Here is a 72,089-nt window from a genome sequence, read left to right as displayed (position 1 = left end):
CTAACAGCATGGACAGCCCATGGTCGCACCACCATTAAAGGAGCTGCTTTAGTGAACAATCCATCAATGTGATCCCACCAGTTGCCTATTAGCCCCAGAATAGACGGCAGCCCTTTCAGGTCTCGGGGAATAGGGATTTTCAGAAAGAATCTACTCTTCGCTTATCATTTTTCTTTTCCCTAGTGAAGAACATTCCCAAATAACTGACTTCTTGTTTCGTCATCTCTGCTTTTTTAGGGTTTACCTTTAGAGTCAATTCAAGTATTAATTGCAGCAGTTCTGTCAATAGCTGATCATGTTCCTGTTTAGTTTCTGTCTGCAGGAGTAGATTATCTGCATATTGTGCCAAACACTCGGGTTTTGACAACCGTTTTAACCCTTTCTCTAAGCATTGGTGAAATATAGATGGAGATTATGGATCCGCTTCGGGGGCAGTCCATGTATAATGCAGTCTCTGAAAGGTAAATACAAACTTTTAATGACACTCTCGTTCCAGTGGAATCGACTCAATTCCATGATTTATGTCTAAAGATGTGAATCATTCTGTCGCCGGGTTAGTTGCTACAGTAGAGACTGTTAACGGAGTTACTTTATTCAGCTGTCGATGGTCTTTGTCAACCTCGAACTACCATCTCGTTTCCTCCTGGCCATATGGTTGAGTTATTAGTGGGGGCCCCTGGCCTCAATACCCCATCTACCAAACTCTGCATTACTATTTTTTGCTATTTTATTTGGAAAACCCATATTGCTTTTGCGGTTATGGGTCTCGACCTTCTAAGAACACATGATTGTGCCTTGCAAAAGCAAATTATTCTGTAGAATCCTTTGCTGCAGCTTCTGCGTATTGTTCATCTAGAACATAGAAACATGGACACATAGATAGCCTACAGCAAAATATAGGCCCTTCGGCCCACAAAGCTGTGCCGAACATGTCCTTAGCATAGAACTACCTAAGCTTTCCCTTAGCACTCTATTTTATTAAGCTCCATGTAGCCATTCAGGAGTTTCAGAAAATAATGTATCGTTTCCACCTTGACAACCGCCTTTGGCAGCCCATTCCACACACTCACCATTCTCTGCTAAAATGCTTACCCCTGACATCTCCTCTGTACCTACGTCTAAGCACCTTAAAACTATGCCTTCTCGTGCTAGCCATTTCAGGTCTTGGAAAAAGACTCTGACTATCCATACGATCAATGCTTCTCATTATCTTGTACACCTCCATCCGGTCACGTCTCATCCTCCGTCGCTCCAACGAGAAAAGGTCGAGTTCACTCAAACTATTCTCATAAATCATGCTCGCCAATCCAGTCAACATCCTTCCAAATCTCTGCAACAGATTAACTAAACCCCAGAGTTCTGAAAGAAATAGCGATAGACATTTTGGAGACATTAGTAATGCTCTTTGAAGAATCTTTGACCACTGGCAAGGTTCGGAAGACCATGCCATTGCAGGAAAGTAATAGTTAAGACGATAAAACCCGAGGACATAGGAGCAGAAGCAGGTCATTCAGCCCATCAAGCCTGCTCTGCCATTCAATTATGTGTTAATCCAATTCCCCCAGATATACCCTTTGATGCCCTGGCTAAACAAGAACCTATCTATCTCTGCCTTAGATGCACCCAATGACTTCGGTTCCTCAGCCGCACATGGTAACAGATTCCACAGATTTACCACCCTCTGACTAAAGTAGTTTCTCCGCATCTCTGTTATAAATGGACGTACTTCAATCCCGAAGTCAATGATTCTATGAGATACCCCTCATACTCCTGAATACCAGGGAAAACAGCGCAAGAGCTGCCAGACGTTCCTCTCATGGTCAAGCTTTCCTTCCTGGAATCTTCCCCTAACTCTCTCCAATGTCAATGCTCTTATATACTACACCTCTAGAGATGAACGCCAACTTTTCCTAGCCTTCTTCACCACCGACTCAAACTGGAGGTTAACCTTTAGGGGGTCCTCAACAAGGACCCCCAAGTCCCTTTATATCTCTGTATTTTGAATTTTCTCACCATTTAAATAATAGTATTGTAGCGGTGTGCTACACCTAGAATAACCACATGGAGTCGGTGAGTTGGAGTTGCGATGAAAGAGATTTATTCAAACTTCGCGGCCTGCTTTAAAGCCTTCCCATTCCCGCCCTCCCTGGGCGGGACTACCGTGGGGAATGCATATTCCCAGACGCTTTCCGCGCGCGGGACTTTCCCCCTGCTGGTGAAGATGACCTGGCGCCCTTTTTGGGGCCGGCCCTCTGCCTGCGCGCGCTATTGTGAGCCGGTTCGTATGTGCTAGAAAGTGGGTCACCACATAACCCCCTTCCCCCCCCCCCAGAACCGGCGATACCTCCCTCAATGCCCACCGTCTGGATCGGCCTCTGTTTGGGAGGTCTGCCCCTGCGCCCCGGTGCCTGAGCCTGGACCGGCTGTGCTAAGTCCACATGGGCCGGCCGTGAAAACCTCCTCTCTCCCCCCAATACCCAGCACGAACGTGGACCCGTTGTTCCTGATCACCTTAAACGGCCCCTCGTAGGGCCGCTGTAGCGGTGCTCGGTGTCCGCCCCGTCGTACAAAAAGTAACTTACAGTTCTGCAGGTCTTTCGGTACGCAGGTCGGGCTCTGTCCGTGCTGTGAAGTGGGCATGGGGGCTAGGTTACCAAGCCTCTCACGTAGTCTGTCCAGGACTGCTGCGGGTTCTTCCTCTTGCCCCCTTGGGGCTGGTATGAACTCTCCTGGGACAACCAGGGGTGTGCCGTACACCAACTCGTCCGACGAGGTGTGTAGATCTTCTTTTGGCGCCGTGCGGATTCCGAGCAGGACCCAGGCATGTTCGTCCACCCAGTTAGGCCCCTCCAGGCGGGCCATGAGAGCCGACTTCAGGTGACAGTGGAAACGCTCCACTAGTTCGTTCGACTGTGGGTGGTAGGCAGTTGTGTGGGGCAGCTGCGATCCTAAAAGGTTGGCCATAGCCGACCACAGGCTGTAGGTGAACTGGACACCCCTGTCGGAGGTAATGTGGGCCTGTACCCCGAAGCGGGCTACCCAGGTTGCGATGAGTGCTTGGGCGTAGGATTCGGAGGCGGTGTCGGTGATCGGGACTGCCTCTGGCCATCTGGTGAAACAGTCTATCATAGTTAGGAGATACCGCGCTCCTCGCGACACTGGCAGGGGCCCCACGATATCCACATGGATGTGGTCGAACCTCCGGCGGGTGGGTTCGAACTACTGCGGCGGAACCTTGGTGTGCCGCTGCACCTTGGCCGTTTGGCACTGAATGCACGTTTTGGCACATTCACTGACCTGTTTACGAAGTCCATGCCACACGAACCTGTTGGCGACCAGCCGGACGGTTGTCCTGATGGAGGGGTGCGCTAAGTTGTGAATGGATTCGAAAACCCGTCGGCGACAGGCTGCTGGGACGACGGGGCGGGGTGGGCCAGAAGCTATGTCACACAGTATGTTCCTCTCACCTGGACCTACGGGAAGGTCTTGGAGCTGTAAACCGGAGACTGCAGTCCTGTAACTGGGGATCTCAGCGTCTGCCTGCTGTGCCGCTGCCAGCGCTGCATAGTCCACCCCCTGGGACAGGGTCTGTATGGTAGGTCTGGATAGTGCGTCTCCCACAACTTTGTCCTTTCCAGGGACATGCCGGATGTCCGTCGTGTACTCGGAGATGTAGGACAGATGTCGCTGCTGGCAGGACGACCAGGGGTCGGACACCTTCGTGAACGCAAAGGTAAGCGGTTTGTGGTCTGTGAACGCGGTGCAGGGCCTACCTTCTAAGAAGTACCTGAAATGCCGGATTGCCAGGTATAGTGCCAATAGCTCCCGGTCGAAAGCACTGTATTTGAGTTCAGGTGGTCGTAGGTGTTTGCTGAAGAACGCCAGGCGTTGCCAGCGACCCTCGATGAGTTGTTCCAGCATTCCACCGACTGCTGTGTTGGATGCGTCCACCGTGAGGGCAGTGGGAACGTCCGTTCTGGGGTGCACTAGCATCGCAGCGTTTGCCAAGGCTTCTTTGGTTTTAACGAAAGCGGTTGCGGCCTCTTCGTTCCAGGTAATGTCCTTGCCCTTACCCGACATTAGAGTGAACAGGGGGGCGCATGGGTCGGGCTGCTGAGGGGAGGAAACGGTGGTAGAAATTCACCACACCCACGAATTCCTGCAGGCCTTTGATTGTGTTGGGTTGGGGGAAGGTGCGGACCGCGTCTACCTTGGCGGGCAGCGAGGTTGCCCCGCCTTTAGTAAACCTGTGGTGCAGGAAGTCGATGGTGTCTAGTCCGAACTAGCATTTGGTTGGGTTGATTGTAAGGCCGAATTCGCTCAGGCGGGAGTCGAGCTGGCGGAGGTGGGACAAATGCTCCTGCCGACTATGAGGATGAAGCAGCTTCAATTACTCCAAAAGACTGAGGTTTGGTAAAATACTGAAAGGCTTTTATTCGCTGTACAATACGACCTCCACAGTGAGTGTCTGCCCCCGGACTGAGGAGGAGGGGCAAGGCGAACACCTTTATACAGGACTCTGTGGGAGGAGCCACAGGGGCAGTCAGCAGGGGTGTGTGTCCAGAAACGTAACCGAGTTACAACATATATACATAGTTTACCACAGAGGATATCGTTCAAATAGATGAATGCAAAGTCCAGGTCGCGTCCCACCGCGTCCATTAACCGCTGGAAAGTCTGTGCGGCATTCTTTAGACCAAACGGCATTCGGAGGAATTCGAAAAGTCCAAACGGGGTGATAAGTGTTGTTTTGGGAATGTCGTCCGGATGTACCGGGATTTGATGGTATCCCCGGACGAGGTCTACCTTGGAAAAGATCCTTGCGCCGTGTAGGTTTGCTGAAAAGTCTTGAATGTGCGGCACAGGGCAGCGGTCTGGCGTTGTAGCCTCGTTCAGTCTGCGGTAGTCACCGCATGGTCTCCAGCCCCCCCGTTGCCTTGGTACCATATGAAGGGGGGAGGCCCATGGGCTGTCGGACCGTCGTATGATCCCCAATTCCTCCATATTCTTGAACTCCTCCTTCGCCAGTCGGAGCTCGTCCGGTGGAAGACTTCGAGCATGCGCGTAGAAGGGTGGTCCCTGGGTCGGGATGTGGTGCTATACTCCGTGTCTGGGCGTGGCTGCCGTGAACTGCGGTGTCAGTACTGCTGGGAAATCCGCCAGGACCCTGGTGAATTCATCGTTGGGCAGTGTGATGGAGTCCAGGTGTGGGGCTGGCAACTTTGCTTCACCCAGGGAGAACGTTTGAAGAGCCTTGGCGTGGAATAGTCGCTTCCCTTGCAGGTCGACCAGCAGGCTGTGGGCTCGCAGAAAATCCGCGCCCAGGAGTGGTTGGGCCACGGCGGCCATTGTGAAGTCCCACGTGAACCGGCTGGAGCTGAACTGTAGCCGCACCGTGCGGGTGCCGCAGGTTCGTATTCTGTTGCCATTTGCGGCCCTCCGGGTGGGTCCCGGTTCTCTGTTGCGAGGTCGTAACTCGTTGGAGGTAAAACGCTGATCTCCGCTTCGGTGTCGACCAAAAATCGGCGTCCCGACTGCTTGTCCCAGACGTACAGGAGGCTGTCCTGATGGCCAGCCGCCGTAGCAATCGGCGGCGGCTGGGCCTTGGCGTTTCTCGGGAATTTGCAGGGTGGTCTACACCGGGTGCCTCTTTGCCCCACCGCTGGTGGTAGCTGCCGGTCCTGGTCTGGACTGTCGTTGGGCACGCGGCTTCGTGATCTGTGCGACGGATGCCCCTCTCTCCTTCTTGGCATTCCACAACATATCTGCCCGGGTCGCCACTTCCCGGGGTCGCTGAAATCTGTGTCGGACAGCAGCAGGCGTATGTCCTCGGGCAGTTGCTCTAGGAACGCCTGCTCAAACATGAGGCAGGGTTTGTGTCCTTCAGCTAGGGCCAGCATTTCGTTCATTAATGCCGATGGCGGCCTGTCTCCCAAACCTTTCAGGTGCATGGGTGGAGCATTGGCGTGCTCGTTCGCGCCGTGAGAGTCCAAAAGTCCTTATGAGCAGGACTTTGAATGCTGTGTATTTGCCGTTCTTCGGGGGCGACTGTATAAACTCCTCAACTTGTGCAGCAGTCTCCTGGTCGAGGGAGCTCAGCACGTAGTAGTAACGAGTAGACTCCGAGATTATCTACCGAATGCGGAATTGTGCTTCTGCCTGTTCCAACCACAGACAGGGTTTCAGCAGCCAAAAGCTTGGCAGCTGTAACGAAACTGCGTGAACATATGCGGCGTCGGTCGCCTCTGGCCCAAATATCGTTTGGGCCGTCTGCGTCACCAAATGTAGCGGTGTGCTACACACAGCGCTGGAATAACCACACGGAGTCGGTGCGTTGGAGTTGCGATGAAAGGGATTTATTCAAACTTCGCGGCCTGCTTTAAAGTCTTCCCGTTCCGGCCCTCCCTGTGCCCTAACACTTTCCAAAATTGTATTTCATTTGCCACTTCTTTGCCTATTCCCATAAACTATCAGCCAATGCTCCACCCATGCTAGTAGCTTCCCTATAATTCCATGGGCTCTTGTCTGTCTGAGCAGCCTCATGTGCGGCATCTTGTCAAATGCCTTCTGATAATCCAAGTACATCACATCTACTGCATCTCCTTTGTCTACCCAGCTTGTAATGTCCTCAAAATATTACGGTAATTCAGTGAGGCAGGATTTTCCGTTCAGGAAACCATGCTGCCTTTGGCCTATCTTGTCAATTCCCTCCAAGTACTCAGTTACCTCATGCTTAACATTCGATTCCAAAAAATTCCCAATCACTGATGTCAAGATAACAGGCCTAGACTTTCCTTTCTGTGCCTCCCACACTTCTTAAATAGCGGCGTATTTAAGTCATCCAGTCATCCGGTACAATGCCAGACCCTGTCGATTCTTCAAAGATCATTGCTAATGCCTCCGCAATCTCTCCAGCTACTTCGCTCAGAACCAAAGGGTACATTCCATCAGGTCCGGAGTTATCTACCCTCAGATCATTAAGCTTCCTGAGTACCTTCCCAGTCGTAATTTTCATTGAACATACTTAATTTCCCTGACACTCTTCAATGTCCTGTATACTGCTGATGTCTTCCATTGTGAAGACTGTTGTAAAATACGTTAAGCACTGGCTGTCTGGGAGTAAGCAGCGAGTGGGAATCAAAGAATCCTTTTCTCGTTGGCTGGTATGAGTAGTGATGTTCGGACCGCTTTTGTTTATGATTATTTAGATGATTTAATAGAATGGCTTTCTTGGCAAGTTTGCAGATGGTACGAAGCTTGGTGGAGGGGCAAGTAGTGTTGAGAAAGCAAGTAGGATGAAGAAGTACTTAGGCAGATTAGGAGGATGGGTAAAAGTGTCAAATGACACACAATGTTAGAAAATGCATGATTGTGCTCTTTGGTAGAAGAAGTAGATGTGCAGGCTCTTTTCTAAGCGGGGAGAACAACCAAAACTCTGAGAGGCAAAGGGAATGTGGGGCCTGGGGAAAAACACCCGAAAGCTGTAAAGGTTTAACTTACAGGTTGAGTTGGTGGTGAGTCAAGCAAATGAAATTTTACCACTCATTTCAAGAGGTCGAAAATATAAGAGCAGGGATGTGCTTCCGAGGCTTTATAAGACACTGGATAAGACTTCCCTTGAGTTTGGTGGCAAAAATAGGAAAACAGATTATTATCTGAATGGTGGCCGATTAGGAAAAGGGGAGGTGCAACGTGACCTGGGTGTCATTATACACCAGTCATTGAAAGTGGGCATGCAGGTACAGCAGGCGGTGAAAAAGGCGAATGGTATGCTGGCATTTATAGCGAGAGGATTCGAGTACAGGAGCAGGGAGGTACTACTGCAGTTGTACAAGGCCTTGGAGAGACCGCACCTGGAGTATTGTGTGCAGTTTTGGTCCCCTAATCTGAGGAAAGACATCCTTGCCATAGAGAGAGTACAGAGAAGGTTCACCAGATTGATTCCTGGGATGGCAGGACTTTCATATGAAGAAAGAATGGATGAACTGGGCTTGTACTCGTTGGAATTTAGAAGATTGAGGGGGGATCTGATTGAAACGTATAAGATCCTAAAGGGATTGGACAGGCTAGATGCAGGAAGATTGTTCCTGATGTTGGGGAAGTCCAGAACGAGGGGTCACAGTTTGAAGATAGAGGGGAAGCCTTTTAGGACTGAGATTAGGAAAAACTTCTTCACACAGAGAGTGGTGAATCTGTGGAATTCTCTGCCACAGGAAACAGTTGAGGCCAGTTCATTGGCTATATTTAAGAGGTAGTTAGATATGGCCCTTGTGGCTACGGGGGTCAGGGGGTATGGAGGGAAGGCTGGGGCGGTGTTCTGAGTTGGATGATCAGCCATGATCATAATAAATGGCGGTGCAGGCTCGAAGGGCCGAATGGCCTACTCCTGCACCTATTTTCTATGTTTCTATGTTTTAAGAACTCGTGTGCTGGCAGTGGAGAGTTTCAGAGGAGGTTTACAAGCACCATTCCGGGAATAAAAGGGTTACTACATGTGGAACACCTCATGGCTCTGGGCCTGTACTCGCTGGAATTTAGAAGAAAGAGGGGAGATCTCTTTGAAATCTTTGGAAAGTTGTATGTCCTATACAGATCTGACGCGGAAAGGACGATTCAACTGGTCGGGGATTTAAGATAGGACAACCTCTGGATATAGGAGTGCCTATTTACAACGTTGCGAAGAACTTTCTTCAGCCACAGGTTGGTGAATTTGTGGAAGGTGCTACCACAGGCAACAGTGGAGGGTAGGACGCTGGGTGCTATTAATGCGGAAATTGATGTTCTTGGCTGGCCACGGCATGAAAGGTTTCGGTGCTAAGTCCTGCGAGTGGGGCTGAAGAGGCGAAAATAAAGGATCAGGCATGATTGAATAGCACAGCAGTCTCAATAGCCAAGTGACCTAATTCTGCTCCTATGTATTATGGTCTGATGGTCTTATGTCGGCAGATAATGTTAAGATATTGTTTTAGTTCACCCGGATTTAGTTGTCCATTATGACGTCTGCATTTCTGATGCGTATTTTTTACTCATCTACACTGCGACGTCCTGTGTCATATTTATACGTCAACCCTCATATTCTGTGCCTGAATGCAAATATTTCATAGTGGGAATTTAGAGATTCGGGATTCTCAATGGTTTTAATCGACTTGTTTCTTTCAGCTTGTTCTATTTCACATTGGAGCTTTAAGCAGCCGCGCTGGCGCCAAGGCCGAACGTAGCTACTGGGCGTCGATCATTATCGCGGCAGAGAGGAAGGCCAAACTGACAGGATAAATTTATTCACCGTTTTCTCTGTCCGAAACGGACGCACCTGTCCCCTAGGTTGTGTTGGATTAGACATGAAAGTTTCCATTCAAAAAGGCAATTCCGCATTCCCGAAAACGATCAACGGATTTCCTTGTGCTTCTCCCAGGTTCAAAAACTTGGACAACTACGAGACGACGTTATACAGTCGGGGACGCCGGTGGGTGTAAGACCAAAGGTCGAAAAAAGTACAGGATATCCGGAAAGATTAATTCCTTTAACAAATTTTGTTTGAAGATACCTGGGATGATTGAGTAGCAAATACATCTGTATTCGAATTGCGTTATTCTTGCATCCATATCAGAAATCAGACAGCAACCTGAATCCAAAGCACAGGCCAGCGTCATAATTTCTTCAAAAAGTTTCGACTGAAGAAAATCGCATCAATACCAACCAATGATTTGCAGATAAAACTACAAGCGCATGTGTTGCCAATGTTCTTCTGTAGATAATGCCGGAAAAGCTGAAAGATTCACAGATAACCACCATCTACTCTGACAACGGCTGCTCTGCAAGTTCAGATGATTTAGCAAATAAAAAACACCCATTAACAGTACGTACATACATGAGCCAGGAAGAGTGTTGCAGGATACCAAAGCTTAAAACGTTTCTTCAGATACACAAAGTGTAAAAAGGAGGTGGGAGTGGATATAGGCCCTCTGGAAAACGATGCTGGAGGCGTGGTAACGGGGAACAGCGAAATAGTGAAAGAACTGAATAAGTATTTTCCAACCGTCCAATGTGGAAGGCACCAGCAGTATGGGGGTTGTTCCTGGGTTCTGGGGTCATGCAGTGTTGGAAGTTACCACAACTAGACAGAAGGATCTTGGGAAGCTGGAAGGGCTGACGGTTTATAAGCCACCTCAACCAGATGGTCTACACCCCAGAATTCTGAAAGAGATTGTGGAGGCATTAGTAATGATCTTTCATGAATCACGAGATTCTGGAATGGCGCCGGAAGACTGAAAACTAGCGCATGTCTCCCCGCACTTGAAGAAGGTAAAGAAGCAGAACAAAGGGAACTATCGGCCAGTTAGTCTAACCTCTGTGACTGGCAAGATGTTGGAGTCTATTACTCAGGATGATGTCTCAGGTTACTTGGAGGCTCATGAAAAAAAAAAAATAGACCATAGTCAGTATAGTTTCCTCAGGGGAAATGTTTGCCTGAGAGAAAAAAAAATCTGTTGGAATTCTTTGAGGAAATAAGAAGCAAAGTAGAAAAAGGAGAACGTCTTTGTGCTGTGTGTTTGGATTTTCAGAAGGCCTTTTGACAAGGTGCCACACATGAGGCTGCTTAACAAGCTACGAGCCCTTTGCATTACTAGAAAGATTCTAGCATGGATGAAACACTTACTGATTGGCAGCAGGCACAGAGTGTGAATTGGAAATTAATGGAACCTTTCTGACTGGGTGCCAGTGACAACTAATGTTTTACAGGGGTTCTGAATAGAGTTCCGATTCTTCTTACGTAATATGTAAATGATTTCGATAATGGAATTGGTGCCATTGTTACAAATATTGCAGCCGGTACGACAATAGGTGGTGGGTTATGTAGTTTTGGGGAAGTAGAAATGCTACAGAAGGACTTAGACAAATTAGGAGAATAGGCAATGAAATGTCAGAATGAATGCAGTATTGTGAAGTATAGAGTACGGAAATGCACCTTGGTAGAGGAAATTAAAGGGTTGACTGATTTCTAAGTAGAGAGAAAATACAAAACAAACTGAGCTGCAAAGAGACTTTAGAGTCCTGGCCCAGGATTCACTAAAGGTTAATTGGTAGGTTCAGTCTGTGGTGAGGAAGACATATTTAATGTTAGCATTTATTTCAAGAGGACTAGAATATAGAAGCAAGGACGTAATTTTGAAATTTCATGAAGAATTGGAGAGTCCTGAATTGGAGTATCCTGAGCAGGTTTGTGCTCCTCAGAAAAGATTTGCAGAAACTTTAAAAGGCTCAAAGGATGTTCACAAAAATGCTTCTGGGATTATATGGTTTGTCAGATAAGATGGCTTTGGGACTGTGTTTGCTAGAATTCAGATAAATGAACGGTGACCTTATTAAAACTATTGAATGGTGAAAGGCCATGATGAGTGGATGTGGAGAGGATGTTTCTTGTGGTAGGGGACTATAAAACTAGGTTTGTCTTGTGTTTCTGTGATATCATTCTGGAGGAACGTTGCTTCATTTTTTAATGCATGCATTTCTAAATGACTATAAACGAGGTCTGAGTGTCGACATAATCTAATCTAATAATCAAATTCTGTACCCTCAACACTTCACCTTTAAATGACCTCAATTTCTCTATTTCATCATTCGCATAAAGGAAATTGTCCGAATCCACTCCTTCTAAATCCTTTCGCATCCCCTCACATTTAGCCTTTCTCTAATCAAAAATCTCAACCCTGGGTCCAGACCTATCCTTCTCCATAATTATATTGAAACTAATGGCATTGTGATCACTGGAACCGAGGTGCTCCCCAACACATACTTCCATCACCTGACCTATCTTATTCCCTAACAGGAGATCCAACACTGCCCCTTCTCTAGTTGGTTCCTCTAAGCATTGCTGCAAAAAAACTATCGTGCACACATTTTATAAACTCCAAACCATTCAGCCCTTTTACAATATGGGCTTCCCAGTCTATGTGTGGAAAATTAAATCTCCCACAATAACAACCTTGTGCTTTGTACAGATATCTGTTATCTCCTTACAATATTTCTCCTCCAACTCTCGCTCCCCATTTGGTGGTCTATAATACACACCCATAAGAGTTATTACACCATTCTCATTCCTCAGTTCCACCCAAATAGCCACCCTAGACAATCCCTCTAATCTATCCTGACAGATTAAACTTTGATAATAAATTTACTTGCAACTTTGTACCTTTAACTTTGAGTGTATTTGGAATTTGAAACGCAGATACTGAATCGTACTGAAGGCGGGTACTCACTGTATTACTTAGAAGAGCGGTCGAATTCTCACTGAGTTAAGGTCCACGTAGCAAGTCCTTCAATTATGGATTTTGTGAATACTTAATTGATAATCATACTGATTATAACTTTCTGAAGGGTCTGTTTTTGTGCTGCGTAACTTTAGATCCAAAGGTCTAAAGTATTGGTTTTAAAATAACTCGAAGCATTGGGTGATTTCTGTACCTGTGGATGCTTACAGCTGGGCTTCAAATTCCAGAAAAGAAAGGCAGGTACGAGGTTTTCTGCAGATGCTGGAAATTCAGGAAACACACATCGAAGTTGCTGGTGAACTCGGCAGACCAGGTAGCATCTGGTCACAACAAGAAAGAAAGGCAGGTGCAGTTATTGATCAAATTTGCAAAATTCTGGCTTCAAGTGTAAGAGTGTCGGAATAGAACATAGAACATTGAACATAGAATAGTACAGCACAGTACAAACCCTTCGGCCCAAAATGTTGTGCCGACCCTCAAACCCTGCCTCCCATATAAGCCCCCAACTTAAATTCCTCCATATACCTGTCTAGTAGTCTCTTAAGCTTCACTAGTGTATCTGCCTCCACCGCTGACTCAGGCAGTGCATTCCACGCACCAACCACGCTCTGAGTAAAAAACCTTCCTCTAATATCCCCCTTGAACTCCCTCCCCTTACTTTAAAGCCATGTCCTCTTGTATTGAGCAGTGGTGTCCTGGGGAAGAGGCGCTGGCTATCGACTCTATCTATTCCTCTTATTATCTTGTACGCCTCTATCATGTCTCTTCTCATCCTCCTTCTCTCCTGTTAGTAAAGCCCTAGATCCCTTAATCTCTGATCATAATGCTTACGCTCTGATCCAGGCAGCATCCTGGTAAATCTCCTCTGTACCCTTTCCAATGCTTCCACATCATGGTGTCGATTGCTTCTCAAAACATGGAGCAGATGGCTCAGCAAGGAGAATACTGGAAAAATGTTCCACGTTTTGCTATGCAGTTATAACCAAATGGAAATAGGAATGCAAACCCACGTGAACAATTTTTCAAATACAATGACCACAATTCCATGAGCTATAGATCGTGTTTTGGAACGGAAAAGGTGTGGGCATCTCTCTCCGGGAAACTTAATTAGGTGAAGGAAGCTTCCTGTTAAACGTGAAGAATCGGAACATTTTGAGGCCTGTGGTAATAAGAGCAAACACCAGAGCCACACCTTCAAGGATCCCTGTTGCAACTTTTCTGCCTAAAATGGCAATAATGTTTGCTATTGGTGAGTCGATTCTGATACTGTGCAGTAACGCTTCCTGCTCTCATTGTCGCCTATTTAAGAGTACTTTTTCTGGTTATTTAATAGAGACGCTCTATGTTGAATCGAGCCGTAAACTGAACAGCTATTCTTCCAGAAAACTATCAGTGAAATTCTTTTTGATCTATGTGCAAGAAAGTGAAATGCAGATTCTGTGGATTCTTGTGTTGCTCCTGCACATTCCAAGCTGTAAGTAACATTATTTTCCACTTTCCTTGAACTATTCACAAATCAAGATATTAAAATCTCTGAACGGCTTTGAGCCGTTTCGTAAGTTAGACCACTGCTGATTTGTTTCTGGGAGCCTGGATAGGAAAGATGTCATTCTAATGCGGAGGAGGTGAAGCGGGTGCACTGGGATGTAGCATAAAAGAAAGTAGCATACACACTGTTTAATTTTATTTTGCAGCAGGTATTTAAACCAAAGATACGATAGACCGCTCTGTTGCCATATAACTATCACTGCAGGAATCAGGCATATAAAGTCCATCCGCAATTTAAACTCATATTTCGCTCCGTCACTCGAGTGTTAACGTGAATAATTCAGCCACGGCTCGTTGTTACGAGAAATAAGAGTAGATATCCATAAAGGTTCTTTCCTTATTCTGTGCGTTGATCTGAGATATTACTCCATGTATCTGCCAGCTCAGGAGGCTTAAGGCTGATCCATTCGAAAGACCATGCCGTTTTCAAGCATTGATCACATTCAGTAGACTGTGCTGTCTTTCATTCGGCATATTTATTCATATTAATGTTGATGTTCTTTCATGGAAGTTAGTTCTATCAATGAAATAAAGATAGAGTAGCGAATGTTGGAACTACAAATCAGCGGATTTATTTCTCTGCTACACGATCATCGAGATATCTTTTCAGATTCTCAGAGGAAATCCAAACGTATTTTCTGAATCTGATATGTTTTACAGATTCTGTTGTGAGCTAGATAAAAGAAAAACGAAGCTGAAATGTCTTGTAAATTAACATACACATCAAATCGAACACCAAGGCGTCGACGACAGAAAATCAGTTATTCATTGTCTTGTTTTGTTTTTCTTTTTTGCATCGGTTGTAACTGAAGGCTCAGAATTGAAAGATTGTATTACCACAACGATTAGAAAAGACTCTGCCTTCGAGAATAATTATTGTTTCAATGCTGGTCCGAGTTCTTCCAAATTTTCCACCATGACGAACGGCGATAAAGTTATGGAACGGGTAGATTTAATCGGTATTGGGAAGTTGAATGTATTACTATATTTTTACATTGTTCTCTGCAATTTGCATATCATTTCCCAGGAATTTGTTTTCAATTTGCATAGAGTCTAATTTAGGATAATAACGGCATCAAAGACGATGGGGAGAATGCAGACGAATGGGGTTGAGAGTGAAAATAAATTAGACGTGATTGAATAGTGGAGCAATCGCATATCGTCTGAATGCTGCATCTCTCGACTAACAACCCAGCTGGGTTCTGTCCAGAGCACGGATTTTGAACCTGAGTTACAGCGTCCTCTTGCTTAATGCTATTGACTCATTCTATAAAATACGTTGGTAAACCCTGCTCCAAAGAAATTCCATGACCTATTTCAAAGGAATATTGTTCAGTTGTCCAAACCTTCTCTTTACTTTCATAATGAGGCTTAACGTCACTGGCCTATGTCATGAAATTTGGTGTTTTCCGTTAAGTATAACCTTAATGTATTGCAAAACAAAACAATGAAAAGATGATAAAATACCACACACACACACACACACACACACACACACACAATACACACACACACACACACAATACACACAAAGGGAGATTAATAAGTTCACGGCCTAAGGTAAAAGAGACAATTTCCGAAAACCTAGCGCATTTGTTTTTCAACATAACCCCTTCCTACATTTACACACTTACACCATAACTCATCTTCTTCTACCTTCGGCCACAAACTTATCAATCACAGCTGCTGTGGACCACCGTCTCGAGGTCCATGACACCGACTTCTACAAAGAACGGATCCGTATGCTCCACGACCGCTGGTCTAAGTGTGTAATGTAGGAGGGTACTATGTTGAAAAATAAATGTGTTAGGTTTTCAAAAATTGTCTCCTTCCACTTTAGGCCACGAACATATCAATCACCCCTAGTAAAAATGAAAAGAAGGCATATCCTGTTTGATGAGGGTTATCAACGATGTCTGTCACTTCTGAGGCATCGCCGTTAGAAGGTGTATTTGATGCTGAGCAGGCCAGTGTCTATGCTGGAGCTTGCAGAGTTCAGAATCACAATTAAAATCAGTATCAGATTTATTATCACAGGCATAGGTCATCAGACTTGTTAACGCTGCAGCAGTACAATACACTGCATGTTACTAAGGAATAAATAAATAAGTAAATCAATTACAATAAAGATATGCATGCATATTGAATAGTTAGATTAAAAACAGTTTTTTTGCAGCTTTCTTTCCGATTCTGTGCAGTGCTCCTTCACCCTCCTGTGGAACGACTCCGAAAGATTCACAACAGTGAAATAATTGGCTGCTCCGGTAGTGACTGGGAAGTTCGCAACGAAACAAATGAATCTTAAATACAATGGAACCTGTTTTAATGCTCTACTCTAGCTTCCATCTGCTTGGGATTTAATCATCCTTTCGACCTCATTCCCCTTGGAGAAATTTCTGCATTTGAGTGTGGTGCAGAACACTTACTGTGAAAGATTTAATTTTATATTTCTTTGTGTCCTGCTGCAGATAAAATAAATAACAAATTGCTGGGGGGTGCGGGGGGTGGGGGCGGTGGGAGTCGGGCAGCTTTTTTAAGCAAATGAGTTCCTGTAGCATATTCTTCTTTCTTCGGAGTTTAGTGTTTGTATTCTCTGGTGTCACCACATTGTTTCCCCGACAATAAAGCGTCTTTTTCGCGTTTGATAGAACACGGAACATAACGCAGAGAACATCGCACGGGTCCCTTATGACAACGATGTTGCGCCTAACTTTTAACCAACTATAGGATCAATCCAATGCTTCCGTCCTTCTTGGTAATATTTCGTGAAGTTGCCATCGCCACCTTTACCCTATACAGAACTAACTGCAGTATTTTCTCAAACAGACAGACGGAGTCTTCAACGTCTTTAGCATGGGTGGCAGCCGGAAAACGCACTTTAGCGACTCTAAACTGCCTTAATGAGCAAAACACCGCTCCATTTTACGGGATCCAACATCAAATTCGAAATACAAATTTCCTCAATATTATTGGAAGAAGCAGTTCCATTCCGCTGGGAAACTGCGTGGTTCATTGTCAAATAAAGAGATGTAGTTGATGAAATATTGAAATATTAACACTATGTACTGATATTCCCTGCTACATCTGTGTAGAGATATGCTCTACGTGAATATGCTCTTCAGATTCTATTGTTTGCAACGTATTTCATTTCGAGAGAGGAAATATTATTTTGCCACTTATATTTCCACAGTATATTATGCAATCTGTTCCGTATTAACCCAGAATAGTACCGGTGGAAACAAGTTTGATTTAGGCTGCCCAATCAGCGGCAAGAGCCGGCCACAACGACGAGGTTTCTCGGAGGTCGGCAACGCTTGTTCAAAGGCAGACCTTCGCTGGTTCACGCACGCATTCAGGCGGCCCATTAAGCAGTAGACGCAGCCCACAGAGACGGGTTTTTTTGCAGGTCGGCGACGCTTGTTTTAAAGTACAGAAAAGAGAAACGAGACGGTTATTGCTCGGGCGGCTATTGCTTGGAATCGGAGGGTCAGATTTTGGTTCAGAGGAAGCTTAGGCTCAACAGAGACGTTGGCCTGTGTAACTTTATGTCAGGTTCCTTTTTATCTCTGAGTGTAGCACATGGCCGTTGCGTGTTCCTCATGCCGGATGTTGGAGTTCAGGGAGATCCACAGTCTCCTAGGGAACTACATCTGCATGGTGCATCCAGCAGTAGCTCTTTGAAACCGTGTTAGGGATCTGGAGCAGCATTCGACGTCCTTCGGCTTGTACGGGTGAGTGAGGAGATAACCGATCAGAGTTACAGGGAATAGTCACGCCTAAGTTGCAGGAGGTGAGTAGTTGGGTGACTGTCAGGAGGTATGGAAATGTCCAGTGACCTTACTGAGGAATGCCAGAGAGACCAAGTTTCTGCAACTGGACGTAGGTCCGTTGTGGAAAAGGGAAACAGGGAGAAGAGGGGAGCGGTAGTGATAGGGAACTCAATAGTCACAGTAACAAGGAGGAGATGCCGCCGACGTCAACGGAGCACACGAATGTTATGCTGCCTCCCAGCTGTCAAGGTCAGGGACGGTATGGTTCCCCTGCACAAAACTTCCACGGGGGAGGGGAAGCAGCCAGATGCCTTGGCACGTGTCGGTAACACTGTCATAGGAAGGGGAAGCAAAGAGGTGATGGACAGAAGGCTTAGACAGCGAGGGAGAAAGCTGTGAAGCAGGAACTCCAGGGTAGGAATTTCTGGATTGCTGCTGGTCGAAACTGGATGATTTGGCAGATTAATAAGTTACAGCGATACTGGTGCAGGGGGCAGGGATTTAGGATTTTGGATCATCGGAATCTCTTCTGACGGAAGTAGGACCTGTACACGAGTGAAGGGTTGTGACTGAAACCGAGGGGTACAAATATTCCCGCGGGTAGGTTTGTTGGAGTTGTTGGAGAGAGTTTAAAGTAATGTTGCAGGGGGCTGGGAACCGGAGTCTAGGGATTCAGGATAGCACGAATGGTAACAAAAAAGGAAAAAAAAAACTCAAGGTAGATGTTGAAAGTATGTTTCCCATGATGAGGTAGCCTACGACAAGAGGACACACCCTGTAATAGAAGTGTGTCCATTTAAAACAGAGATGCGGAAAATCTATTTAACCTTATGGTGGTGACTTTGTTGAATTTGATACCACAGGCCGCTATGGAGCCAGGGCTGTGGGTGCACTTAAAGCAGATCTTAATTGGCTTTTGATTGAACACAGCGTCAAAGGTTACGGGGAGAAGCTGGGGAGTGGAGCTGAGTTGAGTGAAAAAAAAATCAGCCAGACTTGAATTGCGGAACAGGCGACGGTCCAAACGGCCTAATTCTGCTCCTATGTCCGATTGTCTTATGGTCTTATGGCTCGATGCCGAGGGGTCGGCTGTACCTTGTTTCTCAGGATTTCCAGAAAGATGTTACTTTGTCTGAATACTGGAGTCAGTACTGTATAACTGCCTTATGAAGTAATCATAAACAGAAGAGATTCTACAGATGCTGAAAATCCAGAGTAACACACGCAAAATACTAGAAGAATTTTGGAGACACGACAGGATCCATGAAAGTAAATTTGGATTGGATAGTTTAGGCGGTGCCAATTCTTTTGGAGCCCTGATGAACCGTACAGAAACTATTTATTTCCCTCTGTGGATCTGCCTGACATGCTCTAGTATTTTGTGCGTGTTACAGTGATTGGATAAATAAATATTTTAATATCCATACAGGGGATATGATTTTCACACCGTGAGTAAATATTTAACCTCCCATATCTTGTTGTTCCTGAAACGTTGTTTGCGAGTTGCCCTCTTCAACCGCTGCGGAATTCGAGGTATTTGTATAGCCACAGTTCTTTTTGGTGGAAGCCAGCATTTTAAAATTGCAATGCGAAGAGAACGAAACATGTTATCAGTATATTAACAAGTATGTTGGTGAGTCAGAACAGTGGGTGGCTCGTTAACATGCTTCTCTTTCGCCTTGGAGAATGGAGACCGTAATGATAAAAAATTCTATATCGAAAAATTCAGAACTAATAAAAGATTCAGCAAACACTATGGTAAATGTTTAAAGGAAGAAACTACAGAATCAGCTTCCTCAGGCAATACTGGGGATCTCTGCTGGATAGGCAGCATCCTTGCAAAGTCTACTTTTAGAGCTGATAAAAGATGTCGACACTGAACATCGACACTTAGTTCCTTTCTATCCCTGTCCCCTAGGTTGATGAATTCCTCCGTCAATGTCCGTATATTACTCTGAATTTCCAGCATCTACCAAATCTCTTGTGTTCATGATTTCCTGCGGAGAATATAGGAGTAGAATAGGAAAATAAGCATTAAAGGATGATGTTTGGAAATCATTTGATTTTTTTCTGATGGCGACACGGCGATTAATAACGATATTGCAACCTGTTATTCGGATTGTTCTGTTACATTTGGCCGATTATTTTCTGGAGATATTAAGCAAGGACGATACACAAGTACCCGTTTTCTTCCGATTGCTCCTTGAAAGAATATCCAGCAGTTCCGTATAGGGTACGCTCCATTGCAAACGATTGAACGATTGACATGTTAGCCTTTAGAACGTAGAATAACTTTCATTTTTGCTTTTTCTGACTCTTAATATCTCTGGACATCGAAGGAATACGAGAAATTCTGCATATACTGTAATTCCAGAGTAATACAGACAAAGTGCTGGAGGATCTCAGCAGGTCAGGTAGCATCTGCGGAGGGGAATAAGTAAATGGCTTTGTTGAATTAAACAGACTCGATATGGACTTCATTTCCCTTTTTGTAAGGCTGCGGATAAATCCGCTTTTAACTATTTTTCACAGCTGGAACCATGATTTTTAATCTGATGTACACAGAATGCGTGAGATATTACTGAAAAACGCAATATAAGAGGTTAACTTCTAAACAGATTTTGCAATTACAAATGATATATAGTGAAAATCGGGACCTTTCCATGTAACTTGTGTTAATATTGTTTTGATAGATCATAATTGAATCGGTGGTAACTATAGTTGTTAGGATTTGAACATCTAAAGATATAATATCATCATCATCAATGTGTCACAGGTAGTATAACGGGACCGATCATGGTCCACGATTGCTCTTGACATATTGCTCAAGGAATGGGGTTGCCGTTGTCTCCTTCTCGGCAGTGTCATTACAAGGTGGGTGACACCAACCATCACAAATACTCTTCAGAGATTGTGTGCTTGACGTTAGTGGTCGCAGAACCATGGCTTGTGCTATACACCAGCCGCACGTTTAAGAAAACTTGGACAGATACATCCAGGTGCAGGTCAGTGGGACTAGGCAGAAAAACGGTTCGGCACAGCCAAGCAGGGCCAAAAGGCCTGTTTCTGTGATGTAATGTTCTACGGTTCTATGGTTCTATGGTTCTATGGCATAAATAGGGTCAGCGGGATGAGTTGAAGTGTTTCTGGGGTCAAAAGCTAAAATGTTGACTAACACAGGAATGAAGTAGTTTCGCTTGACTACACACAGTAAACGGAATATAGGTAGATGATCTTATAACGCATTGAGATGTTGGTAGGTAGGACGTTTTGGACTTCACTGAGTCGTAGCTAAAATGTCGTAAATGGGAGCTTAACCAACCAAATATAAACATTACATCACAAGGGCAGGCGGGTAGGCAGAGGTGGGTAGATAGCTCGACAGTTAAAAGAAATGAAAAGAGAAGGAAGATATAGAATCCTTGCGGGTAGAGTTAATAAACTGCAAGGGTGAAAAGACTCTGTTGGCAGATATATGCAGGTTTCCTAACAGTATCCATGATGTGGGGTACAAATTACACGGAAGATTGAAAAGCAGTCTCAAAAGGGCAATGTTACGACAGTCATGGGGAATTTCAACATGCAGGTAGTTTCGAAAATTAGGTTAGTACTTATCCCAAGACGGAGAACTTGTAGAATTCCTACGAGTTCCGCTTTAAACAGCAGTGAGCAGTGACTGGTTGAGCACACTAGGGGAATTCTGCATTGGGCATAATAACCCTGATTTGAATAGGGCGCTTCGAGCACGGACCCTATGCTGAGGATATGATAGATTTCACCCTGCAAGTTGACAAGATAAAGCTAAAGTGCGAAGAATCAGTAATGAGTTGGTAAAAAGAAATGTTGAGGCACGTGAGAGGAGATCACCAAATCTGAATGAAGGGGACACGAGCAGGGATGACGGCAGAACAGCAAAGACTACAGTTCTGGAAGAAATTCAGAATGGATAGATGCGGGATAGACATACCCCAAAGAAGATGCATTCCAAAAGTAGAATGGCGAAGCAGTGGCTGACAATGGAAGTCAAAACCAATATAAAAAATAAAAGTGGGCATACAGCAATGTGGAAAATATTGGGAGGATAAAAGATTAAGAAGTTTTCTAAAATTAACAGAAGGACTTAACATTCATAAGTAGGTGAATATTAAAGATGTTAGTTACCCCATAATATCAAAGGGGACATACTTTTTTTCAGATCTATAAAGACAAGAACAAATTCAGGAGTGGGTATTGAAACGCTGGGAAATTACGCTATTAATGGGGGACAACGAAATATCAGACGAACAACATAAACAATTTTGCATCTGCCTGTAACTTTTTTTTCCTGAGGTTGGATGGGATTGCAAACAGAGGTTATGGGTTAAGTGTGAGAGTCGAAAGGTTTAAGGTGAATATGAGAGGAAACATCTTCGCACAGAGTTTCTGTGAGTATGGAACGAGTTACCCGCCCAAGTGCTTTATGAAGCTTGATTTCAACGCTTAATCGAAGTTTCACAGGTACAAGGATGATAGGGGTATCGAGGCCAATGGTCGGTCGTGGTCAGGTCGATGGGGGTACAGTAGAGTACTTAAAATCTTTCGGCATAGAATAGATGGGTCGAAGGTCCTGTTTATCTCTGTACTTTTCTATGACTCCATAACTCTAAATGCAGCCAGACCTGCTGATTTCCTCCAGCATTTCTGAGAGCAAGAAATAACACGGAACTGTGGAACATATTCATACTATTTAATTTAATTCTACTTTCTGACTGCTTTGGGTTGTTTTAGTATCTAACAGCATAATTTGGGCTCAGGTTACACAACTAACCATTATCTCTTTTTTTAAGATTTCGGAGAAGTCAGAATGGTGGGAGATGTCACACATTGCTTTGGATATTTGCAAATTAAATTCCGAGATCAGTGGCTGCCCGTCTGTAGCAGTCAATGGAATACGGTCTATGGGGAAATCCTCTGTCGGCAGGTTGGATGCGGTTCTTATGACAAATTAGAAGTCAGACCTATTTCTCCCGAAGACGGACCTGTCCTGCTGAATAACCTTCAGTGTAAGGGAAATGAGACTTCTTTATCGGAGTGTTCGTTCACTGTTTCAAACCTGGATGAATGCCAATCTGGGGTGATCGTATACACCTTCTGTAAAGGTATTTGCATTCTGCAATTTTGTTCAATATTCTCGTTCACGTACTGATCCTTCGATTTAAAATTTCCCGAACTATTCGTAACTGTGTAACAAGCTGTCTTTCTTCCACTGGCTCTGTCGTCATGGTAACCAACCAACCAAAGCTCTGGTCATGGCAGATGCAGACTGTGAGATAAATTTTAGTCTTTATCTCATAACAGCAAAATGTATCCTGCTCTAAGCGGCTTTTGGGTGTAAAAAATATATTTCCGTCAGTTTTCATTTACTTTTCCCGCTGATAGTCTCTGACTGGGGTTACGCTTCGGCCAAATTATCAAAGAATTTTCAGAAATCGCTGTCCACATTCTTCTAGTCAGCCCTCATTAATTTAATCCATGTTCGGTTTTGCAACTTGTGTGCCGTAAATATGAGGGCTCCGATTCAAAGTGTGTCTGGAACTGATCGTCCTGCCACCTCCCAGCCTGTACATTAAGGTTCCTCCTAGTTTCCACCCAACCAATGGGATTCCGCTGCCTCTCGTTCCAGACTGATCACCAGTTTAGGAAAATGCCAGTTTGGGGCTGCCGTCAACATCTTCTGCCTCATTTATTAATCAACTCAATTATATTCTACCGCCTTCTTCCTTAAACTTTGACTCATCAAGTCAGCAACACCCTCTGCTTTAAATATGCTCACTTACTCGGTCTAAACAGCTGCCGGTGGCAATAAGTTTCACCGATACATCACCCTCTGGCTAAATAAATTTCTCCACACCACTTTTCTAATTGGGCGTCCTTCATTTCTGAGGGTATGCTCGCAGATTTTGGACCCCCTGCTATAGGGAACCTCCTGTTCTCCTCCATTCTACGTGCCGGCATACAAAAATAGCCATACTAGAGATAGTAACAATTCACTTGCGAATCTGCTGAAGTAGTCTCTCTGTGTCCGCAACTCTTGAAGCGGCCTTCTCTGCATTTGTGAGTCCTATCGTAAATTGCGGGACTGCATCGTCAAACACGTCCGTTCGATCTCCAAATGTGGGAATTCCCGGTGTTAAAATACTTTATTCCAGTCAATTCCGACGTGTCGGCTCATGGCTTTCTCACTCCAAGCAATGAGGAAATCCAAGCAAGGCACATAAAATGCTGAAGGATCTCAGCAGAGCAGGCAACATCTATGGAAACGAGTAAACACGAAGAAGCGTCTCGTCCCGAAGCTGTCCTTAATAGATGCTGGCTGGCCTGCTGAGTTCATCTGACATTTTGTGTGCTTTGTCTCATGTATTCCCCTGCCTGGCCTCTTACCTCTTCTCAACTGACTGTACCTCCTGCTAGGTCCCCTCCTCCTTCCCTTTCTCCTATGATCCACTCTCCTGTCCTATCAGATGTTTACCTCTGGAGCACGTTACATTTCCTACACATTTAACTTCCCCTATCACCTTCCAGCTATCCTCTTCCCTGTAGCCCCAACACTGTGGCCTATCGTCTCCCCACTTCCTGTCCAATCCTGATGACGTGTCTCGGCCAGAAATGTCGACTATCTATTTATTTCCATAGATAATACCTAACCTGCTGTATGTCATAAATATTTGTGATTTTATTTTGTGGAAATGTTGTTACTCTAAGATTTTGTTTACCGTCTGTTAGTCCTTAGTTGATATTGCTGTTTAGGCCAAACTCTCCACCACATTTGAAAGCCGCGATGTGGAAAAAAAAAGCAAAATTTAACGTGGAGCCATCCAGATTCGAAATGCTCGATTATCCTGTCCGCTGGTGGCTCCATCTTCTCCCTTCCCCCAGTAATATGATAATATGCTCCACATGCAGCTCTGGAGCACCGAGCGCGTTCAAATACTTCCAGCATTCGCGTTCTGGTGCTGGAGAGTGCAGGGAACCCAACAACGTAGAGCGATTGGTTAGAAGAGGTCAAATACACCAATCTCTGACTCCTGCATTATCTTTTATATCACTGAATCAATCCATAGACACATAAATCAGTGCAATTGTACTTAAATTGAGAGAAGAAATTGGGTTCTTTGTTGATCCACTAGCAAATAGTTACGACAATCATATCCAATTCATTCAGTATATAATATGAAAAAGCATTAAGTTTGCCAAACGTATATTCTCAATATTCAATCCATTTGAATTCATTTTTGGCAAATAGATTTGAGAAGCATTTGAGGGACTCTAGAATTAGACGGCAAACTCTCAGCAAAATAAGGCGTTCGCTTGGAATTAAAATTTCTTGAACCAGTGGGTAGTGTGTTGGTGGATTTCATTACCACGAAATGCTGTAGAGTCATTCGGTTTATTTAAACACGGGGTTAGTAGGTTGTTCGTCAGTCAGGGTGTGAAAGGTAGTGTGGAGAACGCAGGGGAATAGTGTTGAGAGTGATGATAAGTTAGCCATAATGCAATGGTGGATAAGTCGCGCTGGGCCACATGAACTAAATCTGCTCCAATATCTCATGAGCTTTTGGTCGAAATACAACTGATAAAATGTTGATTTGCACATTTTCTTTTTTTAATTTCCCACCTCCCCTTTTGGAAATTTGAACATATAACAACACCAAAATCATGACTCATACTTGATGAACTTCAGAGAGGAAACAGAAATGTTACATTCGGCTTACATTTGCTGGTAAGTCAGCACGATGAAATAACATGCACTACCGACGAGAGGTAGCTAGCGATGTGGCACTTCCCCTGCAATGGCTGAGGAGGATGGTCGTCCACGTACGTCTACGAAACAGAATCATATCGAGAAAGAGAAATAATGAGTGCAAAGTGATCACGGCGACATTATCTCTGAAAACATACAAACTGATAGCTGTGTTGATATCCTGATGGAGTATAGTTTCCGCGTACTCATTCGGTCACCTGGATCTCCTCAAGGGATATGCAATTTCAGCATTCATCCGGAGAGGAATAAAGCATGGAGGCAAAGATGTAATGCTCAAGACGTGTGAGGCATTAGTCAAATCTCACTTGGAGCATTTCTGTGACGCTTGTTTAATAACGAATGGGCATTGTGGAGCGCCAATAGCAGGTTCACGAGAATGATCCCGGAAATAAAAGGGTAGGGAGCACTTGATCGCTCTGTCCTCGCTGGAATTCAGAAGCATGCGTGATGAAGGGAGATCTTATTGAAACCTCCCTAACGATGAAAATCCTAGATAAGTGCATTTGGTGATAATGCTTCCAACAGTAGGCAGTCCACGATCAGAGGTCACAGCCCCAGAATAGAGGACCGTCCATTTAGAACAGAGATCAGGAAAAATTTCTTTCGCCAGAGTCTAGTAAATCTGTGGAATATGTTGCCACAGATTACTGTGGAGGCCGTGTTATTGGATATACAGTACACAATGTGAATGGTAATAGGTTCTTAATTAGGTATGTCGTCAAAGGTTACGTGGAGAAAACAGGAGAATGGGGTTTGATAGGGATAATAAATCAACCATGATTTGTTGGAGCAGATTCGCTGTACCGTATAGGCCAATTTTGTTCTTATGTTGTGGAGTTTCGTTTACATATCATTTTATTCTCTATTTATAAAGGCCAGATATTTCCGTCAGCGAATTATGCGTCTTGTATGAATCCGTTAAATCCTGTTTTATTTTAAAAGTATCTGAGAAGGACTAACTCGATGCATTTTATATATATACAATAGATAAAGAACAAGTGATTCTGTCCGATGGAGGCAGCCCTTGTGCTGGGAGAGTAGAAGCAACCAACTACCCACCATTCTTCCTCATTATCTGCGGTCGTAATTGGGATATGAATGAAGCTAATGCCGTGTGCAAATTCGCCGGCTGCGGTGATGCTGTATCGTCATCGGGGAATTCACAATTTGGATATTCACAGTGGCCCGTACTGCAAACTGAAGTTAGTTGCAGTGGTACCGAGAATAACCCCTGGACGTGTGAAAGGAGACAACTGGCTCACCCTAACTGCTCTAAGGAAAGTGAAGCAGCCGGCGTTGTTTGTGCGGGTAAATTCTTGTTTATGATATTCTCGGAAAATTTAAAATAAAGCGGCACCCCTCCAAAACAACCGAAGGACATAACTGAATAAGGACTGACACTTCTAAATTAACACATACTCCTCCAAGCAGTATGATGGCTCACAGCTGCATGTGAACCTTTTACTGTAACTAAGCAATTTTAAAAAAGTCAGTCTCTAGACAAGTCACTAACTTTGAATGGAATGCAAAAATATAGGAAAACGAAGCAGAGGAAAGTATATGTTTGATCTCAACGCAGAAGACAGAGGTCTACAGAGCAGCGAGATTAACCATGCAGTAATACAATTAAGGAAAGCGTTTATCTGTGCGTTTTTTTTCATTTGTTTGCTTGCTTGTTTGTTTATTTGCTTATTAACAGCTAATTTACTTACTTATTCGTTCATTTGTTCATTCATTCATTGACAGGTACAGTATGGAATAGACCCTTCTGGTTCAGTGAGGCACATCACACGGCAACTCACCTAATTAACCCTTGCCAAGCACAGGATTTTTTATGATGATAAATTAGCCTCCCAGTCAATACGTCTTTGGACTGTGGGAGGAAATCGGAACACATAAAGAGAACCACACTGTCAAAGGGAAACATTATGTAATATAAGTAACACATTTAGGTTTAAACACATAGCTTAATATAGTGTATTCTCTCTGAGAGATGATGACCAAAAAAAAAAAGTAGTCCGAAGTACAGGTTTGGAAGCAGAAGTATTTGTGAAGCCATATGCAACAAGTAAGAAGAGGCATGCTGTATATGCTCGGTATCTCTGAGAGATCATATGTGTTAGCGACAGATCAGATGTCATACCACTGTGATGCATTCAGAGAGAAAAAACAGAAAAAGTATTTTCGGTGGGTTGCTTAAAGACGATTGCTATTGGGAGGGAGTAAAATGTTTGGAAATAGGCTACACGGTTTATCTGCATGGGATATAGATACAAAGCCAGAGAGGTCAACTGAGTAGTATGTTTTCCGTGTCGTCAGTCGCCAGAAAAGAGATCTCACATCTGCAACGGTGACTGAGCATTCAGCTTCATTACAGGCGGTCGAGTGGGTGGTGAGATAACAACCCTTTCCGTTTCAAGAATGTATAAAATGTAGTAAGCTCATTGGTAAGGAAAGTTGTTTTGAATATGCTGTCTGACTTTGTTTTGTCATCTGCTGACGCATGCAAGCTCTGTGACGGTTGATGGCTGGTCTGGCAGTCGATGTTTGAGTAGTGTTGTCTCTTGACATACCCCGACTTTCCGGGGTTCGTTTATCGATTTCTGGTAAAGGTCTGTGAATGCTGCAGGACTAAATGCTAGTGAGGAGTGGGACTCCTGCTTCATTCATGACTTCCGGTTTGGGAATACTAAGATTAACCTCTTTGGTGCACAGTCCTCAACAATGCGTCTAAAGCTTGTCATGGTGGTGACCGAGCAGGAGCGCAACCTGGCAGGCGGATGTACCGAAGTATAGACGGGATTAGACCGGCCAGCTACCTCTAGGCGGGCCTGATTTTGACTTCCCTGGTACACTCCGTAGTATCAGTAGATTACCACAGGGTCAGATTTAATATATTTGACATTTGTCACGTCATGATTTGCGGATCTGTTGCTTTGGGACATCGGTGCGGTGCAATCCACAGGAATAAAATAAAACAAATTATGAGAATAAGATACATAAATTAATAAAATAAATGGATCCAAATGAGTAAAACAATAATACAGTGAGGTAGTTTACAGGGGTTCATTGTCCATTCAGAAAGCGGATGGCAGAAGGGAAGAAGCTGTTCCCAAAGCTGTCAGTGTGTGTGTTTATGCTGCTGTACCTCCTCCTCGATGGTGGCTCTGAGAAGAAGGTACGTCTTGTGTGTTAGTTTCCTTCGTGACAGATGCAGGCTTTTTGACGCATCGCTCTTTGAAGATGCGCTCGATGATGGAGAAGATAGAGTCCATGCTAAGCTTACAAATTCTCTATCTCTTTCCGATACTCTGCAGTGGCCCCTATATACCAGGTCTGCATACAAAAGGTCAAAACACTCTTCACAGTACATGGAAAGAAAAGTGCAAGAGAATTTGGTGAAATGCTAAGTCTTCTCAAACTCCAGATGAATTCAGCTACTGTCGTGCATTAATCTTAGGATTGTCACTTGAATCTGGAGTTAACTTTCTGCTAATTTATTGCAGGACACATAATGCCCAGACTGGTTGATGGATACGACGAATGTTCCGGAAGATTGGAAGTACAGCATGGCGAGACATGGGGCACTGTGTGCGATTCAAATTGGGATTTACAGGATGCCCGCGTGGTGTGTAGATCATTGAAATGTGGGGAAGTGATCTCAGTAATCGGAGGGGCATACTTCGGCGAGGGAAGCGGTCTGATGTGGCAGGAGTCCTATGAATGTGATGGCAATGAGACTATGTTGTGGGATTGCGCAACTAAGTCAAGAAATGAACACCACTGCACACACAGAAGTGCTGTGAGCGTTATTTGTTCAGGTAAGCACTTCAGTCCTTTATACGACTGGATGCAGAGAGCGGAAATAACTGATAACAGAGAGATAATAATGTATTATACCCGATACTTTTCAGCGATTTAATTCGAACTCCTGTACGGACAAGCAAAACTCAAACGAGATAGGCTCTATCAGAATTCTGCGTTTCAAAGTTCAAAGTTGAAAGTAACTTTATTAACAAAGTTCCACCTACTGCGCTAAGATTCATTTTCTTCCGTGAACTCATGAGCAACTGATGTGCAAACGAAGAAAAACTGTGCAAATACAAAAAAAGTAATAAGAAATAAATCATACTAAGCACTTCAGTTGCAGTGCCCTTGAAAGTAAGTCCATGTTCAGTGATCAGTTCCGTACTGAGCAAAGTGAAATCATCCATGCCTGTATCAGAACAATAGGCAGAATAACCAGGGTCTCAGCTGATACCAAATGGCATATTCCTTACTGCGTGGAAGCAGTCTGGTCATCATGGATGAAGTCGAGTTCCATTACACCAATCCCGCCACGTTCCGTGAGCATATCTTCGTATTATACCTGGAGATAGCGACTGAGAGAGAAATGGATCAGCCATTATGAAATTGCAGAGCATAATCTATTGTCCAAATGGCCAGATTCCGCTCCCATATCTTATGGTCGTAATTTGTTAGTTCACCCACGAAGGATTCTAGGAACAGTATGTGGGCAGGCTGATTAGACAACAGGCCATACTGAACCTATTACCAAACAAAGACTCATGCTATGTCTCAGATGTGTCGCTGGGCGAGTAGTTGGGAGATAGTGACCACAGCTCCCGGTTTTTTCGGTACAATCGTGTATAAGCATAGCAGCAGAAGGGATGGGAAGATATTTAATTGAGCGAGGGTATTCCCCGTGCACTCAACAGCAAATTGATAATGTTAATTTGGAACAGATGTTCTCCTAGAAATACACATGAGAAATATGGAGGTTGTAGCTGGAGAAGGTTTGTTCCATTGAAATAGACAACGGAAGGTGCGGTTGAAGGGACTATGCTTGACAAGAGGAAGAGTACTGCATTATTAACGCTCAGGAAGCATTATTCAGACTTTTGGCAGTTATAAGGTAGCCAGCAGGGAGAGAGAAATTCGCGGCTGTTTAATGTAATTTCCAGTGAACGCGAAGGAATTACATGTTATGTCAGACCCTTTGGGGCAGAAAATGAACACAATGACAGAACACAAACAAATATAAAAGATAACATCATTTTTATACATAGATTGATTGTATGTCAATAAATTGATTCTGGACCTGTGAGTGTCTGTACACAAGGTAACAGGAAATTATAAAGTAGAGGTGGTGGTGTGTGTGGTGGGGTCGGTCGGTACTGGACAGTATAACAGCTTTCCCCTATTCTTTCAATTCAAAAGGTCAAAAAGGACTGCGGTTAATTGGTGGCAAGGACAGATGTTCGGGTAGAGTGGAAGTCTTAAGGGGTGAAACGTGGGGAACGGTCTGTGATATCTTCTGGGATTTAGAGGATGCGGCTGTCGTCTGCAATCATCTCCATTGTGGAGCCGTGTTTTCAGCGCCGGCGGGAGCACTCTTTGGTGAAGGAAATGGTCCAATCTGGAAAGACGTCACTGAATGTCGCGGTAATGAGATGCGTTTGAATGACTGCCGCATTTCATCATGGAGAGACCACCCCTGTACACACAAAAATGACGCCGGCGTTATCTGTTCAGGTAGGTGATTTGCCGTTAAGTATCAGCAGCGCTTATCAAAATAACAATAGTTTGAAAGTAATAGTAATAACATCAATTCAGCAACAACGAATTGAGCTATACCTTATAACACATTTTACAGATGGAGGATTTGAAATTATAGTCTCTTTCATCAGTTAAGCTAAAACAATTAATTCGAAACAGTAGAACCAATTTCGAAAGATATAATCATGAATTTAGCAAACACGAGGAAATCTGCAGATGCTGAAAATTCAAGCAACAGCGTTCAAAGTTGCTGGTGAACGCAGCAGGCCAGTCAGCATCTATAGGATGCCCTGATGAAGGTTCAGGGCAGAAACTTCGACTGCACCTCTTCCTAGAGATGCTGCCTGGCCTGCTGCCTTAACCAGCAAGTTTGATGTGTGTAACATGAACTAAGGACTGGATAAATGCAGAACCTTAAACATAAAGATAGGTGCTATTGAGCTAAGAGAATACAAAACAGAAGAGTAGGATGCAATCACACTGAAGGATGAATATAAACAACAAAAGTATCTGGGATATCAACCAGGAAAGGAAATAGATCCCGTTTGGAAAAATGAAACTGTTGGACGGAATTTACCCAAAGGGTTAATACAATTTACCAGACTGAGCCCAACAGTAAAAATATAACGGAGGCAATAAACACTTTCGCTATACCTATATTAATATATCCTTTTGACAGATATCTTGGTCCGAAACTAATCTGGAAAATTTACAAAGAAAAATAAGATCTGAAGAGACAAATTTCAGAAAACATTATGTACATCGAATGCACTGAAGTTAACTGTGCCAGGGCAAAAGGGTGAAAAGGAATATGTGGCATTAAAAGTCACACATCAGTCACATGAAAGGTGATAAATGTAGAAAATGTCAGGGAAAGCCAGAAGTAATCCAACAAATTATAGGATCTTCTTGCAGTTAAACACAATCTGATTAATTATACAGGCAAAATTAAGTAGCAAACATCACATCTGAATTTTGCTTGAAATACAAAATCATAAATTAAATCTACCGAGGTAAAAATTTAAGTCTGATCTAGCTTTAGAGTCAAATCAGGTAGATGCCACAAATTATATTATGATCGATCACTTTTTATAGAAGGACAATATAAAATTACCGTCGAGATATAACAATACAGGATAAACAAGCAGGAACACAAATTTAAACAGATAACGTAAAGAAACCAGTAAGTGATAAACACCATAAATATGCTGAATTAAAGAAAGAATTGGAATAATTTGGAATATGAGCAAGGTACATATCGTTACGATAGTAATAACAGTTGGTGTCATTCCAAACTCACTACACAATACAATAAAACCGTTATGGCTACACAGTAATATCTATGTAAATATTCAGAAAGCCACAATATTAAACAACACAAGAACACTCTGAAAGTGTCTTGTAATTGTCAATATATCCTCGTTTGCTCTGACCAACCACAGTGATTACAACCTTGAGGAAATGTGAACAAAATAAATAATAGTTTTCTAAATAATAAATTATATATGTAAAACAGGAGAAATACGTTGAGTAAAAAGACCGTAAGACCATTAGTCAAAGAGCAGAAGTTGGCCATTCAGCCAATCGAGGCTGCTCCGCCATTTGACCATGAGCTGATCCATTCTCCCATTTAGTCCCACTCCCCCGCCTGATCACCATAACCTTTGATGCCCTGGCTACTCAGATACCTATCAATCGCTGCCTTAAATACACCCAATGACATGGCCTTCACTGCTGCCCGTGGCAACAAATTCCATAAATTCACCACCCTCTGCTAAAAGAAAAAAAAAAAAAGCAAAACACATCTCTGTTCTTAATAGGCGTCCTTCAATCCTTAAGTCATGCCCTCTCGTATTGGACTCTCCCATCATGGGAAACAACTTTGCCACGTCCACTCTGTCCATGCCTTTCAACATTCGAAATGTTTCTATGAGGTCCCTTGTAAACTCCAAGGAATACAGTCCAAGAGAGGACAAACGTTCCTCATATACTAACCCTCTCATTCCCGGAATTATTCTAGTGAATCTTCTCTGTATCCTCTACAACGTCAGCACATCCTTTCTTAAATAAGAACACCAAAACTGCTCACAGTACTCCAAGTGCGGTTTTACCGGCCCTTTATAGAGCCTCAATATCACGTCGTGGCTCCAATATTCTATTCCTCTAGAATGAATGCCAGTATTGCATTCTCCGTCTTCACCACCGACTCAACCTGGAGGTTAACCTTAAAGGTCTCCTGCCCGAGGAGTCCCAAGTCCTGTTGCATCTCGGAGCTTCAAATACTCTCCCCGTTTAAATAATAGTCTGCCCGTTTATTTCTTCTGCCAAAATGCATAACCATACATTTTACAAAATTGTATTTTATTTGCCACTTGTTTGCCCGTTCTTCCAATCTATCCAAGTCTCTCTGCAGACTCTCTGTTTCCAGGGCACTATCGTCCCCTCCACCTATCTTCATATCGTCAGCACACTTAGCCACAAAGCCATCTATTCCATAATCCAAATTGTTGATGTACGACGTAAAAAGAAACAGCCCCAACACAGATCCCTGTGGAACACCACTGGTAACCGTTTCCAACCATCCAATCAAAGGGGAAATTTTGAGAGTGCAGAATTTGCATGTTCCTGTCAGGATTAAAGGCAAATTGAATAGGAATAAGGAACCTTGGTTCTCAACGGATATTGCAACTCTGATAATGAGGAAGAGGGAGTTGTATGAAATGTATAGGAAACAGGGAGTAAATCAGGTGCTTGAGGAGTATAAGAAGTGCAAGAAAATACTTAAGAACGAAATCAGGAGGGCTAAAAGAAGACATGAGGTTGCCTTGGCAGTCAAAGTGACGGGTAATCCAAAGAGCTTTTACAAGTATATTAAGAGCAAAAGGATTGTAGGGGATAAAATTGGTCGTCTTGAAGATCAGAGTGGTCGGCTATGTGCGGAACTAACGGAAATGGGGGAGATCTTAAATAGATTTTTTGCGTCTGTATTTACTAAGGAAACTGGCATGAAGTCTATGGAATTGAGGGAATCAAGTAGTGAGATCGTGGTAACTGTACAGATTGAAATGGAGGAGGTGCTTGCCGTCTTGAGGAAAATTAATGTGGATAAATCCATGGGACCTGACAGAGTGTTCCCTCGGACCTTGAAGGAGACTAGTGTTAAAATTGCGGGGGCCCTGGCAGAAATATTTAAAATGTCGCTGTCTACGGGTGAAGTGCCGGAGGATTGGAGAGTGGCACATGTTGTTCCGTTGTTTAAAAAATGATCGCAAAGTAATCCTGGAAATTATAGGCCGGTGAGTTTAACGTCGGTAGTAGGTAAGTTATTGGAGGGAGTACTAAGAGACAGAATCTACAAGCATTTGGCTAGACAGGGACTTATTAGGGAGAGTCAACATGGCTTTGTGCGTGGTAGGTCATGTTCGACCAAAGTATTGGAGTTTTTCGAGGACGTTACCAGGAAAGTGGATGAAGGGAAGGCAGTGGATATTGTCTACATGGATTTCAATAAGGCCTTTGACAATGTCCCGCATGGGAGGTTAGCTAGGAAAATTCAGTCGCTAGGTATACATGGAGATGTGGTAAATTGGATTAGACATTGGCTCGATGGAAGAAGCCAGAGAGTGGTGGTAGGGAATTACTTCTCTGAGTGGAGGCCTGTGACTTGTGGTGTGCAACAGGGATCAGTTCTGGGTCCATTGTTATTTGTCATCTATATCAATGATCTGGATGATAATGTGGTAAATTGCATTAGCAAGTTTGCTGATGATACAAAGATTGGAGATGTAGTAGACAGTGAGGAAGGTTTTCAGAGCCTGCAGAGGGACTTGGACCATCTGGAAAAAAGGGCTGAAAAATGGCAGATCGAGTTTAATACTAACAAGTGAGAGGTATTGCATGTAGAACATATAGGGTTTAATGGTAAGGGACTGAGGAGTGCAGTGGAACAGAAGGATCTGGGAATACAGATACAAAATTCCCTAAAAGTGTCGTCACGGGTAGATAGGGTCATAAAGAGAGCTTTTGGTACATTGGCCTTTATTAATCAAAGTATTGAGTATAAGAGCTGGAATGTTATGATGAGGTTGTGTCAGGCATTGGTGAGACCGAATCTGGAGTATTGTGTTCAGTTTTGGTCATCAAAACTAAATTACAGGAAGGATATAAATAAGGTTGAAAGAGTGCAGAGAAGGTTTACAAGGATGCTGCCGGGACTTGAGAAACTCAGTTACAGAGAAAGGTTGAATAGGTTAGGACTTTATTCCCTGAAGCGTAGAAGAATGAGGGGAGATTTGATAGAGGTATATAAAATTATGATGGGTATAGATAGAGTGAATGCAAGCAGGCTTTTTCCACTGAGGCAAGGAGAGAGAGAAAAAAACAGAGGACATGGTTTAAGGGTGAGGGGAGAAAAGTTTAAAGGGAACATTCTGGGGGCTTCTTCACACAGAGAGTGGTGGGAGTATGGAATGAGCTGCCAGACAAGGTGGTAAATGCGGGTTCTTTTTTAACATTTAAGAATGAATTGGACAGATACATGGATGGGAGGTGTATGGAGGGATATGAACCGTGTGCAGGTCAGTGGGACTAGGCAGAAAATGGTTCGGCACAGCCAAGAAGTGCCAAAAGACCTGTTTCTGTGCTGTAGTTTCTATGGTTTCTATGGTTTGTATGGCAATAGGATCCCATTATTCCCACTGTCTGCTTCCTGCCAGTCAGCCGACGCCCTATCCTCGTATGTAACTTTTCCGTAATTCCATGGGCTCTTATCTTGTTAAGCAGTGAGTAGCACTTTGCCAAAGGCCTTCTGAAAACCCAAATACACAACATTCACTGCATCTCCCTTGTTCAGCCTACTTGTAACTTCCTCAAAAAATTGTAATAAGATTGTCAGGCAGGATTTTCCTTTAAGGAAACCATGCTGAGTTCTGCCTATCTTGCATATGCCTCCAGGTACTCCGTAACCTCATCCTTGACAATCGACTCAAATAACTTCCCAACCACCGATGTCAAGCTAATAGGGGACTTCCTTGCCCCCCTTATTAAATAGCGGAGTGACATTTGCAATCTTCCTGTCCTCCGGAACTATGCCAGAATCTATAGACTTTTGAAAGATCATCGCTAATGCCTCCGCAATCTCCGCAGCTACTTCCTTCAGAACACGACGGTGCATTCCATCTGGTCTGGGATTTTTATATACCTGCTGGCTATTCAGCTTCCTGAGATTCACGAATCTCCGGCCAAACTTCCCTACAACTTGTTCTGAATCATCACATTCCTTGAGTCTGCCAGTTGTCCTCTGGCCAGCCTCGTTCTGACATCTTCTTACAGTACGTTAGAACGTAAGCGTGTTAGTCTATTTCTTTGCAGTAATGGTTGCATAGCATATTTGCAAAGTTTCTAATATAATTAATTTTGACCAGCTTGGATACTTACGGATGTGTACTGTTGTTCACAATATGCTGGTGCTGAAAGTCGAAGGACATCGATAACCAATTATATTTTTCAGCGGATCACTGGCATTTGCGACTAGCTGCTGGAGAGGGCCGGTGCGATGGCCGAGTGGAGGTTTATCACAGCGGTGTCTGGGGCAGAGTAACTGACGATTTGTGGGATTCCAAAGACGCAGATGTGGTATGCAGACAGCTGAAGTGCGGCTCCGCAGTTAATGTTTACAACCACGGGAAGTATGGAATCGGTAAAGGGCCTGTGATAATGAGCAACGTCAGTTGTATTGGAGGTGAATCCTACCTCTGGAACTGCACTTTCACACAAGAGGAACACTTAACTCTCGGTGGTGATGTTGGTGTTTTTTGTTCTGGTAAGAACATTCTGTTCCTTCATAAAGTATGTACTCTGTACAGTCATAGAGTGTGTATTCTCCGTGCTTATGTGCCATTCACATGGATCCCATTTGCATATTTATCACCTTATGAACAATGAAATCAACACCAAACGATACGACTTTCTCTGCGCCGAGCTATGATAAGGAAGCATAATTTATCACCATTTTAGCAGTCTTGATTCCCTGTTTCCATATTTGCAAGGGAGGCAAATATCTGCCTAATACTGCCTAATACTTTTACAGTTAGTCTATCCACAATGGTCTAGAACCAATACGACCACTCCGTATTCCTGGAAAGATTATTCCTGACTTGCTGAGTTCCACCAGAAATTTGTGTGTGTTACTCTTCATTTGCAACATCTGCAGAACCTCTTTTTTTCATATCACAACCTAGAGTTAGCTTCACTTTCTAGTACATGTTGTCATTTTGATACGATTGATCATCGCCGCAGTGAGAGCCGCAGACTGATCATATCAAGTTCACAATCACATTCTAAGCGTAGTAGTAATCGCTGCTAAATAAGTACATATGTAGGGCACTCCTGTCAGATCAAGTCTGTGAAAATTTGAACCACAGACTGGAAGGAAATAAGAAAGATTACACTTTTAAAAAGTGCAGAGGAATGTTGAATGGATGTGATCAATCTGTAATCCATCCCAAATATCCTCAGTTCTTCAAGTAAGAATTTGCGAACGTGGTTGCTCATAGACTATTTGCTCCACTCCCATCAGGCGGAGGCTACATAGTATCCACGCCAAACTCATCAGAAACAAAAACTGCTACTTTCCCCAAGCAATCAGGCTGATCAACAACTCCAATCACCATCACACACCTCGACACAGTCAACCCCCACTGCTTTATCATTTCGTCAGAGTAACCTTATGTACAAACACTCCTGTGCCTTGTGTCTGATTATAGACATTATTTTATATTTATTCTGTAGGTTTTGTATTGTGTTCTTTATCTTACTGCTTTTTATTACCGCTGTATTGCAACCGGAGAAAATAATTATTACGTTCTCCTGTTCAATGGTTTATTGGAAACGAAATAAAACGATCTTGAACTTGACTTTGAGCGTAAAGAATACAAGCACCCTTAACGCAGCCCTCTGTTTTCTTATAAGTGGCCAATGTTTTGAGAATTTATATTAAGCACGGTAATGAAGTTACACTTGATAATTATCTGTCCAGCTTGCTTGATTGCAAGCCTTAGTCAAGCTGTTTCCTCAAAGCCAACTTAGTTAATTAATATTATTTCGTGCTGCAGATAATATTCCCGTCAGGCTGGTCAATGGTGCAAGTCGTTGTGCCGGAAGGGTAGAAGTTTATTACAACGCAATCTGGGGCACCGTCTGCGATGACGCTTGGGATTTAGTAGATGCACATGTTGTCTGCAAGGAACTGAATTGCGGACATGCTGTTAATGCCACGAAGACCAGTTGGTTTGGCCAAGGTTCAGGTCCTATCTGGATGGACAACCTCAAGTGTTCAGAGAATAATTCGGCCTTGTGGCAATGTCCGGCGAGACCATGGGGCGAGAACGATTGCATTCACAAAGAAGATGCTGGAGTTATCTGTTCGGGTGAGGAGATTCTTAAGGCATGCAGACATGCGAATGATTTTCTCTCTCTTTCATGAAGTCTATATTTGACAAACCGGTGTAAAATAATTTGGCTATGATAACCGATACAATTGGTATTGTTACCTCATCGAATAACCACCAACACTACCACCAAAGCCAAAAAAAAATCGATGAATTACCTACAAATAAATCGAGAAATATTACGATAAAGTATATTTTAAATTCATTCCGAGTCCTGTGGTAAACGATACTAATCTATCCTCTCTCGAGAGAAGACGAAAGCGGCATGTTCGACATCCTCTGTCAGCGTTTGAGCGAGGCCTGTCTCCCTCTACCTCACACTTGCTCTTGCTGGAGGAAGGTGCAGGGATCGTGGTTTCAGGACAAGGTTTCATCGGCACGTATTGGTGCTTGGATTCATTTTTTTTATAGGAATCGGCAGATCAAGTTATATGCATTTCCGGTTTCTGGTTACTGCAACTGAGTCTGGCTCTGTGAAACAGAAGAGAAGGGACGAGAAGACGCACGCTGAGAGGGGATTCATTAGGTTTGGATCGGACAAGAGGTACTGTGGGTGACAACAAAGTTTCCGGATGGTATGTTCCCTCCTGGTGCCAGGATCTAGAATCTCTCAGCATTATTTAGTGGGTAGATGAACTGCCAGAGGTCGTGGTTCATATAGACATGGGCAGGGCGAGTGATGAGGTTTTCAATAGGGATGACAGGGAGTTACGTGGTGCTGATGTAAAGGGCAGAACCTCCATGCTTGTGATCTCAGGATTGCTACCCGTGCCATGTGCTGGTAAGGCCTGAACTAGGAAGATAATTAAATTTCATACGTGTGTAAGAGGATAGCTTGCACCTGAACTGGAGGAGGACTAATATCCTAGCGGAAAGGTTTTTGCATGGTGCGGTTGAAACTAGATGTGCCTGTGGATGGGAGTCGTAGTGCCAGAACAGTTAGTGGAGAGTATGTGGAGGCAAATTTTGGTAAGATCTCAGACTAAGTTAGGAAGCAAAAGACTCAGCATGGTGCGACTAGTGTCCTGAGCTCCATGTATTTCAATGCAAGATGTATCGTAGGAAAGGCGGATAATGGTGCCGGAGAAGTTGGCACTGGTTTGGAAACAGAGACAATGTGTAATCAAGAGATGCTGAGGCTGTTGATAGGGCAAAAGTGCAGTCAACAGCATGAGTTGCAACTTCAAAGGTGGACAAAATCAAAAAAAGGGTGAGTACAGCACTGAAGATACACTATTTGAATGCACAAAGTACACAGAATAAAGTACGAGGGCTGATTGATATGTTCGTAGCCTAAGGCAGAACGTCAATTTGACAAAACCTAGCACATGCATTTTTCAACATAGTCCCCTACCACATTTACACACTTAGTCCAGCGGTCGTGGAGCATACGGATCGCTTCTTTGTAGAAGTCGGCATCTTGGGCCTCCAGAAAGTGGTCCACAGTAGTGGCGATTGATATGTTCGTAGCCTACGGTAGAAGGAGATGAGTTATACAGCTCTCGTTACATGCACATGCAGTTCAGCGTTTTGAGTGATCATGCAGAAAGTTTGAAATTAATAACTCATCTCCTTCTCCACAGACCACGAACTTATCAATCACCGCACGGAGATGAACTTGCAGCACAATTGCAGATTGGCAGGTAGGATGTATTAAGTAACACTAAAATCATGTCAGAAGGACGATTATAGCTGGGAACATAATGACCAAGGATACATATTGGCTCGAAAGGACAAGCAGGAAGGCAGAGGAGGCTGCATAACTTTGTTGGTTAAAAATGAAATCAAATCATTGGAAAGAGGTGACGTCATTGTGGATAAAGCTAATGAACTGCAAATATAAAAAAAAATAAACTGATGGGATTTGTACACAGACCTGTGAACAGTAGTAAGGATATGGCTTACAAATCATAACGGAGATAGAAAATAAATGCCAAAAGGACAATGTTAAAATGGGAATGGAGGAATTCAATATGCAGGTAGATTCGAAAAATCAGGTTGGTGCTGCATTCTAGGAGGGGGAATTTCTAAACCGCTAACGAGATTCCTTTTTACATCAGATCGTAGTTGAGCCCATTAGAGGATCGTGTAGTTCTGGATTAATTGTTACACAATGAAACAGAGCTAATTTGAGATCTCAAGGCAGAGGAATCGTTCGGGGCAAGTGATCATAATATAATTGAATTCACCCTGCAATTTTCGAAGGGGAATCTAAAATCAGATGTATCAGTATTATAGTGGAGTAAAATGAATTACAGAGGCATGAGAGAGGAGTTGGTGAGAATTGACTGGAAAAGAACACTGACAGGTATGACGTCAGAGCCGCAATGGTTGGAATTTGTGGAAGCAACTCGGACAGCACTGGATATATACATGTCAAGGAGAAGTATTCTTAAGAAAAGACGGCACGACCGTGGCTAACATGAGAACACAAAGCCAACATAAAAGCCAAAGAGAGGGCATAAAATAGAGCAAAGAGTAGTCGGAAGCTATTGGATTGGCAAACTTTCAAATACCTACATAAGACAGGTAAAAAGTCATTAAGAAGCTAAACATGGAATAAGAACACAAACCAGCCAATAATATTAACAAGGCTAGGAAACGTTTCTTCAGATGCATAAAGTGTAAAAGAGGGGTGAGACTGGATATCAGACCGCAGTTAAACGATGCTGCACCGTTGTAACCGGCGACAACAAAATAGCAGACGCACTTTATAAATATTTTTCATCAGTCTTCACTGTGGAAGAAGCTAGCACTATGGTGGAATTTCCAGGTGTCAGGGGACATGAAGTGTGTGAAGTTACCATAAGTTGGGAGAAGGCTCTTGTCTAACTAAAAGGTCTGAAGGCACATGTCACCTGGACCAATTGGTGTACACCCCAGCGTTCTGAAAGAGGTTGCTGAAGAGTTCTTGGAGGAATCAGTGATGATCTTTCAAGAATCTGTAGATTCTGGAATATTTCCAGAAGTCTGGAAAATTGCAATTGTCCTGAAGAAAGGTCTCCGCCTGAAATGTCGACTAGTTCTATTGAAGCTTTCTGATCTGCTGAGTTCTTCCAGCATCCTGTGTGGATTGCTTTGGATTTCCAGATTCGACAGAATTTCTCCTATTTATAATTCTGTTAGCATATGTTATGACTTTATGGAAATACATCCAGTAAAACGCAGCAGTAATTCAGGTTATGCAGTTAATATTCATTGTTTCAGAAAGATTGCACTGCACAATTTGGCGGTGCAAGGACTGCAAATTTGAGTTTCAAATATAAACCTTTCTGCGCTGCTGATATTAAAGCTCGTTATCGTCTCAGGTTGCTCTTTGCCCGTCGTCTCCAACATTGACAGAAAACCTGTGCGGGAGAGTATTATTTTAAGTGAAAAGACGTTGTACTGGGACAGTTCTATTCTCTCGACCTCGGAAGTCCGTGTTCAGTGGTCCCAGTAGTCGCATAAACTGGGGTCTTCCGTAGTTGCAGAGAATGACCAGTTCTGTGCCGCGTCATGTCTTTTGAACAGAGAGGCACAAGAACATAAGAAATAGGAGCGGGAGTAGGCCATCTGGTCCGTCGAGCCTGCTCCGACATTCAGTAAGATGATGGCTGATCAGGCCATAGATTCATATTCATCGACCTGCATTTTTCCCAAAGCCTTTAATTCCCCAGCTATGCAAAGATCTATCGAAGCTGCCTTAAGTATACTTAATGAGGTAGCCTCCACTCCTTCAGTAGGCCTATGATTCCACAGATTCATCACTCTCTGAGAAAAGCAGTTCATAGAAACCATAGAAAAACTACAGCACAGAAACAGGCCCTTTGGCCCTTCTTGGCTGTGCCGAAATATTTTCTGCCTAGTCCCACCGACCTGCACACGGACCTCATCCCTCCATACACCTCCCATCCATGTACCTGTCCAATTTATTCTTAAATGTTAAAAGAGATCCCGCATTTACCACCTCGACTGGCAGCTCATTCCATACTCCCACCATTCTCTGTGTGAAGAAGTCCTTCCTAATGTTCCCTTTAATCTTTTCCCCCCTCACCCTTAACCCATTTCCTCTGTTTTCTTTTCTTTTTTTTTTCTCCCCTTGCTTCAGTGGAAAAAGCCTCTTGCATTCACTCAATCTATACCCATCATAATTTTATATACCTCTATCAAATCTCCCCTCATTCTTCTACGTTCCAGGGAATAAAGCCCTAACCTATTCAACCTTTCTCTGTAACTAAGTTTCTCAAGTCCCGGCAAGATCCTTGTAAACTTTCACTGCACTCTTTCAACCTTATTTATATCCTTCCTGTAATTTGGTGACCAAAACAGAACACAATACTCCAGATTCGGCCTCACCAATCGCTTATACAACCTCATCATAGCATTCCAGCTCTTATACTCAATACTTTAATTATTAAAGGCCAATGTACCAAAAGTTATCTTTACGACCCTATCTACCTGTGACGCCACTTCTAGTGAATTTTGTATCTGTATTTCCAGATCTTTCTGTTCTACTGAATTCCTCATTGCCTTACCATTAACCCTGTATGTTCTACCTTGGTTTGTCCTTCCAACGTGCAATACCTCACACTTGTCTGCATTAAACTCCATCTGCCATTTTTCAGCCCGTTTTTCCAGCTGGTCCAAGTCCCTATGCAGGATCTGAAAACCTTCCTCACTGTCTACTACACCTCCAATCTTTGTATCATCAGCAAATTTGCTGATTCAATTTACCCACATTATCATCCAGATCATTGATATAGATGACAAATAACAATCGATCCATCACTGATCCCTGTGGTACACCACTAGTCACAGGCCTCCACTCAGAGAAGCAATTCTTTACGACTTCTCTTTGGCTTCTACCATTGAGACAATGTCTAATCCAATTTACCACCTCTCCATGTATTCCTAGCGACTGAATTTTCTTAATTAACCTCCCATGCAGGACCTTGTCAAAGGCCTTACTGAAGTCCATGTAGACAATATCCACTGTCTTCCCTTCATCCACTTTCCTGGTAACCTCCTCGAAAAACTCCAATAGATTGGTCAAACATGACCTACCACGCACAAAGCCATGTTGACTCTCCCTAATAAGTCCCTGTCTATACAAATGCTTGTAGATTCTGTCTCTTAGTACTCCCTCCAATAACTTACCTACTACCGACGTTAAACTTACCGGCCTATAATTTCCCAGGTTACTTTTCGATCCTTTTTTAAACAACGGAACAGCATGAGCCACTGTCCAATCCTCTGGCACCTCACCCATAGACAGCGACATTTTAAATATTTCTGCCAGGGCCCCTGCAATTTCAACACTAGTCTCCTTTAAGGTCCGAGGGAACACCCTGTCAGGGCCCAAGGATTTATCCACTTTAATTTTCCTCAAGACAGCAAGCACCTCCTCCTTTTCAATCTGTACAGTTTCCATGGTCTCACGACTTGATTCCCTCAATTCCATAGATTTCATGCCAGTTTCCTTCGTAAATGCAGACGCAAAAACTCTATTTAAGATCTCCCCGATTTCCTTTGGTTCTGCACATAGCCGACCACTCTGATCTTCAAGAGGAGCAATTTTATCCCTTACAATACTTTTGCTATTAATATACCTGTAACAGCTCTTTGGATTATTCTTAACTTTGACTGCCAAGGCAACCTCATGTCTTCTTTTAGCCCTCCTGATTTATTTCTTAAGTATTTTCCTGCACTTCTTATACTCCTCAAGCAGCTTATTTACTCCCTGTTTCCTCTACACGTGAGACAACTCCCTCTTCTTCTTTATCAGAGTTGCAATATCCCTTGAGAACCAAGGCCCCTTATTCCTATTCACTTTGCCTTTAACCCTGACAGGAACATACAAACTCTGCACTCCCAACATTTCTCCTTCGTAGGCTTCCCACCTACTGATCATACCTTTGCCGGAGAACAATCTGTCCGAATCCACGCTTTTTAGATCCTTTCTTATTTCTTCAAATTTGGCCGCCTTGTAGTTCAGAACTTCAACCCTAGGACCAGATCTGTCCTTGTCCATGATCATGTTGAAATTAATGGTGTTATGATCACTGGAATAAAGTGCTCCCCTACACAGACTTCTGTCACTTGTCCAAACTCGTTTCCGAACAGGAGATCCAAAACTACATCCTCTCTAGTTGGTCCCTCTATATATTGATTTAGAAAACTTTCCTGGACACATTTTACAAACTCTAAACCGTCTAGACCCCTAACAGTATGGGAGTCCCAATCAATATATGGAAAATTAAAATCCCTACCACCACAACTTTATGTTTCCTGCAGTTGCCTGCTATCTCTCTGCAGATTTGTTCTTCCAATTCTCGTTGACTATTGGGTGGTCTGTAATACAATCCCAGTAATGTAGCCATACCTTTCCTGTTTCTCAGCTCCACACATAAGGACTCAGTAGACAAGCCCTCTAATCTGTCTTGCCTGAGCACTGCTGTAATATTTCCCCTAACAAGCAATGCTACTCCCCCACCTTTCATTCCTCTGCCTCGATCACATCTGAAATATCGGAATCCTGGAATATTAAGCTGGCAGTCCTGCCCCTCCTATAGCCAAGTTTCACTAATTGCTATAACTTCATAATTCAACGTGTCAATCCACACTGTCAACTCCTTCGCCTTCCCCGCAATACTCCTAGCATTGAAATATATACACTTCAGAAGATTTTTACCACCTCTCACAAACCTTTCTATTCGCGGATTTGCTTGAACTTTTAACATCATTTATTTTCACTGCAGGCACACTGTCAGCTCTGGCACTCTGGTTCCCCTTCCCCTGCAAATCTAGTTTAAAGCCTCCCCAACCGTATTAACAAACCTCCCTGAAAGGATATTGGTCCCCTTGTAGTTCCTCCTCATTTCTGTCCTAAATCTACTCCCCCGAATCTTGAGACTATGCTCCTTAGTTCTAGTATCACCTACCAGTGGAAACAATTTTTCTGCCTCTATCTTATCCATCCCTTTCATAATTTTATATACAAACGTTAGTATTTATGTAAGATCTGCTGTTCTAAATTCCAGCGAGTGCAGTCCAGGAGCCTCAATCTCTCCTCATTGTCTAACTCCCTCATCTCTGGAATCAACCTGGTGAACCTCCTCTGCACCACTTCCACATCCAGTATATCCTCTTTTAAGTAAGGAGACCAGAGCTGTACGCAGTACTCCAGGTTTGGCCTCAGCAATACGCAACATAACCTCCCTGCTCTTCAATTCAATCCTTCGAGCAATGAAGGCCAGCATTCCATTTGCCTTCTTGATAGCCCGCTGTACCTGCAAACCAAACTTTTGAAATTCATGCCAAGCACTGCTACGTCCCTCTGAACATCAGCCTGCTGCAATATTTTACCACCTAAATAATAATCTGCTCTTCCGTTTTTCAAGTGGATGACCTCGCATTTACCAACATTGTATGCCATCTGCCAAACCTTTGACGACTCCCTTAACCCATCTATGGGTTCTCTGCAGACTCACTGTGTCTTCTGCAAAATTTGCTTTTCCGCTCAATATAGAATCATCAGCAAACTTATATACAATACACTCGGTCCCTTCTTCCAGATAGTTAATGCATACCATGACCTCTACACCTGAGGCACTCAACTCTCCACTGTTTACCAAGCAGGGTAACACCCATGTATCCCATCTGGCTGCTTTCTATTAATTACCCGGTCCTCCACCCATGCTAATATATCACCTCCAACTCTATGCACATGTATCTTAAGGATAAGTCTTTTATGTGACACCTTATCAAACGCCTTCAGGAAATCCAGGTAAATATTGCCCAACTGCTCCCCTTTCTCCACTGTGTTCGTTATATCCTCAAAGAAGACCTGCCTTTTCTAAATCCATGTTGTGTCTGCAGATGGATCCATTTCTTTCCAGATGGCACGCTATTTCTTCTTCTTAATGATATTTTCAAGAATTTTCCCAACTACTGATGTTAAACTACTGGCCTGCTTTTTGCCTACATTCTTTTTGTAACAGTGACGAGACGTTCCCCTTCTTCTAATCTTCCGGATTCTATCCAGAGTCCAGAGAATTTTCACCAACGTTGTACGTTGACTTCTGCGATTTCTTTCAGTGCCCTAGATTGCATTCCACCAGGACCAGTGGACTTATCTATCTTCAGGCCCAAAAAGTTTACTCAACACTACCTCTTTAGTGATACCTATTGTATCGATGTCTTCACCGCATCCAGCACATCTCTCTTTGGCATGTTAGACGTATCCTCCACCATGAATACTGACACAATATAGTCATTCAAAGCCTCGGCCATTTCGTCATTGCTCAATATGAATTCCCACTTCTCGTCCGCCAAGGGACCTGTGTTCACTATAGCCACCGTATTTGCTTGTTATTATCATAAAAGATTTTACGATCCGTTTTTATTGTGCAAGTTTGTTTCCATAATCTAGCTTCCCTTTATTCATTGCTCGCTTCTTGATTCTTTATTGACTTCTAGTTTTCTCAAACTTCCAGTTTCCCACTTGTCTTGGCAACTTTGTATGCACGGGCTTCTAGTTTAATACCTTCTTTTACTTCCTCAGTTATCGAAGGCTTGTTCTCCCCACCTTAACTGTCCTTGCTTTTCAGTTTTATTTACTTTTGTTGAGCACCGTGACAAATCTCTTTGAAAGTTTTCCACTGATCCTTATCCATCTCACCATATAGCTTGTGTTCCCCGTCTACACGAGCCAAATCTTGCTTCATCCCATTGTTCAGGTGTAATATACTGGTTTTGAATCGAACTATTGCACCCTTCCAGGCTGTTGGATGGAAACATGGAACCCTGCACCACAATACAGGCCCTTCGGCCCACAATGTTGTGCCGAATTGTCCATACCTTAGAAATTACTTGGCTTACCCATAGCAGTCTATTTTCTGAACTCCATGTATCTATCTAAAAGTCTCTGAAAAGACCCAATCGTATCCACCTCCACCACCGTTTCCAGCAGCCCATTCCACGCACTCACCACTCTCTAAATAAAAAAAAACACTGACATCTCCTCTGTACCTACTCCCTAACACCTTAAACCTGTGTCCTCTTGTGGCAACCATTTCAGCCCTGGGGGAAAAAAGTCTCTGACTATCCACATGATCAATGCCTCTCATCATCCGAGTTCACTGCATCTCTTTTCATAAGGCCTGCACCCCAATCCAGGCAACATGCTTGTAAATCTCTTCTGTACCATTTCTATGGCTTCCACATCCTTCCTGTAGTGATGCGACCAGAATTGAGTACAGTACTCCAAGTGTGGTCTGTCCAGGGTCCTATATATAGCTGCAACATGATCTCTAGTATCCGCTTCACACTGATCCGGGTTGAAAACCATCTGCCACTTCTCAGCTCAGTTTTACATCCGATCAATATCTACTGTAACTGTAACCTCTGACAGCCCTCCGCACTATCCATAACACCTCCAACCTTTCTGTCATCGGCAAACGTACTAACCCATCCCTCCACCTTCCTCATCCAGGTCATTTATGAAAACCGTAAAGAGTAAGGGTCCAAGAATACATCCCTGAGGTACACCACTGGTCACCGTCTTCCATGCAGAATATGACTCGTCTACAACAACTGTTTACCTTCTGTAGGCACGCCAGTTCTGGATCCACAAATCAACGTCCCCTTGGATCCCATGTCTCCTTACTTTCTCAATAAGCCTTGTATGGGGTATCTTCTCAAATGCCTTGCTGAAATACATATACACTACATCCACTGCTCTTCCTTCATCAGTGTGTTTGGCCAATTCTCAAAAATCTTCAAGCAAGCTCGTAAGGCACGACCTGTCCTTGGCAAAGCCATGCTGACTGTTCCTAATCATATTATACCTTTCCAAATGTTCATAAATACTGCCTCTCAGTATCTTCTCCATCAACTTATCAACCACGGAGGTAAGACTCACTGGTCTATAATTTCCTGGGATATACCTACTCACTTTCTTGAGTAAAGGAACAACATCCGCAACCCTCCAATCCTCGGGAATCTGTCCCCGCCCTATTGATGATTCGAAGATCATCTTTAGAGCCCTAGCAATTTTCTCCTTCACCTCTCACAATAGCCTAAGGTACATTTCATCCAGTACCGGTGACTTATCCAATTTGATTCTTTCCAAAAGCTCCAGCACATCCTCTTTTTTAATATCTACAACATGTTAAAGCTTTTCAGCACCATGATCCTTTTTTATAGTGAATACTGAAGTAATGTATTCATTAAGTACCCCTGCTATTTCCTTTGGTTCCATATACACTTTCCCACTGTCACACTTGATAGGTCCTATTCTTTCATGCCTTATCATTTTGCTCTTAAAATACTTGTGGAATGCTTGAGGTTTTCCTAAATCCTGCACGCCAAGGCCTTCCCGTGGTCCATTCTGGCTCTCCTATTTTCCAATTTAAGCTCCTTCTTGTTAGTCTTATAATTTATATCTCTAACATTACCTAGCTCTATGAAACTTCCATAAACTTTTCTTCTTGACTAGATTTATTATAGTCTTTTTACACCACGGTTCTCGTACCCTACCATAACTTTCCTGTCTCATTGGAACGCACCTATGCAGAACTCCAGACAAATATACCCTGAACATTTGCCACATTTCTTTGGTAGTTTTCCCAGAAAACATCTGTCCAATTTAAGCTTCCATTTTCCTGCCTGATAGCCTCATAATTCCCCTTACTTCAATTAAACGATTTTCTAACGTCTGTTCCTATCTCTCTCCAATACTATTGTAAAGGAAATAGAATTATGATCATTATCTCCAAAATACTCTCCACTTGAGAGATCTGACACCTGACCAGGTTCATTCCCAATACCAAATCAAGTGTCTCCTCTTGTAGGCTTATCTACATATTGTGTCAAGAAACTTTCCTGAACACACCTAGCAAACTCCACCCTATCTAAATGCCTTGCTCCAAGGAGATGCAAATCGATATTTGGGAAATTAAAATCTCCCATCACGACAACTCTGTTATTATTACATCACTGTTGATTTTATAAGTCCACTCTGCCAGAGCTGTCTTTGCATGCTAGCGCAGGCATGAGAGTATCTCACTACGATACGGTCCCGCCGGCTTCCCTCGCCCCTTTCAGATTCCCTGTCCAAGCGGTGCACCAATGTGTTACCGACGTCGCATGCAAACAGTTACATCGAGCCTTTCGTGAGAGCTGAATGCCCAACGGTGCATCATCAGACCTGCTGCTCGTCCTGGATCATTATATACCCGCATCACAATTAATTATTAACATGAAGCTATAATCAAGAATCACTTTTGTTCTTTGTTCTTCAGATCACAGGGAGATAAAGTTGGCAAATGGGAAGAATCCTTGCCAGGGCAGACTTGAGGTTTTCTTTAACGGAACATGGGGAACAGTTTGCTCTGATTCTTTTGGCATGGAGAATGCACAAGTCGTTTGCTCCCAACTCAACTGCGGCTCGGCAAAATTGGTAGAAAATAGCGCTGCATTTGGAGAGGGGACTGGACCGATCTGGCTGGATGACGTGAGATGTCGGTTGGGTGACTCACTTTTATGGCAATGCCCATCTTCGGCATGGGGTACGCACAACTGCAAACATGAGGAGGATGTTGGGATCATTTGTTCAGGTAATTATATCATCATAGCGTCATAGACTGCGGAACAGGCCTTTTGGCCCACCTACCCGTGCCGAAATCTTTATCTTCCTGGAGCGTTCCGTACCCGCTCCATAGCTTTTCATTTCCCTCCCATCCATGGACCAACCCAAATTTATCTTAAACTTTGAAATAAATCTGCTTCCACCAGTTCCGCATGCAGGTCGTTCCACCCTCTCACTACGCTCTGAATGAAGTAATATCCCGTCTTATTTCCCTTAAAGACATCATCTTTTACTCTTAATCCCTGATATGGATTTCTAGTCCTCCAAAGCTGCAATGGAAGAAGCCTGCTTGAATGTATCCTATCGAATCCACCCAGACTGGTGGATATTTTTAACAAATCTCGCCTCATTCTTCCACATTCCAGGGTATAAAGCTTTACTTTACATATATTAATTACTATAAACGTAATGACCTGCCTTTGGAATATTTCACTGAAATGATGAGTTGAATTTATTTTACAGAAATATGGCCATCGAAACCGCTAATTGAGAAGGTCAAGAAGGAGAAGACAATGGACCCATTTCCAAAAGTCTCCAGTAATTACTGATACTTTAATTATTCCAAATAGGCAACAAGTAAGCTTTGTTGTGTTTTTTTTTCTCTCGCTTCTTGTTTTAAGGCGTTTTCCCTGTTCCTGGTATCAGAAGGATGCAGACTTTTCCTCCCTCAATTTCACATTTCTGTTGTCACTTCCCTTTTTGTCGTGTCAGTGAAAGGGAACATTTAAGTACAATGTAGGCAATGCAATAGTCAAATTCGCTACTATAGCAACGCAATGGAACAAACATTTTCATCACCATAAGTTCGAGATAGACAACATTTAGAGAGTATTGGCACGTTTAACCGCAGAAGGGCCGAAATGTGTGTGCCAGACATTACCGGCGTATGGCTCAGTTATTAATAAATTAATTCAGCGTTAAATGCAAAGAACTTAGTGGCACCATTACAAATCCTGTTGCATCTTATGCTTAATTCTGAATTCCAGCGTGACAGGACAATACAGAATTATAAATACCTGTATGCATATTTGTTTTCAAGAAGAAGATTGATTCCACCTATATACCGAATGAAAATAATGTCAGAGTGGATCAACATATTCTATCAAATGTGTTGATCATCCACTGTACTGTCCGGATGCATCCAGGAACAATTAGCTTCCCAAAACATTAAACACGTGAGTCAGCAGAACAGGTTGAGAGTGGGAAGTGGGTTCATAAGACTTCCAGTACAAGTTAGTTCTCAAATAAGAACTTCTGCATCTTTTGTTTCAGACCTGCGGCTCGTGGCGGGGCTCGATAATTGCTCTGGAAGAATTGAAGTTTTCTTCAGTGGGACATGGGGAACGGTCTGTGACGATTCATGGGACAGACACGATGCTGCTGTCGTCTGTCGCCAGTTAAACTGTGGAGATCCAGTCCTGGCTTCCGGGAGGATGCTATTCCCTCTTGAAAACAGCACTATTTGGATGGACGAGGTTAAATGCAAAGGGAGTGAGAATTTTCTGTGGGATTGCCAATTTTCTGCATTGCATCGTCATGATTGTGGGCACAAAGAAACCGTTGGTGTGATATGCTCTGGTCAGTAACAAATTATGTTGCTACGTTTCGTCAATTCCACTTATTTTCTCGTCATATCTCTACTTCTGTTACCCATAATACATCCCTAATATACTCGAATGGGTGTCACAAAATTAACCTTTCCAGCATTGTTTGTCCTAGTCCTCAGCTGTTTGTGCCGTTCTACATCTAAGTGCAACACAATTATCTTCCTCTGCATATCTGTATTTCTTATTTGAGCACTTATTTCCCTTAAAACCCATGTTTTACATCCAACTTCCAATAATCATACCTGTTAATATGTTACACACTATTCGCGCCCCTGTGTTGATGGTGGTATTCGAATTGAAATATTCACACTACTTCGAAATTCCGGCAACATGGTTGGGTGAGATTCGTATTTATATACCTTTATCTGCACTGAGCAGTCCTTTTAAGTTTAGGTTTAATATCATAATGTTCCGAATTAACATCAAATCCTGACAACCGCATGGAAATGTCACTTAATGCAGACTGACAATTTTTGTCTGCTCTGACAGCTGAATCCGTGATTTAATGAAAGGCATGTTTTGTAATATTCATGTATTAGAGATGCAGCACGGTCACAGGCATTTCTGGCCCAACAAAACCGCACCGCCAATTACAGGCAGGTGACCAATTCTCCTAATAACCCCTACATCTTTGGAAAATCGGAGAAAACCCACGCTGTCGGGGGTGTATGTGCAATCTACTTTCAGACAGCAGTGGAATTGAACCGAGGTTTCTGACGCTATTCGCTTCCGTGCTGCTTCTGACAAAAAAAAATATATATATATATTTATTATTTTTTTTTACTTCTTTCTTTCAGATCACCAACCACAAACTCCTACTTTTAGTAATCTGAGAGCCTTCATTTACGCCATCCCTTTCATTCTTGGTTCGCTTCTGGTCATCGTTTCTCTCTACCTGATCAAAAGCCAACGAAGACAGTTCCAGAATGGTTGGTAATTCTATTCTCACAAGCCTTTATTAATATCTGTAAGCTAATTTAACATGCTTCATGTTGATTACTTGCTATATGGTATGTTCAAAGAATTGATATATCATAAACACAAATAGACTCTATGTGGCTGTCGAGAATACTCAGATCTCTATTATTTAGGCGTGGATTGAAAATGTATATTTCCTTGTTCAAATGAGCTAGAAAAATCAAGATCGTGTCACATTGTAGTTTGGAGGGTACTACTGCATGCAGCGTACGTAAGGCGAAATGATGCTCTCAGGCTTATCTGGTGGACTAGATGGACGGATGAAACAGCACACGGAAATAACGACGAGGCTGTGGCGGAAAGAAACAGATAAGAAACACATTCTGGGATTTGGGATGACATTATTACTGAACTCATAGCATTACGGCGCACTACAGGCCCTTCTGCCTCCGATGTTGTGCCGACAATTTAACTTACTCTAATTTCGATATATCCCATCCCGCCCACATAGCCCTTTTCTATCACCTGTATGTTTATTTAAATGTTTTGTAAGTGCCCCGCACGTATTTGCCTCCAACACCACCCGTATCAAGACGTATCTTTCGCCGCTCTGTGAAAAAAAAAAAAGCTTCTGCCTTATACATCCCTCCAATCACCTTAAAATCATGCTCTCCTGTATTTCCCATTTCTGCTCTGGGATAAATAGTCATTATATCCACTTGTCCTATGCCTCTTATCATTTTCCATGCCTCCCACAAGCAACTTCTTATCGTTCTTCACTACGGAGAGAAAACACTAGTCCACTTACCCAATGTTTAGCAGACAATTCTGTATGTTGAAGATTATCTGATTAACGGAGAACTGTTAACACAGACAAACATTTCAGTGTGGTGGAGATGATGTAAGCATTGTTGGTTCATGGAACTTATGCAGTTGAATTTGATGAAGGCACAAACGATGTAGGTGGTTTTATTTTCAATTCTATCACACAAAGGAGGATTGCGAAGAATGTCCCCCCCCCCCCCCCGCTGGATGTAAAGAAAAAGAGGAAAATAACAGGTGAAATTCTGTCCGTCTAATTCACCGGATAAATTTTCCTTTTCTGGCATTTCAGGCGGGAAGAAGTCACGGCGTTCTACACACAAGTTTGCTGAGTCGTTTTATGAGGAGATCCCCATTCAGGAGACTGGGCCTGGAGTCGGTAATTATAACTGTATGCGTTAGTTATCTTTCAATGAGAGCGAATTATTTTCTATTAAGTCGGATGTTTCTTTCATCAGGAGATTCGCAATCTATTAGCTCAGCAGAAAAAATAGAATATTATCTGGACGGTGATTTGCATGGGAACCAAAATGAAAACATGGAAGGTAAGTTCGATAACATTTTACCCCACAATAGTCTCATCAGAAGAGAGCGAAATCAGTCATGGTGTCAGAACCAGAGGCAAGGACATTGCAACACACACCAACGAACATAATTAAAATGGAATCATTCAAATGCAGACAGAGGAAATTTGAAGGAGAATACCATAACACATTGGAGCAGATTTTAGCCTTTCTTCCTTTCGACTCTACCAGCAAAATAATATGGAAAATATCGGGAAATCTAATCATTTGGCAATACCTACAAAACAAAGAAGAACAAGGAAAACAAAAAAAAAAGCTGACACAATATTTCAGATCGAAACAGTTTAGTCAGGGATATCTCAATCGAAATACTCAGGGTTTTGCACGCAAATCTCGTTAGCATGCACACAATGCGATCACGTTTTCTTCCGAAGATGCACCTATTAAGTATTACCGTTGTTGAGGCGTTTACCTCTAATGGTTTACCGTAAACTTTGAAATGCAATTACTTTCCTCGAACACAAAAATAACTCATTACAATTAATGACAGATTTAAAGATATGACCGAAGAAACTATACTTGCCTCCACTGGAGGATGCAAAATAAAGAGGCTGCCAAAAATATCTCGTGATATTAACCGAGCCTCGTAAGAAAGACTGTATAAACAAAATGTGTACGTTCAACGGCGGCATAATCGCTACATATCCCATTAACATTACCCGTAGTTAACTGAACGGGCCATAGAAAATGGAACAGTCCAACAGACGAACTTCTGGTTCACGATATTATGCCAAAGTAATTAAAGTAGTTATTCGACCTCCGTGGTAAATATCCCACAGAGCCCTATACTCTTTTTCTCTGTGTGCAATGGACAAGTCCCTGCGAATCGAAACAAACAAGTCAACATTGATCCTATCCACTTGATTTTTCTGGATGAGCCCAATATGTGAGGCATTGTCAAGCACCTCACTATATATCCCATACAGACAACTTCCGCAGATCTATCTTCATCAATTACCTATGCCTACCAGAAAATCTCAGTCAAATCAGACACAGACTGTCCAGCAGTATGTCATGATAACTCTTCCCAATTAAGCTATGCTGATGAATCCTATCCCTATGAATACTTTCCAATATCTCCCCTACAAGTAACGTGACGGTAACAGGTTAATGGTTTCCAAGGTTATTCCTGTGCTCTCTATTGAAAAACGGAACATTAATTAATTTCAGTTTGCTGCGACATCATTTGCTTCAGATAGGACAAGAAAACCTGGGACATCGTACCTCTCTCAATATGTGTTATGTCTCCCACAGTTCTTGGTGGAATCTGTCTACTTTCATCTTCTTCAATCGATCCAACCATGCGTCTCCCTTTTTATCCAAAAGCTATAGCATATTAGAAACCACCTTATCATTCACGTCCTGCTCCTTTCTAGATACCAAAGCAGAGTCAATTGCACATCCTCCACCTCCAAGTACATATTCCCTCCCGTATCCTTGAGAGGTTCAAACCTCTCCCTGGAAATCCTTTTGCTTTTGGTTTAAATATAGAATATCTTACGTTTTCCTTCAATTCTGCTTGTCAATGTCATTTCATGACTCTTGATGGATCTGCTCATATCCTTCATTATTTTTCTCTATCTTCAAATAATCAAGCGTTCATTTTGTTATTAAAAAATGTAAGTAGACACAACTCTAAAAATTGTCTTCTCCAGACAGCCATAAAATACAGAAAGACAGAGAGGTAATATATAAAACCGTAGAACCCGTCTTATTTATTATCTTGAAGAGATCGATTTTATTTCAGTTTCCTTTCTGTGCTCAACTAAACATACCAGCTCTCTCGATATCCGAGGTTCCTTTCGTTCCTTCTTAGTACTATCAATAGACAATTGACAATAGGTGCAGGAGTAGGCCAGTCGGCCCTTCGAGCCAGCACTGCCATTCACTGTCATCCACAATCAGTATCTAGTTCCTGCCTTATCCCCACAACCTTTGATTCCGCTATCTTTAAGAGCTCTACCCATCTCCTTCTTGAAAGCATCGAGAGACTTGGCCTCCACAGCCTTCTGGGGCAGAGCATTCCATATATCTACCACTCTCTGGGTGAAAACGTTTTTCCTAAACTCCGTTCTAAATGACCTACCCCTTATTCTTAAACTGTGGCCTCTGGTTCTGGACTCAGCCATCAGCGGAAAAAAATGCTTCCTGCCTCCAGCGTGTCCAATCCCTTAATAATCTTATATGTTTCAATAAGATCCCGTCTCATCCTTCTAAATTGCTGAGTATACAAGCCCAGTCGCTCCAATCTTTCGACATATGACAGTCCTGCCATCCCAAGAATTAACCTTCTGAACCTACGCTGCACTCCCTCAATAGCAAGAATGTCCTTCCTCAAATTTGGAGAACAAAACTGCACACAGTACTCCAGGTGTGGTCTCACCAGGGCCCTGTACGGTGCAGTTTGTCTTTAAACAGCCTCTGCATCTGCGATATGGACTTACCCTAAAATAGCTGCTCTTAGTTAACTCTCTCCAGTTCTTGCTTAATCATTTTTTTTTAGTTAGCTAGGTCTTGTTTAATGATCTCAAGCATGGTCAGTGATCTTTTTTTTTTCCATGGCTACCTTAAACATTATATTGGGCATTACTCATGTATTCTCTCCCACTGAATGGTTAGTCATATGATTGGTCTCATTCTCAAAATCAGGTACAGCATTGTTACTCCTTTAGTTAGACTCGACATACTGATTTACACATATGCAGTGTGACTACAAGAGTAGTAAGGAGACTGACAAATCTGCGACGAAAAGACCCCCAAGGTCTGTGCACAATATATGAATCATGAGTATAATGAATACATTCCATATGACTGAATATGAGCTACTCTAACAATGATGTAGACAATCGACACCATCGATATAATAGGAGTTCCTTTCTTTGAACTCTTTCTCTCCCAGGTATACGGACCTTGTAGTTTCTATTGGTGTTTCTCTAGCTCTGGACATTTTCAGGATGGGTTTGCTAAACTAACGTCGAACACTCCTTCATTCGCAGCCGGGATTGAGAACCTCAATTGCAGAGGTTTGAGAGCAGAAGTTTGTTCATGATTACACAGCAGGACGAGAGCGATACTATGCCAAGTCTCAACATTACACTGTAAAACGCAATTCGGAATTAGGTTTGAGAGTAACGTCCTGATGCTGAAAATGGGGCGAAGCAGTTTTAAAGTGATGAATGAAATAACTTGCCCGAGGGAATACATGCCTGGACTATTTTCTAATATAAATAAAATTCGAAAATCAGAGTTCAAAGGGATTTTACAGGCCTTGTGTGGGATCCCGTAAAGGTTAACTTGCCGCTTGAATTGCTGGTGAGAAAGACAAATTTGTGAGCGAATACGAATATAAGAACAAATATATAAAGTGTATATATTAGTGGGGGTTTATAGGCATTAGTCAGACCGCACAGAGTACTGTGCGGAGTTCTAGGCTCCTTTTCTAAGAAACGGTACACTGGCATTGGAAAACATAGAGCATAGAACATAGAATAGTACAGCACAGTACAGGCCCTTCAGCCCACAATGTTGTGCTGACCCTGAAACCCTGCCTCCCATATAAGCCCCTTAGATTCCTCCATATACCTGTCTAGTAGTCTCTTAAACTTCACTAGCGTATCTGCCTCCACTACTGACTCAGGCAGTGCATTCCACGCACCAACCACTCTCTGAGTAATAAAACCTTCCTCTAATATCCGCCTTGAATTTCCCACCCCTTATCTTAAAGCCATGTCCTCTTGTATTGAGCAATGGTGCCCTGGGGAAGAGGCGCTGGCTATCCACTCTATCTATTCCTCTTATTATCTTGTACACCTCTATCATGTCTCCTCTCATCCTCCTTCTCTCCAAAGAGTAAAACCCTAGCTCCCTTAATCTCTGATCATAATGCATACTTTCTAAACCAGGCAACATCCTGGTAAATCTCCTCTGTACCCTTTCCAATGCTTCCACATCCTTCCTATAGTGAGGCGACCAGAACTGAACACAATACTCCAAGTGTGCCCTAACCAGAGTTTTATAGAGCTGCATCATTACATCGCGACTCTTAAACTCTATCCCTCGACTTATGAAAGCTAACACCCCATAATCTTTCTTAACTACCCTATCCACCAGTGAGGCAACTTTCAGGGATCTGTGGACATGTACCCCGAGATCCCTCTGCTCCTCCACACTACCAAGTATCCTGCCATTTACTTTGTACTCTGCCTTGGAGTTTCTCCTTCCAAAGTGTACCACCTCACACTTCTCCCGGTTGAACTCCATCTGCCACTTCTCAGCCCACTTCTGCATCCTATCAATGTCTTTCTGTAATCTTTGACAATCCTGTACACTATCTACAACACCACCAACCTTTGTGTCGTCTGCAAACTTGCCAACCCACCCTTCTGCTCCCACATCCAGGTCGTTAATAAAAATCACGAAAAGTAGAGGTCCTAGAACAGATCCTTGTGGGACACCACTAGTCACAATCCTCCAATCTGAATGTACTCCCTCCACCACCACCCTCTGCCTTCTGCAGGCAAGCCAATTCTGAATCCACCTGGCCAATCCTCCCTGGATCCCATGCCTTCTAACTTTGTGAATAAGCCTACCGTGTGGAATGATGCTGAGGAGGTTCATTAGAATGATTCCTGGAATGAAAGGGTTAGCATATTAGTAGCGTATTATTGCTCCCGGATACACACGATAGTTCTGACTAATGGGGTGAGGAATTTCATTGAAACATATCGAATTCTGGAAAGCCTACGTAGAATGTACGAGGGGACTTGTATTCCAGTAAGTGAGTCAAGGACAGAGAGCACAACGACAGAATAGAGGTCGCCCACTTAATAGAGAGAAGGAAACATTTCTTTCGCCAGTTGGTAGCTCATCTGTTATATGCTCTGACACACACGGTTGTGGAAGCCAGTCTATTGTGTATACTGAAGGCAGAGGTTGATAGGTTCTGGATTAGTTACGGTGAGAAGGAAAGGGTCTGGGTGGGGAGGGGTAATACAAACGGCATGATCGAATAGCGCAGCAGACTTGATATGGAGTAACGTCCTGTTGCTGAAAATGGGATGAAGCGTTTTTAAAGAGATCGATGAAATAACTTACCAGAATGAATACATCCGCAGACTATTTCCAACAGAAATAAACTTCGGAAGTCAGAGTTGCAAAGGGATTTTGCGGGCCTTGTGTGGGATTCCGTGAAGGTTAACCTGCGGGTTGCGCTGGTGGTGAGGAAGACAAATGAAATGTGTACATTCGTGAGAGGACACGAATATAAGAACAAAGATATATTGGTGGGGTTTGATAGAATGGTTTAAATCTGCTCTTACGTCTTTTGGTCTTATGGTAACGGTAACTTTGTTCCTGTGTCGGCCATTGCTACCTAACCTGCTGGCAATTAGAAGTTTTTCTCTGCCCCTGTTTCCTATTTGCAACATGTGCGCTGTTCAGATCTCTGGAGATAGAAATATTTTGCTGAGAATGAGCCGACTGGATACTTATAAGGTTGCTTATTGGCAGTTAACCTCACATTATTTATTGTGTTGTGGCAGCTTTTCTGCAACGCACTCAGGAATTGTCTCTCAATTTTCAGAATCCCCTTTGCCGCTTGACGAAAATTTCGGAGAAGAATATGATGATATTGAATAATTGCGTTTGAGGAAATGTGAATTACGGTCATTAAGATTAAACATTTTATGGTCTGTTGCAACCACCTTGCAATTTCCCCTTCTGTTCTGTAATTCATGTAATGTAATGTTGTCAATGGAATTCAACCCCCTCTGTGATTTGAAGTGAGATCCTTCCGTAAGTGGAAAACAAAGCATAACTTCAAAACAGTTTGGCAGACGCCAGTGATGTAAAATGTCAAATGGCTTTAAATTGAATTTAACGTTGTCTGTGAATGTCTCGCTATTTTACGCAGTTAAACTTCGAGCACGTTATTCAACAAACGATGCAGTTTTTTTTAATTGTTCTTTCAATGTATGCATCGGTCCTTGAAATAAATTTGCTGAAATATGTTTCTCGCCTCTTGATTTTTTTTCTCTTGAATCGCCGACCTTGTTAAACCCAACACACCTACTGGGGCATAGGCTGCTGACAGTCTCTCGCCAGAGTCCTCTGTTCTTGAATATGATTTCAAGTTGTTCACAGAGTAGCCCATCTTCTAGGTGAAGATCCTTCTCCCAACGATGAGATCTTTGGAGCTATTCTTGGTGCTTGTTTAGCTCTAAGTTTCTTTACGAGATGGGGTTCCTAAAACCACGGCCAACCCTCCTCCTTTTTGAGCCGGGCTTGGGAATCTCCATGTCCTAATGGCGTATAATTGAAATAGGTTCGACCTACCAATAGTATGAATTGACGGATAACATTGTGAAATATCTTTTCTAATAGCCAGATGATTGGTATGTCATTCTGTCGTTATTTATTTGGTTACAGCGTCCCCACTTGTAAGCCTCAAAATTTCTCTATTCCATGTGAGCTATATGAAAATAACAGAGTTTTGAAGATTGCTCTCAAAGTTTGGTCCGGTAATCAAATATTGATCTATTATTAAAAAAAAAAAAACAGTAACGAGTTTACAGTAGAGGGAAATAAAGACCCATACGTTTCAAATCGGCCTTTATGAATCACAACCGGGCTTCCTGTTTTCTCTATTTTATTTATTTCCGAAGAGTCCAGCATTTGCCAACTGACAGAGCACCTTGCATGAATACACATCGTAGTCACGAGGGACGATCCTCCTACTGCATAATTAAATGGACAATACTATAAGGCAACCTAAGTGAAATAGAATCAATAATCTTGGTTAATCTTGCATGCTTTTTAGTTTCATGCCATTTCAATAAATGTTTAATTTTACAGACTGTAGAGCCGGTGTTGCTCTCCATGTACGCTTGCTGAAAGACAAGCTGGATTGCTTTCACTAGCACGTCATGTGGACTGCTGCGCATTTGTTATTGCGGAGCGTGGGACAAGAACAACATCCCATACACCATTGATTACAGGCCATGATCGTCAAAGATTTGCGCTTTTTTTATATGACTGTACAGAAAAAAATGAGTAAAATGTTCAGGGGATATTTGCGTTGGGTTCTGCATCGTTACATTCGAAAGAGACAGGGAAAGGATGGTAGGGTAGAGGAACCGTGGTGTACAACGGCTGTTGTAATCAAGTCAAGAAGAAAAGAAGATCTTACGAAAGTTCAAAAAACTACGGAATGATAGTGATCTAGAAGATTATACGTCTAGCAGGAAGGAGCTCAAGAAATGAATTAAGAGAGCCAGAAGGGACCATGAGAAGGCCTTGGCGGACAGGATTAAGGAAAACATCAGGGCATTCTATAAATATGTGAGGAGTAAGGGATAAGTCGTGAGAAAGTAGGACCAATCAATTGCGTTAGTGGAAAAAAGTGTGCATGGAACCGGAAGAGATAACAGAGGATTTAATGAATATTTGCTTCAGAATTCACTACGAAAAACGATCTTGGCGATTGCAGGGATGACTTGCAGCAGATTAAAATGCTGGAGCATGGAGATATTAAGGAAGATGATGTGCTTGAGCTTTTGGAAAGCACCAAGTTGCATAACCCACTGGGACAGGACGGAGTGTTCCCCAGACTACTGTGGGAAGCGAGAGAGGAGATTGCTGATCTTCTGGCGATGATTGTTGCATCATTAGTGGGGGTGGGACAGGTTCCGGTGTATTGGAGGTTCCATTATTCAAGAAAGGGAATAGCGATAGCCCTAGAAATTATAGACATGTGTGTCTATCAGTGGTTATGAATATTTGGAGAGGCATAGTATGACTAGGAATAGTCATCATGGCTTTGTGAAAGGCAGGTTGTGCCTTACAAGCTTGAATCATTTCTTTTGAGGATGTGACTCAACACATGGATGAAAGTAGAGTAGTAGATATAGAGTATATGGATTTCAGCAAGGAATTTGTCAAGGCACCATATGCAAGGCTTATTGAGAAACTAGGGGGGCATTGGTACTAACGGGACATTTCTCTGTGGATCCAGACCTGGCTTGCTCACAGAAGGCAAACTGTGGTTGTAGACAGATCATATTTTGCATGGAGCTCGGCCACCAGTGGTGTGCCTTAGGGATCTGTTCTGGCACCACTACTCTTCGTGATTTTTATGAATAATTTGGCTGAGCGAGTGGAGGGATGGTTTTGTAAATTTGCTGATGACACAAAGGTTAAAGGTGTTGTGAATAGTATGGAGGGCTGTCAGAGGTTACAGCGGGGCATAATAGGATGCAAAACTGGAGTGAGAAGCGGTAGATGGAGTTCAACCCAGATAAGTATCATGTGGTTCGTTTTAGTTGATCAAATGTAATGATAGAATATAGATTTATTGGTAAGACTCTTGTCACTGTGGAGAATCGGAGGGATCTTGGGGTCCGAGACATTAGGACACTTATAGCTACTGCGCAGGTTGACTCAGTGGTCAAGAAAACATATGGTGCATTGGCATCATCAATCGGAGAATTGAGTTTAAGAGCTGAGGGATAATGTTTCAGCAATTAGGATACAGGTCAGACACCACCTGGAGCACTGTGCTCAGTTCTGGTCGCCTCAAAACAGGAAGGACGTGGAAAGCATAGAAAGTGTACAGAGGAGATTTACAAAGATTTTGCCTGGATTGGGGAGCATGCCCTATTGTAGTACGTCCCGTAAAATCAGCCTTCTTTCCTTTGAGCGATAGAGGATGAGAGGTGACCTGGTAGAGTTGAAAGGATGATGAGAAGCATTGACCATGTGGATTATCAAAGGCTCTTTCCCAGGACACGAGAGGGCACGGTTTTAATGTCCTTGGACGTAGGTACAGAGGAGATGTCAGGGGTAAGCTTTTTACGCAGAGAGTGGTGAGTGTGTGGAACTGGCTGCCGGCAACTTTGGTGGAGTTATACGATAGGGCCTTTTGGCAGACAAGATCTACGGTGACTGTTATTTCGCTTTCCCAGCGGGAAAAATGTGGAATATTTTGTACTTACCTTTTCTCTGCATTTCACCTTGGATTACAAATATCTCTCTCCCATCATTGATTTCGTGGATTATTGAACTTGCCTACTTTACCATCTGAAGACTCTAAGCCTTGTTTCCCCAGCTCAATAGTTACATTTACACACATAATACTGTTAACTTCTGTTTATCGTGGTTATGTTACTAATAAAGATAGTGGTTTTAACATAAAAAAAAAAAAACAGACTCCATGTGTAATCTATTGCTGCTGGTACGTTTATAAAACGTTACATTTCGTAACATATTCCTAACCACAGAGTCCCAGGGGCTTTATGCTCCCTTAATCCTTAAACACTGTTCGGGTCAAATTTGAACATTTTGACATTTGACAGCAGTAAAAACACCCTAAATGCCGTTTTTTTCTTAGCCGAAATTCGATGACTTTTCCTAAAGTGACTCAGTATGCGTAAAAAATGAAAATATTTAAGAATGTTGTACTTTTACAGAGGTGCTACAAATTTCCGTACATTGAGGTTGTTCCGGGTCAAATTTTACCCGTATATATTGAAATGGATTTTAGATCTCTGAAACATTAATTAAGGATTGATCACCCATTTATTCATGTCAGATAGGCTATTTATACATTCTAAACAGATCTGTGGTTCAAAATTTAGTATATACACTTATTATGAGTGGATATTTGCGTCGGGTCAAATTGACCCGGACCGTACGGTGAAGGTATGGAATATCAACAGTTTGCCTGGATTAATTATAGAAACAATCTGCGTAGCAGCTTTGAGTGTCGGATGGTCTCGGGTCCCAAGATACCTCTGATCCTCCACACAGCCAAGAGTCTAACGATTAATACAATATGCTATCATCATATTTGACCGACTAAAATTAACCACCTTACACTTTTTTTTAAATTTTATTTTTATTTGGATAAGGAATTCACAAATATCATGTACTTTTTTCACACATATAACCTTTCCATTTTTTATATGTATAAAACTACAATTATTTATACATTCTTAAGTACACATTGAGATGATATAAAAGGAAAATAAACATTTAAATAGATAATTATGTACTGTGGTAAATCTAACCTATTAGGCTAAGTAATGGAATTAGTTGTTAGGAAAAATGGTAATAATAGTTTCCATATAACCCTTCTGGACCATTTCCACTGGTCCAAAATGTTGTATATAAGCCTATGTATCAACCATTGTAGGTGTTTATATCCTAATTTGTTCATGCTTGCTCCTGCCCGCAGACATAATTATCCAATCCCTATGTACTTACTTACTTAATTTTTTTCATTTTTTTATCCCTTTCCCAAATCTTTCCCTTTACTTGTGTTAATTCTCTATTTTCCAAAAGAAAACAACAACAAAAAAAAAAAACAATCATTTAGACTAGGGGTGCTTACGTTAGCAATATTACTGTGTTGATGAGAAGAGCAGTATAAATCATTAGGAGAGTCATCTAAACTCTGCTCGCATTGGGGTTATATATTCAATCCATTTATTCCAGGTGTGATAATTTTTTTTCTCTTTGAGTTCTCAGGGAGTAAGTCAACTTTTCCATTTTAAATATTTCCAAGATAATTTCGTACCAATCTTCTAATGTAGGTGGTAATGGATTTAGCCATTTTCTAGTGATTGATTTCTTACTTGCCACTAAGAGGGCCTGCAGCAACTTTATACCTTCCTTCTGTTCAAGAAACAATACATGCCCCAAATAGAGCGTCTCAAAGTTCAGAGGTATCTGGGATCTAAGTACCTTAACTAATGTTCTATGAATACCTTCCCAAAATAGACTTAATTTAGGGCAATTCCAAAAAAAATATTAAAATGATTTGCCTCCTTGGAGTCGCACCTGCTCCAACACATCACATTTGTATCTTTATATTTTTCCTGATATGGGGTCTTGAAGTATCTTATAATGTTTTTCCAACAACGTTCTCTCCAAGTCAAAGAATTAGTCGAGGACCATTGAAAGCTGCAGATTTTCTCCCAAGCCTCCTCTGAAAGTACCAATCCCGCTTCTTTCTCCCACTTCTCTTTAATATACAGTGTATTTACATTTTTAGCATGGGAGAGTGCATTATATAATCGAGAAACTGATTTACTAGGTATTGAACTGCAAGTCGAATTCAGAATCTTGAAAAATTCTAATTCCACTGTTGATAGGTCTGTATATCTACAACTGTGGTTAACATAGTTTCGTACTTGAAGGTACCTAAAAAAGTCATTATGTTCTAGGCCAGTTTTGTCTGCAGGACTTGGAAACTTTGTAATACTCTTTTATCTATAAATGAGAGGTAGGTTGTAAGACCTGTCTTTATCCATAGCTCAAATCTTTTATCACCTCTGTTGGGAAGGAATTCGGTATCATATGCACACCATCTAAAGAGTTTTAACATGTTATTAATTCCACATGAATTAATCACCTTCTGCCATACTTTTAATGTAAGATTTATCCAAGCGTTTTTAATTTTTTCCAACTGGGTCATCAATCCTTTGTCAGCTATTGAGGCCTGAAGAGGAAAACTGTTAACTAATCCAAATTCTATTTCCTTCCATCTAGCCTTATATTCCCTATTACACCAATAGAACAGAGGCGTTATCTGTGAGGCATAAAAATAATTTCTCAGGCAAGGAAGAACCATACTTCCTCCTTCCTTCCCTAACTGTAAGGTGTTATATCGAATTCTAGGTTTTTTTCCTTGCCAAATGAAGCGGGAAATCCATTTGTCCCATTCCCTGAATTGATTATCATCCACCTCCACCGGTAAAGTACGGAAAAGATACAATAACCGAGGAAGAATATTCATTTTTTATAGTATTTATCCTTGAATTTAAACTTAAAAAGGGGATAAGATTCCATATATGCATATCTGCTTTTATCTATGAGATTAATGGCCCATAATCTACCTGTGACAGTGTTGAAAGATCCTTCGGCAGGGTTATTCCTAAATATTTTAGTGATTTAGCTTCCCACTTAAGATCATATGTATCCTGCAATTTTTTGGATGGTGTATAATTTAGGGACATAACCTGCGTTTTCTTTACATTTATTTTATAACCTGATATTTTCCCAAAGTCATCCAACAGTTTTAAACAATCCTATAAATGTTTTTTTTTTCTGGTTCACTCAGATAGACCAAAACATCATCTGCGAATAACGCCACTTTCTGTTCAATCCCTGCCACCTTGATACCTTTTACGATTTCGCTCTGTCTTATTAGTTGGGCAAGTGGTTCAATATATAGCGCAAAAAGGAGAGGAGAAATTGGGCACCCCTGTCTAGTGCCTCTCTCTAAGATGAAGGAGTCAGAGCGGTCTCCATTTATCTTAATTCGGGCTGTAGGGCTGTCATATAGAGTCTGAATTACTTTAATAAACTTTTCTTGAAAGCCGAATCTTCCTAACACTCTGTATAGAAATGCCCCACTAACCGAATCAAAAGCTTTCTCAGCGTCCAATTAGGATTGTCTCTGTCTCGTTCTTGTTAACTTGTTCTAATATGTGCAGAGTTCTCCTTATGTTGTCCTGTGTTTGTCTTTGTTGAATAAATCCAGTCTGGTCTAAGTGGATTAGGCCAGGTAAAAGCTTTTCCAATCTGCGCGCTAATATAAATGTAAATAGTTTGTAATCTAAGTTAAGAACACTAATTGGCCGATAATTGCCACATTCTAGTTTATATTTACCCTCTTTAGGAATAACTGAAATAATCGCTTCTCTCCAGGAAGGTGGAATTTCTCCTCTCTGCAAGATCCAATTAAAGGTGTTAAGTAGTAATGGGGCTAACTGTGTCTTCAGGGACTTGTACCACTCTGAGGTAAACCCATCAGAACCCGGGGACTTTCCAACCTTTAACCTAGAGATGGCCACGTTCAGTTCTTTGACAGTTACTGGTTCTAATAAACTTTCATTTTGTAAATCTGTAAGTTTAGGTAGATCTAAAAAATTCAATACACTGTCTATATAGAGCTCATTGGGGGCCCGGGTTTGGGAGTACAGCTCTCGATAATATGTTTCAAAACTCTCTTGAATTTTCCCTATTGTACTCTCCACAAGCTTTGTCTTTGGATTCTTTATTTTATGAATTGTATTGTCTGCTTGTTGTTTTCGTAATTTATATGCTAATAATCTAGATGATTTACCTCCTACTTCATAATTCTTTTGTCTCAGGTAAAGAAAATTTCTTTGAGTTTCCAATGTATAAATATCGTCAATTTCACTTTGCAATTTCCTAATTTCCTGTTTTCGATTTGAATTACTTTTGTTGCTATCTACAACTTGAAGTTGTTTTAATTTTCCTTGAAGGTCTGCTAATTTTTGTGCATTGATTTTTTTCATGTGAGTGGTAATGGAAATAATTTTCCCTCTCAGTACAGCTTTCAATGTATCCCATAAGATCACTGGTGATGTTTCTCCCGTGTCATTAAGGTCTAGATATTCTTTGATTTCTCCCCTTAATCTCTCCATTACTTTCGGGTTATTGAGTATATGTGAGCTTAGCCTCCATAGTGTTTTTCTCATTTTCCTTTCCAGGATTAGAGACATAGAGACTGGGCTATGATCCGACAGATCAATTGTTGCAATATTACAGTTTTTTATCCTGAGTCTATCTGTATTAAAGATAAAGAAATAGTCTATCCTTGAATAGGCTGAATGAGGGAAAGAGTAATATGTATAATCTTTACTAGTAGGGTGTAATTCCCTCCAGACATCTATAATTCCCAACTCCTCCATCAAGGACATCGATCTACGCTCTGTCCGCCAGAGAAAGCAGGATCTCCCAGTGGCCACATATTTTAATTCCACATCCCATTCCCATTCTGACATGTCTATCCACGGCCTCCTCTACTGTAAAGATGAAGCCACACTCAGGTTGGAGGAACAACACCTTATATTCCGTCTGGGTAGCCTCCAACCTGATGGCATGAACATCGACTTCTCCAACTTCCGCTAGGCCCCACCTCCCCCTTGTACCGCATCTGTTACTTATTTTTATGCACACATTCTTTCTCTCACTCTCCTTTTTCTCCCTCTGTCCCTCTGAATATACCTCTTGCCCATCCTCTGGGAGCCCCCCCCCCCTTGCTTTCCTTCCCGGACCTCCTGTCCCATGATCCTCTCGTATCCCCTTTTGCCAATCACCTGTCCAGCTCTTGGCTCCATCCCTCCCCCTCCTGTCTTCTCCTATCATTTTGGATCTCCCCCTCCCCCTCCAACTTTCAAATCCCTTACTCACTCTTCCTTCAGTTAGTCCTGACGAAGGGTCTCGGCCTGAAACGTCGACTGCACCTCTTCCTAGAGATGCTGCCTAGCCTGCTGCGTTCACCAGCAACTTTGATGTGTGTTCCTCCATCAATGAATTCACTTTCCGAGTCAGAGATTTATTCTGAGTAACTATTCTTGAAGAATCTAATATAGGATTTAATCTAATATTAAAATAACCTCCACAAATTACTACCCCTTGAGAACTGACCATTAGGTCAAAAATGTGTCTATAAAATGACCATTCACAACCTGGAGGAGCACAAACATTCAGCAATGTTATTTCTGTACCTTCTATTCTTCCTGTGATTTTTACGAACCGTCCTTCTTTGTCTCTAGTCTCTGAAATATGTTCATAATTAAGAGTTCTTGATATTAAAGTAGCTACCCCTCTTTTGTGACTCAATGTATATGATGAATAAAATACATGCTTAAAGCCCATTCTTTTTAATTTTCCATGTTCAGATCGGCTCATATGTGTTTCCTGGAGGAAAGCTATTTGTGCCCTCTCTTTTTCCAATTTAGACACAATCTTATTTCTTTTAATTGGATTCAAAACCCCATTAACATTATAGGAAATTATTTTGACCAATTCAGTTTGCATTTTTCTCTAGTAGAAAAAAAAACACTCTCCTTTTCTAACCAAACAGTAAGCGATCCCTTCTCAACAGTAAACCAAGACATATAACCACACCCTAGAGATTTTTGAACGTGCAACATTCAAAAATTTTTCCCGACTTCCCACAGTGAGGCCTGAGCACCGACCCGCCTCAGTTCAGAGGGATAACCTCTATCTTCTCCCTTTGTTAGAGGGCCCTCAGCAGTTTGAATAATCATAGAGAATTTTCTCCTATTTATGTCTCGACCATATTGCAATCATTCAAGTTATTCTGTCTAGTTTATTTTCAGTTACCAGTTTTCATTTTACCTTTAAGTCCGATTTACTCTTTTCAGTCATTTCTCTTAATTAATCTGTGTTCTCTGTACATTCGCGTCTGAATATTTGCAGCTTTTCCTTGTAGTTTGACACTCTGGTTCGTGTGGAGCGTCCTCGCCGCACTAACTGCCACGACTTCTGCCGAATCCTCTCCAGTAGCGACTTCGGTTGGGTGATAACGTTAATAGGTAGTCCCCGGTCCGTCAGGTCCAATGTTGCCTCCTCCACCGTAGCGTAAGTTTTTGTCCGTTCGTCGTAAAAGACTCTCAGCCGAGCTGGATACAGGGTCTGGAATCTGATGTTGTTTTCCTTCAGGACTCTCCGTGTTTCCGTATATTCCTTCCGTCTGGCAAGAATCCCCGGTGCGTAGTCGTGGTCTAAACTGATTTTACAGTTGTTCCACATGAAACCTTTCTTTTGCCATGCCCTTTTAAGCACCTCTTCCTTCGTTCTGTAACTGAGAAATCTGACCAGAATCGATCTGGGCTGGGCGCCTGCTGGAGGCTCTGGTGTCAACGCGCGGTGAGCTCTTTCTATCTGGAGGTCTTTTGCGGCCGGTATATCTAGGTTCTCTCTAAGTAGCTTCTCCACGAAGGGAATCATCAATCCGGGTTTACCTTCAGTTCCTTCGGGAACTCCGTAAATCCTCACATTTTCCCTTCTCGAGCGGCCTTCTTGATCTATTAGTTTCCACTGGAGCTGGTCTTGCAGCTTCAGCATTTCTGCTATCACCTCCTCTGCGTTTTGTAGCTTCTCTTTAATTCCAACAATCTTCGCTTCGGCTTCATCTATCCGCGAGTTAGTTTTTACTATTTCTCCTTTATTACCTTCCAGCTGTTTGCTGTTATCTTGTCGGAACTCGCGAATCTCTCCGAGAATCATGGACAGAGTCACCGATTCCCCCTCATTATCTCCGTCCTGGCTTGCCGTGGGGGAGCTAGGCCCGTCGCCTTGCTGCGTCTCTTTATGTTTATCAGCCTTCGGAGCGGACATTTTAATCTTGTTCTTAGACATCATCCTTGCCCCTTTTATTAATATAGTTATGCAATATTAAGCATTTGTCTAAATTCGATTATGGGGCAGTTTATCTTCTTTTTTGTCGAGAGACCTTTTCCTTACGCCGCCATTCCCTTGATGACCCGGAAGTCCAAGCACCTTACACTTATCTGGGTTGAACTCCATTTGCCACTTCTCAGCCCATGTTTGCACCTTACTAGTTTGTCAGGGGAATGGGAACCGGAATGATAGAGCGGAGGAAGGGGAAAACAAAGAGACTGGTTCTATCACATCTGAAATCCTGTCTTCCCACCACACTGGACCCCCATCAATTTGCCTACCGCACCAACAGGTCAACAAAGGATGCCATCTCCACGGCACTTCACTCTGCCCTGACCCACCAGGACAGTCCTAACTCTTACGTCAGAATGCTGTTCATTGACTTTAGTTCGGCGATCAATAATGGGATTCCCTCCAAGCTGATCACCAAGCGTCGCCAGCTTGGTATCAGCTCATCCTTCTGCAACTGGACCTTGGAATTTCTGACTAACAGACCCCAGTCAGTTATTTTAGACAACCTCTCCTCCTCCACTATCAACCTGAACATCGGCGTGCCTCAAGGCTGTGTGCTGAGCCTCTTCTGTACTCCCTTTTCATCTATGGTTGCGTTCCATTACATGGTTCTAACTCCATTATCAAATTTCCAGACGACACCTCGGTGGTTGGCCTGATCAGAGGGTATGACTAGACGGCCTACAAGGACAAGGTCCAGCACCTGGCCGCGTGGTGTGCCGATAACAGTCTGGCTCTTAACACCCAGAAGACCAAGGAGATCATTGTGGACTTCAGGCATGCGAGGAGCCACACTCACGTCCCCACCTACATCAACGGAGTTGCAGTAGAGCGTGTATCAAGCTTCAGATTCCTTGGTGTCCACATTTCCGAGTATCTCACCTGGTCACTGAACTGCTCCATCCTGATCAAAAAGGCGCAGCAGTGCCTTTATTTCCTGCGAAGCATCAAGAAAGCTCACCTCTGTCCCAAAATACCTGCGTACTTTTACCGCTGTACCAGTCAGAGCATACTAACCAAATGCATCTCAGTGTGGTATGGAAATTGTACCATATCCTACGCAAAGCTCTCCGGCGTTTGGTGAAAACTGCCCAGCGGATTATCGGCACACAATTGCCCACCACTGAGAACATCTACCATAAACGCTCTCGGGGCCGGGCTAAAGCATTAGCAATGATGCATCTCACTCTAACCATGGACATTTTACTCTCATCCCATCTGATGTTTTCTTTTCGGCAGAATTAGGAAGGGCGAACAATGTAGGACTGAAGTTGCTGTATTTATCTCCGTGCAGGATTCGGAATAAGATGGGCGAACTCACGGTGTCACACAACGGATTCGGCAGCGCAGTCGATATGGCAATTGCGCTTGTGTATTTTCAGGTGTGAGCTAATTATTATTGAATAGTGATAGCATTCAACTCCGTACTTGTCATCGTAGTGCTTGTGGAGACTTGGACAGAGCACAGCAACGCTTCGCTGCCTGTTTCCTTTCAGCCTTCATGAGAAATTGGACTTACGAGTCAACTGACTTTGAAGACTAGAGGCATTCGTTGAATGTTTGATTGTCCTTTCAGCTGCAGTACGGGCTTCGTTTCGAACTTGAGAGTTTTAGTTTACGTCCCTATTTGGCCTAGCGTTTATTGTTTATTTTCCCTTTAACACTGTTCTCTATAAGGTTCGTGAACTATGGGCTTGCTTCAGTGTCTCTCACTCCGCACTTGGGCCATATCAGAACCTGGTAACAGATGGCACATTAGAGATCGGTCTGCACGACGTTGTGGGAACACTGAATCGTGCTGAAAGAAGGCCATAGTTGGGAGCTTAGCATTAAGGGTATACATTGTATTCAAAGGACTGACAGGAGGCATAGTCGGTAGT

The 72,089-nt window shown here is 42.7% G+C and overlaps 1 protein-coding gene across 1 annotated transcript; it reads left to right on the top strand.

Moving 5' to 3' along the window:
• The first annotated feature begins 13,496 nt into the window (after nt 1-13,496).
• LOC140196965 (scavenger receptor cysteine-rich domain-containing protein DMBT1-like) lies at nt 13,497-59,900 on the top strand. The gene is made up of 16 exons (XM_072256902.1): nt 13,497-13,518; nt 13,603-13,743; nt 22,414-22,725; nt 26,376-26,696; nt 28,895-29,209; nt 30,609-30,923; nt 36,457-36,768; nt 38,060-38,374; nt 39,979-40,038; nt 49,681-49,995; nt 50,490-50,564; nt 51,300-51,605; nt 52,432-52,563; nt 53,667-53,753; nt 53,833-53,919; nt 59,540-59,900. Exons 1-16 carry the CDS (start codon nt 13,497-13,499, stop codon nt 59,593-59,595), a joined length of 3,171 nt encoding a protein of 1,056 aa, XP_072113003.1. The 3' UTR covers nt 59,596-59,900.
• The last annotated feature ends 12,189 nt before the right edge of the window (nt 59,901-72,089 follow it).

The sequence above is a fragment of the Mobula birostris genome, chromosome 4 (assembly GCF_030028105.1).
Source record: "Mobula birostris isolate sMobBir1 chromosome 4, sMobBir1.hap1, whole genome shotgun sequence".
Taxonomy (NCBI): domain Eukaryota; kingdom Metazoa; phylum Chordata; class Chondrichthyes; order Myliobatiformes; family Myliobatidae; genus Mobula; species Mobula birostris.
The sequence above is the reverse complement of the archived record's forward strand: the minus strand, read 5'-3'. Positions and strand labels throughout refer to the sequence as shown.

Coding starts and splice junctions, on each gene's coding strand:
- LOC140196965 (XM_072256902.1), top strand. CDS start 13,497: ATGGCAATAATGTTTGCTATTG. Junction 36,769..38,059: donor TGTTGGTGTTTTTTGTTCTG/GTAAGAACATTC, acceptor TTCGTGCTGCAG/ATAATATTCCCGTCAGGCTG. Junction 38,375..39,978: donor TGCTGGAGTTATCTGTTCGG/GTGAGGAGATTC, acceptor CCTTCTCCACAG/ACCACGAACTTATCAATCAC.